We start from the raw sequence: 72,089 nt of genomic DNA, 5'->3' as shown, positions 1-72,089 counted from the left end.
CTCCAATCATACCCAAGTTCCCGAGCCGAGGCAACTTTGGTGATGACGAACACGTGGCCTTAGGCAACGAGTCAAGGTTTCCTAAATTTCCCCAAAATAAAACATTTAGGTGGCAACTCTGTATCTGGCAAAGCAGTCCATGTTTGGCACTTCTTTACAAAAAATCTGTTTTCTCAAAACGATTTGCCGGATTTAGACTCTTTGGTTCAGATTGAGAACCGTGACAATTTGAGTCCGAATTGTAGTGAGCCCAAAACGAACAGAACGGGACTCATCCTCCCGGGGCGTTCGGGGACGTCTATAACCTCAAGCTTTAGTTGACCACTGGGAACAACATACCGGCTAGGAACATACTTTTTCTCTGATAGTTTGCTAGCCTCAAGAATAGGTACTACCACCATAGGGATTTTGGGTTTGGCTGGGTTGGAGGTGGTGCATCCATCATGCATAAGTTAGTGCTTTCAGGAATATGTACCTCGGGTTTTTGGTAAATTGGTAGGTGTGATATAGATACTGGAGTTAAAGGTGGATAAAATTGTATGGATGAGGTTAAGATGAGGAGGTGGTGGAACTCTGTCATAGGATGGCAACGGGTTGGTAGTGACGTTGGGTTTTGGTGGTTGTGGGGGAGCTATGACTTTATTGTCTATGAGATCTTAGATCTCATGATGGAGACGAAAACAACGGTCTATTCCTGGTTATTGGTGGAAAGCACAGTGTTTGATAGGGTCATGTTTGGCTGGGAGAGGTTCAGGAAGAGGTCAGCGGTCCAAAGGCTTCAAATACCCTCTTTCTGTCAAGATTTTCATTACTTTGGAGAGTGACATATGGAGAGGGGTGAATGTTCTGATTGGGACTCGGGTTGTGTTCGTTGTTTGCGGGCCAGCATAAGCAAAGGGGTCGGCTGTTTTAGTGGTGGTGGCAACCAAGTTGATTTCAAAGGGCTTACAGCTGTGCTACCACTGGTGGTAGCATTGGAACTACGCCCGGAGGTCTTTCATATTGACTATTTGTTGTCAATGATGATTCCCTGTTTGATCACATCTTCTATCTGGACCCCTATTTCATGTAAGTCATTAAAAGTGAAGAGCAGGAGGACTATCATTTTTGGTAACATCTTTCCATACAGATTTCTGACTATCATATGGATTTGGTCTTTTTTGAGTGGTCTGTTGGTCATCATTGCTGCTTTTGCCCTCCATCTAGTGATAAAAGCCACAAAACTTTCATTGGGCTCTTGGTGAATTGCCTCCAAATCTCGAGCAGCTACCTCAATCTGAGTGTTGTAAGAATATTGGGTGATGAAAGCCTCAGCTAACTCCTCCTAATTTTGTTTCACTGAGTCTTCTAACTTGGCATACCAAATGGCAGCCACTCCTGACAAAGTTCGTCCGAACAAAGAGAGCTTTTGCAGACAAGTCGAACCCATAGGCTTTAAGACATCAGAGAACAGGCGCATGTGCACCATTGGGTCACCGGAGCCATCAAACCTATCAATGTGTGGCATTTTGAACCGTTTTGCAACTTCATAGCTGTCTCAGTGTACCTGTCTTCGATGTCTGGGATTGAATTGATTTCTTGTGCCCTTTTGAAAAGTTTTTCCAACTTGGCCAGTTTTAACATAGTTGGGTCAGACTTAGGTGCTTCGGAGGGAAAGAGCACTCCCGTTGGTTGTAGAAGGGGAAATGATCCTCTTGAAGTTTGTACAGGAACCCTCAGATCTTCTGGTGAGTTAAGTTTGGGAAACTCGTTAGCTGGTGGAGGTGGAGGTGGAACTGGATAAGTCTACGGAGGTGGTTGAGTAGTGGACGCCCCAAATGGGCATTGCAGCTCAGCAAGAGTATTGCCTTGAGCGGCAAAAGTAGTGCCTTGCGCAGCAACCGTAGTGGCAATGGTATCCATGCTCCGTTGAAGGCCCAATAGTATGTCTGCTAAATTTTCTGGAATTTGAGTCATCACTGATTCTGGTGAGTTGAGTGGTGATGATCTAGCAAGTGAAGAAGGGGTATTCTGGATAGTTGATGAAGCTTTTGCTTTTCTTCATGTAACTGGTGGCAAAGAAACTAACATTGGCTGGCTCTTAACCAAATCTGCACTTTTGCAAAGTCTATCAACGCGAGTCCACAGAACTTGGGGGATATCAGACCTTTCGGAAGCTATAGTGCTCGACTACCTTGCTGAAACAAAACGTGACCCCCAATCAGAATTTCATTAGCATCCCAGCTCAACTGATTACTGCGAACTCATGTTGAAAAAATGAACTCAACCCCACAAACTGAAATGACTAAACCATTCATTTGAATCTGAGAATCCCCATACATTGCACATAACACATAGTAAGAAAGAGAACAAACACCCTTATGGGGGCTAGGGTTACCCTGTCCTAGCTTTGAAATGATCTAGGGTTTCATTATTCAAACAAGTGGCATCATACATCCTAGAAATGGGGGAGCATCTTGTCCTAATTTTGGAAGGTACTATGGCTCATTAAATGCACAATGTTGGCTCTACTCTAGGGGTTAAAGTCAAGGTGACGTTACCAAAGAGTTCTTTGGGTCATAACCAATGAAGATCTTAGGAAATCAGAAGAGCCAATATAGCCTCTCTTCAAAGTCTGAGAACCTTCAGATCTCAAAAGATTATTACGCAAGGCCTCCAAAGTAACGTAGAGATAGGTGTAGTGTCACAAAAAGTGTGCCTGTGCTCTCACCAGTATCTGGGCAACACAAGAACTTTAAGTGTACCAATGCATGCAATGCAATAAACATATAATTGAAAATAAAAGTCATATCATGGAGTTCGAGTCAAGGTTTCATAAAATCCCCAGCAGAGTTGCCAGAAACTATATCATGCCTAGGGGGTACCCATGCGCGTTAAACAGTTCGGACCCTCGGTCTTTTTGATCTAGTCTTACTAGTGCAATGTGAAACGTAGACGAGAGTCCACATTTGGCAACTTTTAGAAAATCCATTTTATTGCAAAAAATATTTTGCTAGAAATTCCCTGCGTCATCAGATTTCAGAGTTGCCACCAAATATTTTGAAAAATTAGGAAACCCATGACTCGTGCTAAGGCCATTGTTCGTCATAACCAAAGTTGTCTTGGTTCAGAACCTTAAGTGTGAGAGGAGAAGGTCATTAATTGAGCACCCCCGCTCACCCGATCAAAAGATCGGCTTTTACTAAACCATTATATGAATTTTATTTACTTTATATGTTCATATTCCGATTATTTAATAAATCCTAAAAAAATTACTATGTGAAGCATACATGTATAGACTATGCCACCCACTTTGGAACAACTTGATTTCATGTAGTTTGGAAAGAGTTTTGAAGATGTACAATCCAAATAAATTGAGTTTACAAACATGAAAATCAACATCATTCCAAATTAAATGACACAATTTCTATCCACTAGCATTCATAGAGTTATATTACATAAGCAAATAACCTCATGATAGAATGCTAAACACAATAAAAAAACACACACAAACAAGATGCTAAAGCATAAAAACTTACATATTTAACGTCCCGCGAACAAGTTACAAAACAAAGTTAGTAAACACATGCATGATCTTATATACAAAATCCTAATGCAATTCACTCATGAGATGCAACTAAAGATTCGGCTTCTAAGATATGACATGTGAATCATCTAAAAAACATGAAGTAGTGCACATAATCACATACGAATTAATTAAATCCATAAATTTAAAATTAGCCGAATCAAGATACATGAAACATGGATGCAAAGTATAGATATAATAAGAGACAAAATATGATGCATATTCACAGATAAAGAAAGAAAGTAAAAGAACCGAATAGAAAGAAGAGGGTGGGGATTTATTACAACACTTGAAAGAATAATTACAAACCAAATTAGAAGGGGGTGAAGAGAATATTACAACAAAATAAAAACCTCACAATACACTCAAAATAAAATAAACAAAAGAAAAAAAAAAGTTTCATGTGCCTTGGAAACCACCGGAAGTTGGTTAACATCAGAAGACAATGTCGTCTTGTCCAAAAGAAACTAATCATCAGTTAGCCGGCCAACTAGGCCTACCAAAACCTGTCTTATTGCGAAACCAAGAAAATGAACAAACAAGAAATATGTAGGTGGCTCAACTAACCACTACCGGTTAGATTAAAAACAAGAAAACAAATAAAAAAAAATACAAACTTACAACGAAACTAACATAAACTTAAAACAAGAAAACAAATATAAGGTAGAACATGCAAGATTACAACAAAACTAATATGAGACTAATACAAGAAAAATATAAGCTAGGAAATGCAAAATTACAACATAATTACTATAAAACTAAAACAAGAAAACAAATATCAGATAGAACATGCAAGATTACAACAAAACTAGCATGTGCCTAAAACAAAAAAAGCAAATATGAGGTAGAACATGCATGATTACAACAAAACTAATATGAGACTAATACAAGAAAAATATATGCCAGGAAATGCAAGATTACAACATATATGAAACTAAAACAAGAAAACAAATATAAAATAGAACATGCAAGATTACAACAAAACTAACATGAACCTAAAACAAAAAAACAAAAACAAATATGAGGTAGAACATACAAGATTACAACAAAACTAATATAAGACTAATATAAGAAAAATATACGATAGGAAATGCAAGATTACAACACAATTACTATGAAATTAAAACAAGAAAGCAAATATAAGATAGAACATTCAAGATTACAACATGAATTTAAAACAAGAAAGTAGATACGGGGCAGAACATGCAAGATTACAACAAAACTAATATGAAATTAAAGTAAGTGAATAAAAATAAATAAATAAATAAATAATTATGAGCTAAACAAACCACTTAGATTACAACAACACACTATTAAATATAAAGTAAGAAAATAAATATGAGATAAACAAACCACTTGGATTATAACAAAACACTATGAAATAAAAAGTAAGAAAATAATATAAGATAGAAAATATAAGACTAGAAAGTCATCTTCCAAAGAAAAATTAAACTTCTTGATTTCTAAACTTCCTCTTGATCGCCCTCAAGTTTAGGAAGCGTGTTCTCAATCCTCAATTAGAAACTAGAATGGAACTCTGGGTATGTATGGTGGAAAAGTGGCTAACTCTCTTATTTTTTCTCACTTTTAACAACACTCACTCTTTCCTTTGATCAATCACTACTGAAATTTAGCTATTTCAGAATTTTTGGAGGAGTTTTGGGTGTAGGAAAGATGGAATTTCCATTTTTCTGGAAGGTATGGGGTGTATATGGAAGATAGGAGTATTGTTGACTCAAAAACTCAATCTTTCTCTCTTTTTTTCACCATTTTCTCACTATTTTCTCTTCAATTTCGTGGTCCTCTCTCTCTCGTATAATATGATTATTCTATATAGGCAATGAGGGAGAGTAAAGGTCAAAAAAAAGGTGGGAGACAAGAATGTGATAGGAGGGTAAATTTTCAAGGTGGTTACATGGGATACTCCTTTATGAATGAAAACGAAACCTCTTTTTGACAATGGGGGATGATTTGGTATAATGAAGGATGAGTGGGTGCACTTGAATGGATCAGAAAATAGGTAAATAGGGTGTCCCAACCGAACCAAAACCAAAAAAAATGGGTTGTTACTGTTTTGGGCCGAGTCAACAAAATCTACTATTAAGCCTAACTTCAAATGGGCATATCTCCGTTATATGGACTTAGTTTTAGGTGGTTCTTGAGTCTAAATTGAAGCCCCAGAAGTCTACTTTCCAATGGTGGTGGCCTCACATCTAAATTCTAAGTGTACAAAGAGATATGCCTAATTTAGTGAAGGCTATTCATTTCCCTCGGGCCAGGTCAACAAAATTTGTTCTTAAGCCCAACTTCAAATGGGCATATCTCTCTTATCTAGACTTGGTTTTAGGTGATTCTTTGGTCTAAATTAAAGTCCCAGAAGTCTCCTTTCCAATGGTGGTGGCCCCACATTTAAAATTCAAGTGTACAAAAAGATATGCCTAATTTAGTGAAGGCTGTTCATTTCCTTCTTAACAATTTGATGCTCATCCTTTCCCTAAACCAGTTTTCTTCCATCCCCTTATGTTTCCTTCAAATCCAAACCCATCCAAACCTATAAAGAAGATGTTTTTAAATATATTTTTTATTTTAAAGAGTTTACCTCCCTTCCCTTTATTTCTACTTTGTCTTTACTTGGTTTACAGAAAAATGCAATATTTCAATTGAAATGGGAGCCTCGGAATATCGTAGAAACATTTGAAAAAATATTTTGAAAAGAGGGTTTTAAGGTCTAAAATAGTTTGGCCATAAATGTGTGACGGTTGAGATTAAAGCTCAAATTCCATTTTTCTTGTTGAGGACTGCTGGAGAATACATTCTGATTGTCATTATCGGGTAATCAAAAGAAAGCGCCCAAGTCTTAGGGCCGATCAAAATAGGGTGTCTACAACAGGTAAAAAGTGTGCAGATTTAGTCAAACGATCGACAATTACCCAAATTGAATCCATACCTTTATTGGAGCGAGGTAGTCCAACAATAAAATCCATGGTAATGTGCTCCCATTTCTACTCCGATATTGGCAGTGGTTGAAGCAATCCTGTGAGTCGTTGATGTTCGGCTTTGACTTGTTGGCAGTGTAAACACTTAGACACAAATTCTGCAATTTCCTTTTTCATTCCTAGCCACCAAAAATTAAGCTTCAAGTCTTGGTACATTTTTGTATTACCCGGGTGAATAGAAAATTTTGAACTGTGAGCTTCCTGTAGAACATGCTTTTTCAAGTCATTATTCGGTACACACAATCTACTTTGGAATTTCAACGCATCATTTTCAAAAACAAAGTCAGGTCTTGATTTGGATTCTCGTTCATCAATGATCTTCTTCAAAAATTCATCTTGTTACTGTTTCTCTTTAATTTCCTTGATAAATGCTGGTTGGGTAGTGATAGCAGCTAAAGTCCCTCATTGCTCACGAAAACAATATCAACTCCAAATTTTTCATGGTCTTGTAGTAGTTCTTTTTGCCCGATAAGTAAACAAGCCAAATTCCCAATGGACTTCTAGCTAAGTGCATCAGTAACAGTGTTAGCTTTCCCTGGATGGTACAAGATTTGCATATCATAATCTTTTATCAATTCCAGCCATCTCTGTTATCTCATGTTCAACTCTTTCTGGGTGAAGAAATATTTTAAGCTCTTGTGGTCTGTATACACCTCACATGCTGCCCCATACAAGTAGTGGCACCAAATCTTCAATGCAAATACTACTGTGGCAAGCTTCAAATCACGAGTTGGATAATTCTTTTCATGTGGCCTTAGCTGTCGGGAAGCATATGCCATCACTTTTCCATTCTGCATCAATACACACCCCAAACCCTTATAAGAAGCATCACTAAAAATAGTAAATCCATTCGTACCTGAGGATAAGGTGAGAATCAATGCAATCACAAGTCAAGTCTTTAATTCTTAAAAGGCTGACTCTCTCTGATCGGTCCAGTCAAACAGTACTCCTTTCTGAGTCAACTGAGTCAAAGGGAAAGCAATTTTGGAGAAGTCTTTCACAAATATTCGATAGTATCTGGCCAAACCCAAGAAGCTTCGGACTTCGATAACATTAGTCGGTCTAGGCCAATCCACTACCGCTTCTATCTTCTGTGGGTCAACTGAAATACCATCTTTACTAATCATATGCCCTAAAAACATAACATTATCAAGCCAGAATTCACACTTTGTCAGTTTTGCATATAACTTCTTCTCTCTCAAGGTTTGCAAAGTAATTCTCAAATGGTGTTTGTGTTCTTCCTTACTTTTGGAATAAATTAAGATGTCATCTATAAAAACAACCACAAATTCATTGAGAAATGGCTTGGAAATTCTGTTCATGAGATCTATAAATGCAACAGGCGCATTAGTAACTCCGAAAGGCGTAACAAGAAATTCATAATGTCCGTACCTTGCTCAAAACGTAGTCTTTTCAATGTCCTCAGTTTTGACTTTCAATTGGTGGTATCCGGATCTAAGGTCAATCTTGGAAAAGACTTGAGCACCCTGTAGTTGGTCGAATAAGTCATCAATGCGAGGCAACGGGTACTTGTTTTTCACTGTCACTTTATTCAACTTACAATAGTCGATACAAAGTCTCAATGAACCATCCTTCTTATTTACAAATAAAACTGGAGCGCCCCACGGTGATGTACTAGGCCTGATAAATTTTTTGTCCAACAACTCCTGCAACTAGATTTTCAATTCTTTCAATTCAGCAAGTTCCATTCTATATTGAGCTTTGGAAATTGGCTATGTGCCCGGTATCATGTCGATAGTAAACTCAATTTTCCTGTCAATTAGATCCCCCTGGCAAATCATCTAGAAAAACATCTGGGAATTCTCTGACTATATGAGTACTGTCCACATTAGCTTTAGTATCAACAGGCACAGTCAATACACAACATAAATACCCTTTACAACCCTTTTTAATCAATTTGTAGGCTTTCATAGATAAAACCAAATATGGGGGAGGTACTACGCCAATTCCGTTGAATATAAATTCGGGCAATCTGGGTGGACGAAACACAATTTGTTTTGTTACACAATCAATGGAGGCATGATATTTTGTTAACCAATCCATTCCTAAAATTACATCAAAATGAGCAAGATTCAGAGGTAGTAAATCAACATATAAAAGCACATCTCGAATAATAATCTCACTTGCAGGATACACATAAGCACAAGTCATAGACCCCCCAACGGGTGAAGATACAACTAATAAATAGTTCATGGGTTCCAATGGTCTATTTAATTTTTGTGAAAAAGCATGCGAGACAAATGAGTGTGTAGACCTTGAATCAATTAGAATATAGGCATTTTGAGCACAAATTGAAAGTATATCTGACACAACTGTCTCAATATTCTATACATCTCTTGGCACAAGTGCAAACACCCGGCCTTGCCTCAAAGGTTCTCTCCCGGTAGCTTTGAAATTGGGTTTTGGTGTAACAGTTGATGTTGCAGCACTTGCTATAGGTTTGCTAGTGCCTTGAGATGTGAGAGGATAATCTCTGACCATGTGGTCTACCTTGCCACACCTGTAACATGCCGCAGAAATTTTGTAACAAACCCCCTTATGTCTCCTGCCACATTCTAGACAAGATGGTATAGAATTTTTCCCCCAGCTGGAACTACTGGTTGACCATGTATTTTGCTTTTTATTCCATGAGTTGCTCCGGCCCTTTTTGGAATTAAAACTTTGCCTCTTGCCCCGCCATGCTGTCACCGGTGCTTCGGCCTATTTTAATGCTGCCACATTTGCCTCAGCTATGATAGCTCAGTCAAGAACATCCGCATACTTAAGTAATTTCAAGACATTGATCCAATCAAGTATCTCCAGATTAAGTCCACCCTCAAATTTTCTAGCCTTTTTATAGTCAGTATCTGCCATGTATGGTGCATATCGGGCAAGCTCGGTGAACTTAGATTCATATTCGGCTACTGACATGGTACCCTGTTTCAATTGGTCAAATTCAGATACTTTACGGTCTTGGACACACTAAGGAAAATATTTATCATAAAAAGCCTCTTTGAACTGAGCCCACATTATGGCATTGTTTGTATCGCAAACGAGCATCCACCACTGCCTGGCTTCTTCTTGTAGGGTAAAAGTAAGTAACAACACTTTATGCGCCTCTAAACATGGAAACACTTCGGAAAAAAATTTCAGTCTTTAAGATCCACGCTTCGGCCTTTAGTGGCTCAAGACCTCCCTGGAATGTTGGTGGCTTCATTTTGTTAAGCTTTTGTGTTAAAGCAATAACATCTTCATTGGCATTTGGTTCTAGCTGCATCGGTGGCGGAGGAGGAGGTGGGAGCTATTGATTCTGTGGTTGTCTTAAAGCCTCAGTCAATAATTCAACCATTCTTTCCAATCGGGCAATTCTTGTTTCGGATGATTCAGTTTCGTCTATATTCCTTGCATTCTTCATCGCATTGTATAGAACATGATAATAATAAACATAGGAAATATGGCTTACTTATTCATGTTAGTACTTTTATACATAACATGTCCACACACACGTGTTTATGCTCATGCAATGCCCTAATTGCTTTTCTAGGACATCCTATAGCTCATTTGGACACGTGTGTGCGGTATAACTCGTGCTCTGTTACCACTCTATCACGACCCAAACCCTTCCCTACAGGTCTAGCATCATGACTGACCAGTAATCCGAGATTACCAAAGGCCTGTTTAACAGTAATGCAATAATAGGGGCTGGTGGAAGCTTGTAAATAATAAAATATAACGTCCAATGAGTTGTGAGGACTTGAATGAGTAACGCAAGTTTCATATACTGATATGTGTACAAACACTTAAGTCCATAAGATGTTTATATACAAAATAAAACAGACGTTAGGGAATTAAATCCCAAAGCCAAAATGATTTATACAATATTCACTTGACTTCATAAGAGAGCACTAAAAAACAAGCCTTGACATTAACGATTTGGAACCTTGCAGTGAGGCACAGTAGGTTGGCTTGACAAAATGGGTTTAGGTCAATGCTGCTAACTTTGCTCCGGTGCCTGACCACCTATATATATATAATAAACTGTGAGCTAAAGCCCAGTGAATAACAAATGTGTAAAAGGGATAAGAATGAGTGTTCTTTTAGTAATTAAAAACAGTTAATTGCATCTGTAGATCAGTTATTCAATCAATGCATCATATTTCATGTCAGTTATTTAGTAATCATAGTAGTCATACATGATACATCCAATAGCAAAACAGTATAGGAGGTCTTGATAGACCGAACAGTCAATTGATGGCCATCAATACAGTAACAGTAGTTCCAAGGATTGAAACTGACAGAGATCTCTGTAATAGCAGTAGTAACAGTAACAATAGCAGTAGTAGTAACAGTCAGTTGCTATGGATGTTACGAGTACAGTTCATAAAATATGACAAACATTCATTCGGTAAATAATGTCCTTTCAGAAAACAGTACAGTCAATCGTTCAGAAAATAATTATAATTGAATATAGCTTTACAACATTGTTACTTACAGTTGATTCCCAGGCAAATAGATTGAGTAGGCGATTCAATTATCTTATGGCGCGTGACCTACATAAACACGTAATAATATACAGTTGAAGCACATGCTCAGATAGTACGTAACTTATTTCACTTTGTTTTTTGTGTGTTTCTATCCTTTATCCCCATTATGGTGACCCAATCTTGGCCTAGGAATGCCTAGGATGCAATGAGGATGCCAAAATGTATTGAAAAACACTTGGTTAAATTTCTGAAAATAGAGTTCCCGCTCGAGCGTAGCTTTCTTCGCTCGAGCGGACATGCAAAATGTGAGTAGTTACTCGAGCGGTCTACACACTTTGAAAAAGTGCTGGTTGCATGATTTTTTCACTCGATACCCGCTCGACGCTCTCTTGAGCGTAAGACTCAGGTCTTCGCTCGAGTGCAACTCTTGTCGCTCGAGCGGACTGCAAAACATGAGCATTTCTGGGAGCATTTATTTCATGCTTGAGCAAACTTCTGGTTGTTCGAGCGAAAGCACAAGATCACACAGTGGTCACTTGAGCGCAGGTTCTGTCGCTCAAGCGAATGGTGCAAATTTTGAAATTTCCAGATTGCACTCCCAAGCCCATAACTCGAATTCAAAGCCACAAAGCATGTTCTTTTGGGCCAAAAGCTTGAGAAAACATGTCTAAACTTGGAAAACATGGAGAATTAAAGATCACTTCATGAAATCAAGGCCCAAAGTCATGCTAATTATTCAAGCTAATCTTTAAACTTTATGTATGACACATGCATGCATTGAATTGAGTTCAAACTCCACAAATTATGAACAAATGAGATGATATATACATAGTCATGTAAGTCTCTCAACATTTATCAAATACAACTCCATGCATGTGAGATTCAAATGGAAATTCAAACCCAATTTTTATGAAAGATGCATGCAATGCATGATTTATGCTCAAATTCATCATTTAAGCTTAATTCTTGTATCTAACTCTTCAACCTTCTTGAATTCATCCTCCTACTGAGTCAAACATTTAGTGTATGAGTTGAATTCTCACCTCAAGTTTTCAATTCACAAGAGTAGGAGTGTAGATGTTTCAATTTTCTTCAATTCTTCAACGAACTCTAGCAAATCTCTCTTATTGATTTCAATTCTCCAAAATTGGCCCTAGTTCCTCTTCACACACTCTCTCTCTCTTTTGTTTGTGTGACTCAAAGATGTAACGAAGAGAAAGGATGAGTAGTGGCACATATAATGGCCTTATATAGGCTTGATTAGTGGTGATTTGTTAAAACTAATCAAATGGAAATTAATTATTCTAATTATTTCGTTCCAAATCGAATTTAAATCGAACCTACCATAAATTTCTAAAAATCCTAAATAACACATATCCCAAGTCAATTTCTGAATCAGATGCCGATAAGGCCTTCAATTTGTAAACCGAAATGAAACATGAACAGATCTTTCTATGTCAAACAAATATAAACAGAAATAAGGCAACTTATGATGCAAAATTTCACTTGCACTAAATTAGATTATACCAATGCAGATTTAGGCTCTAATTCCTATTTCATGATTTAATTCTAACTTGTTAAAATTAATGAATCAGACAGGTTTAATATTCACTCTAATCTATCTGTCCACAATAACACATTTCAAATAGTCACATGGCATAACAATAACACTTAATACCACCCAATTACACAATTAACATTAAGCACGTAATCAATCTAATTAATTTTCTTAATCAAGGAGACGGTTGTCACAATTACATTCTATGTTGCTATAATCATTTATTACTCTATTTTCCATCCTATTCAAATATAACAAAGAATTATAAACATCATTCTAAAATTTGACAAACATTTAACCCACCAAAAATAAACAGAAATAGTGCATTATTATTCGGTACAAATCTCTTAAACCAAAAAATAATCTTCCAAGACTTTTGACAAATATTAAAGTTAAAATAAAGATTTTATTTATGTAAAACAGAAGAGTGCAAAAAGAAGTATATCCCAATTCCATCAATTGATATTAAGGCCTCACATATTTAAAAATTAAAAAAAAAAAAAAATTGAGGCAGAGCAACATAAATAACATATAGATTGGAAAAGAAAGCACAACACAATAATCCAGTTCACTGCTTCAACATTTTCTTTTCTTTTAAGACTTTTAACAAACATTTGGCTTGTTTGGTTTATGAATTTGAGTAAAAATTTTAAAAAAAAAATAAAAAAATGGACGCAATATAAATACATTCCATTTATGTTTTACCCATCTTTTCATTTTCTTTTCTAAATCTTTATCCAAATTTATGAACCAACCATATCATTAGGGATTTGAAAATGAAAAATAAAAATGTGGGACACATTTTTTTTTTTTTTTTTCAAATCTGACTCAAATCTTTGATCTAAACACAATGTTAGAGCATGAATTTCTCAATAAAAAAAAATATTAAAAAAAAATCATTGTTCAATCAATCAAAAAAAAAAAAAAACCTCAAAATATATAATCCTTGCAAAAATTAGAAAAAAAAAGGCTTTCCAAAAATTTAAAAATAAATTAAAATTTATAATTTTGACAAGTTAGACCATACAAAAAAATTAGATCTCATAAATTAAAAACTTACTTCATCAACCCTCTCCTTTCCATGCAACTTACTTTTCTTTGACGAAGATTTTTTAATTTCTTTTCTTCTATGATGACTATTCAGCTTCTAATGGACTCAATAAACTCTTGTACTTTACAAAAAAATGATTTTTAATTCTTTTTGCAAATCATGTGTCGTTGTCTAGCGAGAGATAGAGAGTTGTTTAGTGGTGGGACTCACTAACCTTAAGTGGCAAGCCAGCTAGATTTTTGGTCATTTGTTCGATCATCTACTTGGGGCTGTAGCATTACTATAACAACAATGACATGCTTATGTTATTGACTGTTATTTTGACTGTTTTTATTATGGGTAAATTACACTAACTTCTCTTGAAGTTTGGTCTAATTACATTCTAATCTTGATGTTGTGAAAATTACATTTACACCTATGTGATTAATAGTCTCATTTCACAAACTTCTTACTTATATAAAAAGTAACAATTTTTAATAGAAAAATATAGAAAATTACATTGAAAAAAACAAAAGTAAAGTCAAGGAAAGGCAAAAAAACAGATGAAATAAAGCAAAGCAAGAAAAGAGAGAATGCACGAGTTCAATATTTTCATTCATTCTAAATAATTACATTGATAAAGGGTTAGTATAATTTCTTAAATGTCAAGAGATAATATGTATTAAATCCAAATCTCAAAAGGTGTAAATGTAATTTACCATTTTATTATTAAAGAGCTTGTTTAAATAATAAGTCAAAGGCTTGTTTTGGCAATTCGACTAAAAGTCATTTTTTTAAAATTTTTAGTTTTTTTGAGTCACATTAGCTCTCTGTTTTTTTATATATATTTTTTGAAAGAAATAAAAAAAATGCCAAAAAACAGTTTTTAACCTACTTTCTAAAACAAGTAATTTTTTTAATCAGATCTAAAACTCAATTTGATCATTTAAAGATTATTTGGCACAATCTATTTTAGCATATTTTTTTTTATCTTATTTGAATCATATTACCTCTCTATCATTTTATATATCTTTTCATAAAAGATTAAAAAAATATATTTGGGATTCGTTTGGCATTGGCCTTTTTAGCTAACTTTTTTGTATTGGGGCTTCTTTAGCTAGTTTTTTTTAGCCTTGTTTGATTTTTGTTTTGGGTTTTTTTTTTTACTTTTATGAGAAAAAAAGTGTAATAATTATGTGTAAAAATAATATTTTGTCTTATTGACTTATATAGCCTAATATGTCTTTTTGTGATTATTTAATTCCAAAATGCTAGCCAAACAATAACTTATAAATCATTACAAACAACAATTTAAGGGGGTGTTTGATTGGACGGACTGGATAAGGGGAGATTAGAATCCATCGGACTTGAGTCCTGAGACTATGAATCCCCCAGACTATTTGGTTGGATTGGATATGTATCCTTTATTTGTTTTTTCATGGGATTAGATGTCTAGAAAGGACTATTTTTAGTGAATCCAACGTTTGATTGGACGGATTGGATAGGATAAATGAACAAAAGACTATTTTACCATTTTTCAATTGTTTACTAAGTAATAGCAATATTAAACATATCTTTAATATTTTAATTATTTTTATCTAGATTAAATAAAAATTTATTTTATTTTATTTTTTACACAATTAAATAAATTTATTTTTTAAAAAATAAATAAATAAAATATCAATAAAAATTTATATTATTTTTTAATTAAAATTTTAAATAAATTTGTTTTTAAAAATAATAATAATTAAACAATGAAATTAAATAAAACATCTATTAACATTTAAATAATGAAATTAAATAAAATATAAACAAAATTTTAAAATAAAACATCAATAAAATATCTATAAAAAATTATTTAAAAATAAATAAATAAAACATCAATAAAAAGTTAAATAAAATTATTTTATTTTTAAATTGAGACATTTAAATTTTATTGAATTTTATTAAATATAATACATAATTAAATAGTAGAGGGTCAAAATGGTCATTTCATCACCTAATCCCAACAGTAAATAATCCCCCCAAAATTATCCCACCCCCCCGGATAAAATAATCCCCCATATGGGAAATAAGGAGTCCGGCCGGACTTCATGTCCGGCGGACTAAAAAAAAAACAAACATCGGATTGGATTTACTATGCGGATTACAATCTGCATAGTAAATAATCCCCCCCTTATCCCCCCAATGTGTGTTTGATTGGACGGACTGGATAAGGGGGATTAGAATCCATCGGACTTGAGTCCTGGGACTGTGAATCCCCCGGACTATTTGGTCGGATTGGATATGTATCCTGTGTTTGTTTTTTTATGGGATTAGATGTCTGGAAAGGACTATTTTTAGTGAATCCAACGTTTAGTTAGACGGATTGGATATGATAAATGAACAAAAGACTATTTTACCATTTTCAATTGTTTACTAAATAATAGCAATATTAAACATATCTTTAATATTTTAATTATTTTTAATTAAATAAATTTGTTTTTTTAAATAAAATAAATAAATAAAATAAAATATCAATAAAATTTGTTTTAAATCATTATTGTATAACAAATCATTATTTTTTTTACATGCAAAACTTTACTGTGTTTGTTTATTTACACAATTAAATAAATTTATTTTTTTTACACAATTAAATAAATAAATAACCACTAAATTTGATTTAATAAAATACTGTATAACCTGTATAAAAAATTTATATTATTTTTTAATTAAAATTTTAAATAAATTTTAAATAAAACACCTATTAAAATTTAAATAATGAAATTAAATAAATTATAAACAAAATTTTAAAATAAAACATCAATAAAATATCTATAAAAAATTATTTTAAAAAATTAAATAAATAAAACATCAATAAAAAGTTAAATAAAATTATTTTATTTTTAAATTGAGACATTTAAATTTTATTAAATTTTATTAAATATAATACATAATTAAATAGTAGAGGGTTAAAATGGTCATTTTCACATCTAATCCCAACAGTGGATAGTCCCCCACATTCTGTCCCACCCCCCAGGACAGAGTAGTCCCCCATATGGGGGACATGGAGTCCGGCTGTCCGACGGACTAAAAAAAAATTAAACGGCAGATAAAGAACACTATTTGGATAGTAATTCAAATAGTGGATAGTCCTCCCCAATTCCCCCAATCAAACATGCCCTAATTGTATATAATATATTTTTTAATTCATCTAAAATAAAATTGTGATTACATATGAATTTGGATGAAAATGGAGAGTGATGTGTTAACGGCAATGAAAATGATTGGGGAAAGACATATGCATCTTATAATTACCTTAAAAAAATTAAATTATTATATATTTTTTAAGTTATAATTAAGAAAAAATTATAATCAAACACAAATGAATCGTAATAAAAAATTTTAAAATAATATTATAGTTAAATAAAAAAATTAATTATAATTAAAGAAGAAAATATATAATATGCAAATGATAAGAGCATGTATAATAATATTCTCTAAATGGATTGATAAGTGTCAAATTATATTAAAAAATAAAAATAAATTCCAAACAGAGCTCCCAAACAGGGAATAAAGGAAACTAGCGAAATTACAACATTACCCATCTCAAATTTCTTTGAGATTTGGGCGCCAAAAAGGGTGGTGAGCAATTATTCTCTCTCTCCCTCCCTCCCTCCCTCCCCCCCTCTCTCCCTTCCATCACTGGTCTCTCTCACTTCCATCACTGGTCTCTCTCTCTCTCTCTCTCTCTCTCTCTCTCTCTCTCTCTCTCTCTCTTCCTTCTGTTCTATCTCTCTTTAAACCCTAAACCCTTTCTAGCTCTATCTTCGATCCATCTGAGAAAACCCGAAACCCTTCAAATTTACTCCTTCAATCGTCTTTCTAACGGAGAATATGAAGACGAAGCACAAACAAACCCTAAGACGAAGCAGATGAAGAAGACGAAGAAGTTTGAGATTGCTGAAATCTATCACGCATCTTGAAATCCAGGTATTTTATTTTTCTGAAATCGTCTTTATGATGATGGAGAATTGCTTCAAATTTGCTTGAGATTAGTTGAGATTGCTTGAAATCTGACTGAAATTGTTGTGATTATTGTTGTTTTTAGTCTTCTTCTTTTGTTTTTTTTTTTGGGTGAATTTTGTTAAAAAATATTATTTTATGTTTAGGGGAGACCTGTTTTTGCCAACTCTGCCAAAATTTGGCAATGGAAGCCCCTTTGGCAGCCCACTGTGGATGCTCTTATATTTTATTTTATTAAATTTTCAATGATTATTTCTATTGTAATTATATTTAATTATGATGTGATAGCTTATTTCTGCTCAATCCCACAATTGAAACACTGACCCTTAACTTGGTTTTTGATATTTTAACACTACATAATTCATGGTTTCAAGAAACTAACAATATTTACAAGTACTCTTAGGTGAAACTGTCTTAATTGAAAGTCAAAACAAACAATTTTAGACTAACTTAAAGAATTTTGGAGTTGACAATTTGAGGTGCAATTGAATAATAGGCTTCATGATAATCTGACATTGTAAAATAGTTGTTAGCAATATTTTATCCTCATTGGCTGCAATTTGTTGGAGCTACCGAGCATACCAGTATTATTTACTTTACCTAGGGATAATTATGTTCTAAAAATGTTTTGTACTTGTAGAGATATATTATAAAGTATAGATTTGTGTGCATGTAACACATGTGCACCTCTTTTATTTCCAATTTATTAGTTTATTATATCAGGTTTTAGCAACTGGTGCTTAGGACATGAAGCAATACGAAAACCTGATTCCTAAAGTTCATGTCTCTCATTAAAGTGGACTGATCTGCTGTTTTATTTCAATTTTATAGGATAAATGTCCCCTGTTATTTTAGATGTGGGTTTTTCCCCCTATGCGTTAATTTGTTCATCATTCCTGGGATGAATTCAACGTAGAATTGTCCTGCTAGGAATTCTACAATCAAACGACTTGAAATTTTGTTCAACATGAATCAAAAATATGAAACAACTTGAAATTGGATCTTCATATTGATAAATGCTTCGTTGAATGCTGATTCCTAGTTCAATAATAACAATTAGACTCTCTTGTTCTTTTTTTCTTTTTTTTTTTGAGATTTTGTTTGTGCATTGGTGTTTACAGTTGACATCACTGTCCTATATGTGCGTGTAAGCATTTTGTTTCTTTTTCTATTGATGTGCAGGATATAGAAAGGTCAAAATTTGATGGATAAGGTTCCAAAAAACATATATTCATTGTGCTGCATAGTTGGGTCACGCTTACGGTTGATCCGGATGTGTTGGCTTTTGTAGATTTGTTGAGGATTTGATTAGTTAGTTTTTGGTCCGTTGATAGGCTTGACTTTTGTATTCTTTGCATCATCTTGATGTTTTTCTAATAAAGTTTGTTTATTTATCCCAAAAAAACAAAACATAGATTCATTGTTTCAGTGAACTGTGCTGGAGGAGGCAGGGTAGACTATAAAAGCAACACAAGTTTCTTTTTATCAGAAATGTCACAATATTATGACATTGATGATATTATTGCAGAAGATGAGGTATTACTCATTTCTTCTCATTTGGATGGCTTGACTTCCATTTCTTCTGAATTTCTCTTTCAAATATTCGTACGTGTTTGTTCTTGCTCACAGCTTGTCCCAGCTGTATTCCAAGTGTCCGCAAATGGAGTTGGTCTCTTTGATTCTAGTGATGAAACAAATAAGGTAAATTCTAATTTTGGACCAAGTCAAATCCTAAAGAAGCTTCAGGGGAGGAGTGGGTTGCTAACTCCACTTTGATTGTTGTGTTTCTCAATGTCAGGTAGAACAAGGTTCAAAAGTAGAGCTTCCTTTTTGGCTTGCTCGTGAGCTGCACCTGAGACAAGCAGTATCCATTAATCTTCCCCACTGTTTCAATCAAAAGTAAAGCTCATAATAGCTCTGACAGACACCTTTATACTCAATTTAAAATAGTAATGGAGGATTTTAATGAGCTAGATTACATGACATAACCTATTTTATACACTTCCATGTTAGACAGTACACATGCAGCATTCGAACCTCTCTTAGGTTAATATCGGATCTCTTATGGCCTATTTTTTTTTTCTCCAGTGTCCATGCTATATTATCCTAGTTACATTACTGACTGGGTAGTTACAACCCCGTTAGGTGAAGCAACTTTCTCCAAATCCCTACCTGGAATTTGGTGGGACTGAAAAAATGTGCTTGTGAATTCCCTTTATGTGCAACCTACTAAAGTAGAGGCATGCTGAAATAGTTGGACATGATGTTTTTAATTGAAAGACTTGATTACTCTTGTTTCCTTTGCTCCATGTGTCTCTTACATATTGTTTTCCAATGCCAGAACAAGGGAGGAACTTGCGGCTGATGCGGCACATGTGGATCTAAGGAATCGATGTCCATACTTCTATGAATTAGGACGCAAGTTATTTACACTGTAATGTCCTCTACTCCTTCCAAGTGAAGTTGCAAATTATTTATTTTTCCTTAATTGCTTTAATTGTGGTTCAAAGATTTTAGCGTTATTTTCTTCATCCAGATCTTTCAATTGTGAGAACAGAAAATTAGCTTAGTATATTTGGATCCTCCAAGATCATTGGTGCACCAAATTTCCACAATACCCTAAACCATTTGATGGTACTATCACATTGAGTTCTTGAGTGGAAGTTGCCTGGTTATGATATCAGTTGGAAATCCATGATGATGGTGGAATGTTTTAACTTCTTGGAATCATGCCAGATAACACATCTAGAAGTATATGGAGATGGCAGTAGGTAATTGGTGTTCTTCTACCAACCATCACTTCCTTATCAAGATGGTCAATGGGAGTAATTTGTCTAAGTTAAATTGTGTCTTTGTCAATGTCATGTTGTGGAAAACCTAGATGGAGGAGATACGGATGAAGGCTGGAGACCACTTGCATCCAAAATAGCTTTTGCAATTATAATCTTGTGAGCCAATTGCTGCTGTCCATATCAGGCTCAGGAAAGAGTAAAGCTTACAGAAAATTTGGAAATTGGCAAGATATCGAGGCAGCGCTTATTAAGACCTAACCATTATAAAGTTTTTAGACGTATTATAAGTCTTATTTTATGTTTTTTAGGGTATTTATGCTTTTGGCTAGTTTTTATTTATTTATTTTATGTTTTTATGTTTTATTAAGGGTGATAATATTTTTGTTGACAAGGGCTTCAGTTTTGTGGTCCATAGGTCTTAATGTTAGTCAAGATATGTAATAGGGTCTTCATATATGGTCTTTATTTGGCTTTCAATAGGGCTGTAGCCTGTAAGCTAAAATCTTAAATTTTTAATTCTATGTCAGTCTTAGTTGGAATAAGAGATCTTAAATTTTTAATTCTGAGTTAGTCTTAGTTGGAATAAGAGATCTCTAGTAGCGTATATATTCAAATGCAATGGCGGTTAGTATGGAGAACTATTCAGTGCTTTTGAAGCTTCTATGGGATTGAGTGGTGCACCGTGCACCTTACCGGCTGCCTATAAGAGTGATTTGTATATTCTCCTCCCCATTCTCCACTTTGCAATTTGTGGCATTTTTATGTCTGCAATCATCGTCTTAACCACCCTTTTCAATTTGAAAACCCTTCGTTGTTATGCCCAATTGTTCAAAAAACATAAATGCTAATGTGCAGTTCACATGCCCCAAAACTTTGCCTCTAATTAACTGGAGGAGTGCTTTTAACTTCTACATCTAATTATTAACTTTCAGCTTGTAAAAAGCTGCACTAAACAGGCCCCAACCCTATTTCTTTGTGATGGACAGAGTTGGTGATAAAACCATTGGAACCTTGCTGCTTGCTGCATTTCAGACCAGGTACAAGGAAGTGCTGATCAAGGCACAAACTGCAGCACTGGCAGTGGCTCCTAAATTCTTGACACTTCTAACTATAGAAGAAACGAAATGTGAGAGACTAATCTAACACATTTCATCTATTTATTATCAAATCTCACCTTTGTTATTTGTGCAAGAGGGCTTAAATTTTTTTTTTTGTGCTTTGTGAAGTGTACGAGGCTGCTCAATCCTCAATGGTAGCATTTAAGAAGTGGCGAATGGGTGGACCCAGATTTCAGAAAGCATCTGTTCTTGGGAGGAAAAGAAGACCATTGGAATAGGTGCAATGCAATCTCTGATGTTATGATGCAACTCATTATCTGGTCTGAAGTTGTCTATTGGTGTGAGATGGATCCAATTTCAGGTTCTTGAATTGATAAGAATTAAGGCAGCATAGTGGTCCATTACAAATTATAAATTTTAATCTATCAATTTTCTTTCTTTTGATGATGCTGACTCGGTTTAAACGGCAACTGTCATGATGGAGAACTGCTTTTATAAAAATTATGCAGGGGTCATGTTTCAAAGAATCAGTCAGTTTAGTAAGTAGGGTTTACTTACAAACTGTTTTCTGTGTTAAGAAGTATGAGATGCGTGATGTTTCTTTAATGTCGTACTTTGAAGTTATTGTAATGTTGTTCCTTTTATATAAATGAAGTTTTACTATTCTCAAAAAAAAAAAAAAATGTATGAGATAAAATTGAAGATTGTTATGAGGAGGAGCTCAAGCTTTTGTATGTTTCACAATTGTAATGATATGAGCTTTTTGACATCTGTGTTGCTGCAATACCAAGTTCAGGCATGTGATCGTGCAATTTATGTATTTATTTATTTCCTTTTCCAAGTTAGTTTCAGGCAATTGATGTTTCTTCATAATTTCAAACTCCAAACCTTTCCCTAGAATTCTAGAGGTAAAAAAAATCACATATCTCTAATGGTTGATCTTTTTAAATTTTCATCTAATCAAATCTGATAAAGAATTTGATGAATTATCAATTTGATGAAAAAGTATATATATTTCTCCCTTGATTTGATGAAATGATTGGTGGTTTTTGACTCTTTGTCATCAAACTTAAATTTGATATAGAAAAAAATGAGGTTAAGGATTGGAGATGGGCATGGGAACATTTTGTACAATCTATAACAGCCCTACTTGTGATCCTAGGCTCCCTTATCAACTCCAACTAAAATGAGAATTTTTAAAAAGATTTTTATGAAAGGGTTGAAAGAGTAATGCTTGGTAGCTCGAATATGAAGTTGGCTCGAATGGTTTGGAATTCATTTTGCCGGTCATTCGGGCGGACATCTGGGTGGTCGTCTGGCAAGGAGGTTGACAGTTGCGGTCGACAATGGTGATAATTGCGGTAGACAATCTTTCACCTGGTCATCCGGGCAGACGTTCGGCCTATACAAATTCAGGTCATTCGAGCTCTCTCCAATTCGAGCTGTCACGCTTTTTTCGAGTTGAAATAGTTTATATTAAATTAAGTTTTTTTAGTTTAAATTTAGAATCAAATTAGATGATAAAAGTTGTGAATGATTGGACATGTTCCTAGTACCAATATTTGTTATGGTACCCAAAAAAACAAAAATCAAGAGGAATAATGTATCAATGGAAAATGGAGTAAAAATTTGCTAATCAATTAGTGAGAATCTTTTTGGGGTGCAAGCACACATTTTGAGATTTGTATTTGTAAATCAATGACTTGTGAACATTAAGCATTTTTTTCCTCAACAAATTCAACGTACAAATGGTTTGGGTTATCAGAAAATACTTTTCAAAAAATTCTATATTTTTGTTTTTCGTATTTTTTTATTTTTACTAAATATTTTTAATATTTTAAACAATTTTTTCAATTTTTAGACACATAATATAAATACACTTAAAAAGTATAATATTTGTGAATTTTTTTTTAAAAAATTCATTAAATACCAAAAATATAAAAAAATATAAAAATTCAATACATTTTCGTATTTTTGTGTATTTATTAATTTTTTAAAATATTTTTTTACAAATATTTTACTATTTAGACACATCTAAGTAGTGTGCATCTAAAAAAGTAAAAAGAATTGCTTAAAATTTTAAAAATATTCACTAAAAAAAAAAATACCAAAAACAAAACTTAATTTTAAAAAAATTGAACTCAAAAAATTAAAACCAAACACACTGATTAATTTTATTATTTTTTTTAACGACAAATGCCATTGGTTGATCTTTGTTTTTTGTGAGTCATTTTCTATAATAAAGATTAGATTAGCTTGATTAAAATATTCTACTTCCAACTATAAAAACGAAAAGATTATGGGGACGGGGATGGGGATTGGGGATGGTGAGTGAAAGTTGAAAACAGAGGGTGTTCACGTTGTACTTGAAAAAGTTAGTGTCCTATCTGTGTGTCCTAATATGCTCATGTTTATCTATATAAAAACTTTATTTTCTGTTATAACTTTATGCTGAATTTGAATAATAAAATGACTTGTTTTTTTTTTTGTTACAGGAAAATCCTCCCTACCCTCCCGCAGGTCCAAGACAGCGCTCTTTCCAGAGATCACCAGAGTGTCTTAAGAGGTCGGGACAAGTTCTCAAATTATAGTCTTCTCACTCGAACTTATTTAATATACGATTCTTCTTTTTTTATGTGATTGTATCTTCTAAGTCACTACAAACTTCAATAATATCACTAAAACTACTGCCTAGTTGAAAAACCATTCAAGACTTGACAAATGCTCTTGAATGAAAGGCACCTTGCCCTTTATGCCCATGCAACAAGTTAATCCCATTTCAACTTTTTTTTTTTTTTTTGGTTATTTATATTTTTTGTTATGGGTGTGGCAACTCTGGGTGATTTTAATTTGTTGTTAGATGGACACAAAGGTAAATAGCGGGATGTCTAATCCAAAACATGAATGATTTTGGATTAATAAAAATTAAGTTGGAGCATTATATGACCTTATGTTGTTTCCTAAAGGTAGATCTCACAGTTTAATTCAATAAAAATAATTTTTTTTTTACTATATAACCTTGACTTGGGACACCAAATAATTTTGGGATTTTGTTCACATTAGTGCATAGTTGAAAAAATATTTTCAAATTAGTTAAAAACTTCATAAATATTAAAAAGTAAATTATAAACCTTTTCATGATTTTGTAATTAAGTTTTAAAGATAACATGTAATTTCCCCAATAATTTTCCAGTTTTTATAATGACTAACAAGTAAAGTTGAGACGTTCCTATTTTGAAGTCCACTGTTATATTCTTGAATTTAAGAAAGAACACCATATAATGTAATGACATTCTATTTAACCAGTTAATCTTTTGTTCTGTTGGAGACCTCTTTGTATGACTTTTATTTATTTTTTTATTTCAATCTAAACCATCAACCTATTTTTATTAAATAAATAAATTAATTAATCATTAAACTCAATGTGTATACATAGAATATTTAAAATACTATTTTTTGTTGAGTTTAAAGACTAAAATAAAAATTTTTCGGTAATTTTACATAAGGATAATAGACAAATGATTTAGATCGAAAACAAATAAAAAACTTATAATTTAAATTGACAAAATTAAAAACTCAAATTTATTTTGTTGCAAGAGTTGAATCTTGGAATTTTTTTTTTGTAGTTTCCCCTATGTATTAACATCCATCAAAACAAGTTTCTAGGCCTACAAACGTGTAGTTTTTGCTTCACAAAGTAGTCAATTCATTAACTAAAAGGAGAATTACATTAAAAAAAAAAGAAAAAAAGAAAAGGTGATTATATTGTCGCCAAAATACAAAAATAACATTGCCACAAAGAGAAGTCACAGCTGTTAAATAGGACATCATACCTACTTGAGATGATTTGAATGTAAACCAACTTGGAAAAGGAAATCAGCATAAAGCTTGAACAAACACCACTTTCGCTCACACCTCATTTCTACCAACAAAACTACTGTGATTTCTCCATGAGGATGATAGTTTTACTAATATAATACAATATCACTAGCAAAAACTGCACATGGAACTACTCACAAAGTAGCTTCTTTCACAATTCCTCCTCCTCTCTTCATTGGTTTCTGGACAAACAAAGGCATCAATTATACCAGTATAGTTAGGTTCCACTACCAAATTAGTTTAGTAATCAGATCAGATGTGTCATACCAGTTTAGTTTTTAATAAAGAGCGCTTCATTAGCAATTGATCTTCATGCGCTTCTTTCTTTACACGCTGGCACTCTCCGCACCAGCTAGAGAAATCACTCTGATATCTATTCAGCTCTCTAAATAAGGAACTGTAAAGAGAAAATTGTGCAAATGCAATGTGCATGAAAATTAAGCATAGGAACAATTAAATGACACAGATGCTTGCCAATCCAAAATGAATAGTTAAGAAAACTTCATAATTTTTAGAAGTTCCAAATGTACTAGTTCTGGAACATATCTACTATTACATAACGGGAAGCCCAGTTTGGCGTTCCCTATTTTTGAAGCCCCACCAGGTTTTCACTTTTCTGAAGACAGCTGATTACAATTTTTTTGGGTACATGCGTTGTTTTCTTAGGCTTAGAATGAAAACATAAAAAGTTGGATGAGAAACTTCTTAGGCTTAGGTTGGCACAACAAAAAACTTTAACAGACCTTAAAGGTATGGATGGCAATTTGAACTCCGCCCAACGGGGACCCGGTCCCCTGACCTCGATTAGAATGATTTTTCCATGAAAATACCCCCGACGGGCCGGAGATGGTATTCGAAAATAAATCCCCGACAATTTTCGGGCCGGGGACGATGATACGTTCCTCGGCCCTGTCTCCGTTTGCCCGAACTAAAAGTACTATTATACCCTATGATGCACGGACACGGATATAAGACACGACATGGACGCGGCGGACATGCAAATTTTTAAAAAATGAAGGACACAACACGCTGGGGACACGTTTAATATACATAATTTTATTTATTATATGTCCAAAATTAAAAAAAAAAAATTATTAGTTCCTATACAATTATAATAATAATAATAAAATTAATAAACATATTTCTTAAATTTTTTTAATAAAAGTTGATTATGTTTTAAATAAAAATAATTTATTCTATAAATTTTAGGTTTAAAAAAAGGGAAAAAAAAAAAAGGGAAGAGAGATGAAATCAGGAAAGAAAAGGAAGAGAGAAACAAGGGTAGAAAAAAAGAGAGAGAAGTGAAAAGAGGCGAGTGAAATCAAAAAAGAGAGAACAGAAGAAGAAAAGAGAGAAGTGAAAAAAGGAGAGTGAAATCAGAAAAGGGAGAATAGAAGAGGGAGGGGAGAGAGACGAAACAGTAAAGGGAGGGGAGAGATCGAACAAAAAAGGGAGGAGAAGAACCAGAGAAGAAGACAAACATAGAAGATGAAGGATAGAGAAGACGAAGAGAAAGAAGCAGAGCAGAGAAGGCGAAGAAGATTACCTCAGGTTAGGACTTCTTCGATTGATCTCTTTTGAACAGGTTAGGGCTTCTTCGTTCAATCAATCTCTCCCTCGATCTCTTTCTCTCTAACAGCTTAGGGTTCTTCGATCCGTGTCCAGAACGTGTCATCGTGTGTCCACCGCGTGTCCAATTGAAAAAATTCAAAAAAAAAAAAAAAAGGACACGTTAGATAGTGTCGGACATGTGTCCACAGCGTGTCCAACGCGTGTCAATGTTTGTGTCCGACACGTGTCTGACACTCGTATGCCGGCCCTGGGAACATATTGGTGCTTCATAGATTATATCCCTTTATCCATTCATATATATACCCCTCTCTGTCACTCTCTCTCTCTCTCTCTCTTTGACTCACAGATCGACGGCCTCGATCACTTCGCTGCCACTCCTTACTTCATCGCCGCCGCCGTATGACCACCACTTCCGCCGCCACCGTCTATATCGGTGTTGTCGATCTTGGATTTCAAATCAGATTCGTTCAATCTGTTAGATCCAAACCCCTCCACACCGCTATAAACCCTAGCCCTACTCTCCTACAATCTCTTCGCCACCTCCTTCTCCACTACCTCCGTTGTTCGCCACTCCTCCGCCACCCTTAGCTCTCGCTTACTCCTCTGCCCCATATCTGGAGCTTCTCTCTCTCTCTCTTCTCTATCTTTCCATCCCACTCTATTCCTCTCTTTCTCTGTGTTATATACATATACAAAAATGTTTCATGTCCCCTTTTTCCCCACCCCCTTTGACCCCCTCTCTCTCTCATTGGTTACATTTTCTTTTTCTTTTTTCTTTTTTTCCTGCTCCTCCAATCACCACCCGTCACGTGTCTGTGGGGGTTGTTGGGGTGGTGAATGGAGGGGGTCTCTATCATGGCTCATACATATATATTATAGATTTGAGCTCAGATCTGTGAGATCTAAGTTAGATCTGTTGTTGATGAAGTGATGATCTACAATTTTCAAAAAAAAAAAAAAAGGGTTGGGGATTTTGCGTGGTCGGGGAAACTCGATCCCCGTTAGGAGGCTAGATGGGGGGGTAATGGGTTCTCCACCGGGGATCGGGGGCAGAGACGGGGAATTTTGTACCTTCGGGGATCGGGGACGGGGAGTGTAATCCCCGGCCCCGCCTTGGCTTGTTGTCATTCCTACTTAAAGGTGTCCCTAAGCCTACCAATATGCATCTAGCATGAAAAACCAAAGGGGCATCATCCTCCCAAACTTTTTGATTCAGAGCTGCCTGGCGTCTAAGAAGGTGAGATAGCATTCAAACAACTTATGTTGTGTGCCAACGGTAACAAATGAAAAAGAAGAAAAAAAAATGCAGCAACTTCTTATTATTAGAATCACATGTTCAACAAGCAAGCAAAGAAAGTGAGGAACCAATATACCTTCTGCACCATAGCAGTAAGTTGATCCTATGCCCAGATTTTGTGGGTCTAGCACCATGCCGATGCCGACCACGATGAAGAACTGCATGTCCCGGAACATGGGAATAGTCGAAGATTTCCTATGAATGCACCATAATAAACTACAATAAGTGATACAAACAATAAGGCCGAGAACAATGAAATTAAAGAAGTGACAAAGTTCGGAAATTGCTTGGTTGAAATACAAATCCACTCAGAACCAATTGGAATCATGTGTACCAAAGTTTTTAGCCTTTTTAGAGTATAGATTTATAGTTATTTAGGCTGGGTATTAAACTAGTTATTTTCTTACAAGTTTGATAGAATTTCATAAGGGTATTTTGGTAATTTGCAGGCATGGGTCGTACTGCCCATCTATAGTCTTGGGAGTCGAGATAAATAATTGTTTGTTTGTTTTTTTCGAGTCTTACTTTTATAAGTTTTTGGAAATAAAAATCTAATCCCCTATGTAGTAATAGTACTTAGAAGTCCTAATCCTAGTCAGTGTAGGAAATTCCTTAAAGTCTATAAAGCAATGTAATTTAGTTTAATTCAACAGAGAACATGTTTTGATTGTGAGACTTTTGAAGCTCTTTATGAAACGTGATACAATCAAACCCCAAGTGAGATGCTTAAGGCTCCTAGGAGTGAATTCTAAAATTTTCTTCTTCTTGTTATTTTTCTGCATCTTAGCTTCTAATAACACCAAAACCAGATTTAAACCATCTTTTTTCCATCATTAAACACGGGCATTATTATTACTTCCCTCAACCTTCCAATCCTAGAACCATAAGGTACTCAAACAGCGTATTTTGTGGTTCAACCTACCTGTTATTCTCACTAATTATAATTACATTACAAGAGTTTGTGGTTCAAATAAATGTATATGAGAAAATAAGGAGGTACACCTTTTGTTTATAAACAACAGAGGGCAACATATGGCCTTGTGAGTATCCTACTACAAAATGAAACAAAGAGTAAGAAAGCAAAAGGCATAACATTTGTTGGTTTGGAATGTTCTAAAAAAGTGCACTTTTTGACTTATTGGCTTATATGGGTTGGGTTTGGGTTTGGTTTGATGTGATGTGTTAGAGAGGTGATGTGATTTAAATAAGATGATGTGACTTAAATAGGATAGTGACTTTTTGACTTTTTGGCTTTTTTAGGTTATGCCAAACCTACTGGCTCGAAAATTTAGAAAAAACATCTTTGTGGAGTTTTCTTATTGTTATTATTAAATGATGAAAATCTTGCAGAGTACAATGTCTCACAGTGAGCCTTCTTGACAAATTCAAGTCAATGAGACTATTATTGACAAACAAAAAGACCACTAAATGAGTAAATAGGAGGTTGGCTTGCAGGCTGTGCCTGTTTCAAAAGCCAGAAGGGTGAAGACCTTTCTATGACTGCAGACCAAATAAAAGCTTTTGATAAAGATGTTTACTTAATTGCAGTCAAATATCACTGCTTTTAATGATAACATACCTCTGATTGAGTTTCTGCATTGACATGATCTTCACATCTGACGCCCCGAAAGAACAATTCTCCACCAGAAAATTGCTTGCCCAAGCAAACATTCAAAGTAACTTCTGAGTCATCCACATGGAAACCTATAAAGGTAAATTATTTTCAGATTCTAAAGTCCAAACAACAATGCAATTACTTTCATGTTGAGAATATGGAGCACAAAACACAAATAAAGAAGCATACAATATTTTTCTATTTATGTAAATATAGATGATAAAATTATAGAGATTGAAGAAACATAGTGAGAAAATATACACATCAAACAAAAACACTATCCATTTTGAACCAAAATGTACAGGACAAACCAAGTATCATGATGCTAGAACCCAGTGTAGATAGGATTATGGAGGTTTGTTGAAGTGGAAAAACTCATCCAGAGGCACCAGAAACTCAAGGGGGCCTGGGAGAGAGATGTACCAGTCCAGCCGAAAGAGAGTGAAAGAATCTAAAACTTACATACAGTTCTCTGTGAAAGTACAGAGATCCAGAACTTGAAATAGAAGCCTCAATCTGAGTGTTGTAGTCATGACGTAAGAGAAGTATGCCCATCTATTCATAGAAGGTGAGCACAAGACTATAACTATATGTATGAGAAGGCTGGCAACAGTAGGGAAATCTGTTAGGTTGCTAGAACTGTCTCTTGGCGAGGGATTGCAATGGTGAAGTCTCTCTCTTAGTTGACTAGCCCAAGGTAGCTTGACCCACCCGGGGGGGGGGGGGGGGGGGGAGAGCACTGTAGCGAAGCCTTCATCTTTAGCCTCTATTCCATAAGACCCTGCAGTCTCACAGTACATGTTAGGCAACTACCTCATCGCCTAGGTGAGTAAACAGGTGGTGTAACTCCTGCAGAAAGTAGTCATGAGGTGTGACCTACACTTCCGAGTCTTTGACTCTTGTGAGACGTGAATATTTTACTCTCACGGGTGTCAAGAAGGAAACTGAAGCACACAATTAAGTGTTGTTGGTCCTCTTAAGTTTCTTTGGTGTGATCAAACAAGTGTTCCTCGTCACCAGACATGAGTAGGTGTACATGATGACATGTAAAGCACACATCATTTCACAATTTCCAATTTCTCCACATCAGGCAAAAATTAGAGTTCTATAAAAGCTTGGTGCACTAGATGAACTAATAAACTATACCAAGCATTGTCCAAAACATGAAGAAAGCTGCGAGGACCATCCATCGGTAACACAGGCAAATTCTAGGTTGCATCATTGTCCCAAGCAGAGAAACAACTTGTCCTTAAGGTTAGTGTCAATTTCATTTATGCCCTTGCTATTGACCTAAGCAAGAAACCAAAAATCTATACCTGAATCAATCACACCGATGGACTAGGCATTTACTTATTTTATATAATTACCATGCCAAGGGGGGATACATAATTTTGGCCTATTTAGAGCAGTGGTGAGCTCATATTCTCAACTAGGGGTGGCATTGAGTGTTAGATCCTCAGGCTTCTATGACTCAAAAACAAAAAACAAAAAACAAAATAAGCAAAAAAGTCATTTGTGACTTTCCAAAAAACACACTCAGTTTTTTAGTTGCAGATCCAATGGCAGCAATCCAAGCTGATAGTCTGTTTTATTTATGCCAGGTTAGATAGTTCTGCAGCATTTATCAAATTATATAATTCTCCATCCTACTTAAGTTCAAAAGAAGGTTAAATTAAAATAGACACTTAGTACACTACATTCCAGAAAATTATAAATTAAAATAAGAAAAGAATTTTGCAAACTCAAGTTATGATACTGGTGTCAAACCAAAGCCTCAACAAAAGAAACTTCAACAACATGTATGTCTATTATGCCAATTAACGGCAAACGTAATCTTAATATTACTTAAATAGAGCATTACGTGTAAAAATGTGTAAACAATCATCATATGGAGGAAGGATAGTTGAAGAGATCACCCACCCAGTTTTAGATCCCGCTGTTTTCCATACTCGACCACAAAACCATGATGAGAATCTAGCGTAGATCCACCAACTTCAGGAAAGAAAACTGCAAAAGATTAAATTAGATTAGATGAAGAATAATAAAAAGATTTAGAGAATATCTAATACATCATTCAGCTTAGTATCTACTTTTCAAATTAAAAATTAATCAACCCACTACCTGTAGATATAGGGCGTATAAAGTCTTCCATCAACTTCTCGAGCATGTTTTCCAAGCCAAAGTCATCAAGGACAACACCATATTTATTCATTGTATTCGGCCGCATGATTCTGAATTTTGTTTCATGAACCCACCTTTCGAAATTTTCTACCTAATCAATCAGAACCTGATAAGAAAACAAAAAAGCTAAACTACAAGCAAGAATAAAATTTAACATACTAGATTACAAAAACAAAGATAGGTGATACCTCGGACATCAACAATTCACAGAAACGAGGCTGAAGCATTTCAAACGTAAAAACTCCCTGAGAGGGTTCTCTCATTATACTTCTGAAACTCTCCTCCGTATTCTCATTGACTGCCTTGAGAAACGAGGGTACAAAGAAGTTCGCAGCATGCATAGTGTATAACTCCCCATGTAGAGGCTGCATAGATAAAGAAACAACTGAGAAGGAAAGAGATGAATACAACAATAAAGCAATTTAGTTTTTACAAGTAATCCGCTGAGGAAAAAATAAATAAAATATGAGAAGAACAAATGCAAATTTGGAGCTTCACGTGGAGCACACTTTGAGCTTTATAATATTTAGTGTCAAATTGAGTCCTATTTTTATGTATTTGGTGGTAGCTAGAATGCTTGTGAACAGATTTAGGCTAATAAAGCTCTACTGGTTAAGAAAATATTGATATTTTTGCAAATTATTCAAATAACAATTGTAGTGGTTGACTGTGGGTCATATTACGGCCAAGTTTGGCAATCACCTAATATAGCCAAAAAGTCAACTCTTCTTTCTACTTTTCTGTACGTCTTTTCGTAAAAATTCAAAAAGCTAACTAAAATAGCTAGTTCCCAAAACAACCAAATGAACGTTTGTAACAGATTAGTGCTTTGGATGCCCGATTACTAGAGGCAATTTTTGGAATTGCAATATTTGGTGAGGGTAAGGTTGGAATTTTAGTGCTTTAATGCCTCAATAGTAAACAAGCCAAGGAATTGGCTAAACAACATTGCACATGGAGGGATTATATATCCCCCCAATCCCACCTCACTTCTAATCCGGTGTTATATCCGCCCATTTAGTCTCAGCAGCCAAAAAGGGCCTAAAAAAATAGAAGAGATAAATGGATCCTCAAGTATATTATTTTCTTATTAAAAAAAATCACAAGTATATTACCCACTAGATTTCTAGCTTTACAGATTCTAAATTTTTTCAATTTCCTTATCTTTGGGGTTTGTCCAGGCTTGCTTTAACACATGAGGTTTCTCCTCTAGCCTTTAAACATTAATCAGACAGTGAAACTAATAAGCTAATCATATTTTATCATATGGACAACCAAAATGCTTTTTAGATAAAAATGTTATAAAGTCATCAAAGTAGTTCAAATTATGGAAAATAAATACCTGATAGTTTGATATTATCTTCTGCCTGTATCTTTTATGCCCCTGAACCTGTTAAAACGTAGTGCAAATCAATCAAGAAATGGACACTAATAGCAGAAGAAAATTGTCAGGGAAATTCGATAAAAAGATAATCATGTCTGTAAAGATAGTACACTTGTCCATAAAGAAAGACCCACTGGTAACCAAATGATCACCATTACAGGACTCCCCTAAGGAAGACCCATCTAATTCTGCTTCTTTATAGATGGAAATAATGGAACAATATAACTAAATATGTATCAAAATAAACAGATGAAATATGAGTGAGGTTTAGCTTGAGGTTCAAAAAGTAAAAACATAATAATAAATTCAATTTTTGCATATACACAATATATGGATGGATAGATGAAATATGAGGTCTAGCTTGAGCTTCAAAAAGTAAAAAAATATATAATACCTAAACTATCCCTTTAAATACAAATTAAACAAAATAAAAAGATACAGGTATCCTCACTCCACTTATTTTCTTTCTTTTCTCATCTACCGATCCAAACAATCATTACTTAAGATCAAAGCAATCACACTCCGTTTACATTGACACTGCTGTGTTTGGTTAGAGATTTGGGAAGGGATTTGAAAATGAAAAAGAAAAAGATAGGTAAAATATGAATAAAATATACATACATTTCACTTAATTTCGCATACATTTTTCCTTTTACTTTCCAAATTTCTAACCAAACACAACGTAACGGGTTTGGTGAGAAAAGAATCATTTCATTTCTTTTCTTTTCTCACCTCTAATCATTTCTTTTCTTTCCACATCGCTCGATCCAACCTGAGCGTAATGAAGATCAAATATAACACGTGTATAATCAAATACAAATAACTCCAAAAGTGGAAGAAAAAGCCCAATTAATAAAAGGAAATAAGACCCACACAGGTACGGAAATTCGAACCACTGCCCATTGAGATGCAGAAGTTCTATGTTAGAATATACACAAAATCAATGTTTTGACCAAATTTGATGATTAAAAAATATATGTTATATGGAGATGCTATAATAACAATAATAATGTATACTGACTCGAGTGAGTTCGCCTTCGGGTAAATATTCATGCATAACCCTCCTCATCTGCCCAAACTTGATACTGTCGCAAACAAAATTCTTGAGGAATGGAGTGAGGTAGCTCTCCATAGAGCTGAAGAGCAGAGGACTGAACTCCGATTGCATGTCTTCGTAGCTGCCAGGTTTGTAAGCTGGTTCGGGGTTTAAAGTGAGACAAGTAGGGAAGATCTGCTTCGGAAACATAGTCCAGTAGGCAATTCCTCTACTGGAGATCATCTGAGTCTGCTGCTCCTCCTCCCTTTCCACTGACATAGTTCTAGAGAGTGAGAGAGGGTGAGTGAATGTGTTTATTTGGAGAGAGATGATGGAGAATCGGGAGACAATGGGGAGAGGAGATTATGGAAGCATTTTTAGAGAGAGGGGGTTTGGTTTGGTCGGAATTTTAGGGTTTTGGGAGTTCAGGTCATGCTTGCTTGCTGCTGGTCAGTTCCGAGTCTCCATATGACTTTGCCGCTTGAAATGGGTGGTAATCAAAAAATAATTAGGGAAATTTCTATAGGGTAAATATAAATAGCCATGAAATTTATAGGGGGATGGGATGGCGTGAATAAATATATTTTAAATTTTTTATACAATGATATAATTTTTTATACAATGACATATAAAAAATAAAGAAGTGATGTAACTTATAAAATTATAAAAATGTATAATTTAAAGGGTGGTTTGGAATGATTTAAATAAATATATTTTTTGATTTTTTATAAAATATGAATTGTATGTAGATTGGATTTGAAGTGATAAGATAGTGACTTTTTGACTTTTTAAGTTATGATAAATAAGGCAATGCCTTACTTAAAATATGATTTGTCTTTCATAATTTTATAAATTAGAATTTGTCTATTAATTATTTTAGTTTCATAATAGGCGGTCTTTTTTATTAAATCAATTAATAATTTTTGGAGTATTTTATCAACTAGTTCTATTAGGTTTATTTATGTACAGGTCTTAACTGATAAATTTATCATTGTAAATTTATTCATTGAAATAAGAGAGAATGATAAATTTATCAATAGGACTTAATGAGTAATAAGTCTCAAAAGTAAAACTTATTGGTAATTTATCCTAGTTTGTAATGATATTATTAATTTATTTTAATTAATAATTCAAGTGATTTTATCATTATATAGGAGAACAATTAAAAATTTTATTTGTTTAGTTAATTTTGTTAAATAAATAGTTTGGTGAGAAGTTCTTTTATTAGTTTTGAAAGAGATTTTGTTTTCAATTTTACCCCTTATCTATATGTTGAAATTTTTGAACTATCTATTCAAATTTATATCTATTTGTTTAAATTTTTTGCTATCTATTTAAATTTATATCTATTTGTCCAAATTTTTTTGATTATTTCAAATTTTTTAACTATCTATTCATTTTTTCTGCTTGTATGTTCAATTTTTATTTATAGTTTCTCTTTTCATTTCCTTTTGTACTCTTTATCTGTTGAAAAAGAAAAAAGAAAAAAAGAAAAAAAACTATTTATTGCAATCATCATCAACAACAATAACATCTCTCTCACTCCTCACCAACAAATTTCAAAAGTTCACCAACAAATTTCAACAGATCACCCACACACCCAACATATCACCAATTGAGAATGTTTCTTTAGAAAGGAAAGGTTATTATGTGCACTCCTTTGGTATGCACTTTATACAAAAAACTTAACTTTTACCATGAGAAAATATGATCACGAAAAGTATAAGTTTGTCATTCATAACTTAGGATGTACACCATAATTTTGTCATTTATGACTTTTATCACAAAAATCATAAATTCCACCACAAAAATTCGTAGCTTTCATCATAAAAATTGTAATTTTTCTTATAATGTAGACCTTTTAAGAGTGTATATTGTCGCATTTCCCCTTTAGAACTTGGAATTAAATTAATAGGAAAAATAATCCATATACTCTACTCAAAGTGATTAAGGGTTTAGAGTCCAATTGCAAATGGTCCGTTCCTTAATTTGACTAAATTTAATCAATATGAAAATTAAAAGTGAAAATTTGATAAAACCTACCTTTATATGCTCATAAAGAAGATTTTGTACATAATAATGCTATGCAAACAAACAAAACTTATAAACTTTTTATACAAATTAATGTGGCTCCAAACATGTTAATTTACTGAATCCCTTTTCAAATTCTTAAATTATTCTTTTGTATGTTACATCAATTTTTAGAAAAAAGTATTTACAAAGTTTTAGTAAGTACATCATTTTCCTTCCTTAATAGCAGGAAGCTCTATTACATCAGATCTTTTGTTACATCGCTTGAGGTATTGGGTCATGAATATAAATCAAATTTCCACAATGATGCAATATTTGAATAAATAACATGTGTGTTGTCATGTATTGATTGCCCTTTTTTCATATCACTCTGTTATCATCCTTCATAGAATGTAATTTTTTAACTACTATTTACATGGTTAGATGGATTGAAACACATACAAAACTTGTATTTGGATTGTTCATTCATTAATGGTGTATTTGGTTAGGGGATTTGGAGAGGGATTTGGAAAGGGAAAGGGAAAAAGTGTGTGAAACTAGGTGAAATATAGGCATGTTTTATTCACATTTCACCTACCTTTTCCATTTCTCTTTCCAAATCCCTCCCCAAATCCCCCAACCAAACACAACATAAGAGTTTTCTTTATAGCATTAGAGTAATGTTTTCCCTAAAGGTGTTGACATTGTGCAGAGTTGAGCTTAATGGAAGCCTACCTGACGAAGGTATTCACGAGTATTCACGTTACTGATCATAGTCCTTAGATTAATTCTTTTACCATGTGAATGTACCTTCAATTAACTAATTTCCATTCAGAAAAATATCCAAGCTAAGTATCACTTTTATTTCACAGGTTGGTTTGAACTTTCTAACCTGCAAGAGTTAGATCTCAGTGAGAATGGTTTTAATGGAACACTTCCCTCATGTTTTGGATGCTTAACATCAATGCAATCATTGGACCTCTTCTCAAATCAATTCATCAGAAATCTTGTCTTGCCTCCACTTATTAGTCTCACAACAATTGAATACCTTTTTATTTCTTATAATCATTTTGACATCCCACCCTCATTTGTCTTGTTTTTTAACCATTCAAAGCATAAGGTACTTGTAGGTGACAACAATAGATTGAGTGGCCAAATTGAGTTTCAGACATGGATTCCTAGGTTCCAACTATAGGTTTTCAGTTTATCAAATTGTGGATCACAAGCTTGATATAAAACTTCCACAATTTCTCTTTTACCAATATGACTTGAGAATAGTTGATCTATTAAACAGCATCTTGGTGGGAATGTTCCCAATTTGGTTGTTAAAAAACAATACACAATTAGAAGTTCTTAATCTGAGAAAATGTTGCCTCATAGGCCCTTTCGTATTACCATCTTATCCAAATCCCTATATTTCTTCAATTGATATTTTTGACAATCATCTTGAGGGCCCAATTCCCACAAATATAGGATTGATCTTTCCCAGTTTGTTGAATTTAAACATGTCTAGAAATCTATTTGAGGGTTACATTCCTACTTCTTTAGGAGACATATGCTCCTTAGAGTTTTTAGACTTGTCTACCAATAATTTTTCAGGATAGATACCAAAGCATTTTCCAACCTCAGGATTCTTGAAACTATCAAACAATAATTTGTATGGCCAAGAATCTTTTTCGTTTTTGAATTTAACCTCATTGGTTTACTTATATTTGGACAACAATCATTTTGTGGGGAAATTTTCAAATAGCATGTCTTTTTCTTGTAACTTAATGGCAATTAGTATCAGCAACAACCACATGTGTGATACCCCTGTTCTGTATTATGCTAAATTGATCCTTAATTTGTTTATGGTTATGTGTTTAGCATGATTTTATGTGCCATTATGTGATAATATGTGATTTTGAATTCGTATCTGATCACCGTAGGAATATCTGTTTGAATAATCCGCTTCGGGAATTAAATTGAGGGCCTTATCGGCCACAGAACCCGAAATTGATTACGCCACTGTAATTGGCATAATTTTTAGAGCCTACGGTGAAATTTAATTGAAAATTGATCCTGGTCAATTTAAACTGATCAAATTGATAAATTAAGTGCCCAATTGTTTTATAATAAAATAATGTTGAGTGGGTGCTTATTAAGGGTCAACTACACCCTCATTTCTCTCCTTTAAGCTTCATTTGGCTGATGAAAAACTCTTAGACTTGAGAGAGGGTCGGCTAAGGGAGAGAGGGTGAAGGAAATTGAGATTTTGGTCCTAAAGCTTGGTGATCTTGGAGGCTAGCTCAAGAATTTACCTTAAATTGTGAGGATTAAGCTTCTAGGTAAGCCATTGACTCTTGAATTCATGAATTGAACGTGTAATCTTGTGAGCTCAAGTATTTTTTTGTGATTAAGAGTATGATTTAAATTGGTCTTGATGAGATATGACCATGCATGCATAAAACTCCTGTTGAATTACCATAAGTTGCATAATCTGGCATGTATCACGTCAATTAAGCAAAAATTGAAGTTTGATCACGCATGCAAGCTTGGTTTTGTTGAGTTTTGGCACCATTTGCATCTTTGAAATGGAAATGAAGTCAAGATGGCCTTGCATGTTCGAATAATTAAAGATATGAGCTTGAATGCATGAATTTGTTATATTGGTGATGAGTTTGTCGTGTTTTGGGACATGCATGTAGGTAAATCAAGAAATTGAACTTCATAATGCTATAATCTTGCAAGGGAACCATGTTAGTATGATTATATTTGAGATTTGGGCCTTTGCATACAAGAATGGTAGCTGGGAAATTGAATTGAAGCTCAAGAACACAATCTGGAATTTCCAGAATTTTGACTTCCGCTCGAGCGGGGGAAGTGCCGCTCGAGCGGAGAAATCGAGCTCCCAGCATTTTTTTGCAGACATGGTTCCCGCTCGAGCGGGGGAATTTGACGCTCGAGCGGGGAGCTATGTAGACAGGCAGTACGCTCGAGCGGTCGAGTTCACGCTCGAGCTGGAATTGAAGGCAACCAGTACTTTTGCAGACCTAAGGGTCCGCTCGAGCGGGGAAGTCCACGCTCGAGCGGGGACCCTATTTTCTGAATTCCTGTTTTTGCATTTTGTGTTCTGTCTTCCGTTCTCTTTCACTTGCAAGCACTCTTAGGCATATGTTAAGCATTATAAATGAGTTAATGAGGTAATAATAAAGCCTAAAGAGGAATATGTGAATTAAAGAACGGATTGAACTGTTAGTGACCCTTTTGTATTCATGAAATGTGTAGGGTCAAGCTCCAGGGCAAATCCACAAGCCGATCACTGTGAGTAATATCGATATTTGAATGCTTGTGAATGCCAAATTGTTTACTCCCTTTTAAGCTTTATGAATTGCTAATTGGGATTGTGGACGTAAGTCTGATATGAATGCATAAATGGACCCAAGGTCGTTTCGATAAGCATAAATGGACCCAAGGTCGTTTTGATAAGCATAAATGGACCCAAGGTCGTTTCGATAAGCATAAATGGACCCAAGGTTGTTTTGATAAGCATAAATGGACCCAAGGTCGTTTCGATAAGCATAAATGGACCCAAGGTCGTTTTGTTAAGCATGAATGGACCCAAGGTCGTTTTGATGAACATGAATGGGCCCAAGGTCGTTTTGTTAAGCATGAATGGACCCAAGGTCGTTTTGATGAACATGAATGGACCCAAGGTCGTTTTGATGAACATGAATGGACCCAAGGTCGTTTTGATGAACATGAATGGACCAAAGGTCATTTTGAAATGAATGAGTGGGCCGAATGCCGTTTTGAAATGAATGAGTGGGCCAAAGGCCGTTTTGAAATGAATGATTCGGCCAAAGGCCGTTTTGACATAATCAACTGGGCCGAAGGCCGTTCCGTAATGAATGTAAAGTTGAATGAGAAAAAAGGCCAGTGTGTGCGGAATTATGGTTACTCGGTTTAAATTACCCTTATATATGTTAACTACAGATATGAATTGGGCCCAAGGCCGTTTGGAAAACGTTGTTTTACGTCTTGTCGCTTAAATTCTCTAATTGATATTATTCACTGGGCTATCGCTCACGCTCATTCATGTCTTTGTAGGTGAGCCAAGAGAGGTCCAGACCCAACCTCAGTGAAGCCTGTGTAGAACAACCCAGATTTTGGGGAGTCAGCCCTCGTGTCTCACGCATGAGACCTGTCTTTGCCTTTTTGTTATCTATTTTATGTTGTCATGATGGCGAAGACTTTGTGTAATTCTGTACATAGTTTTGATGGGTTGACTTGGACTTATATGATCCTGTTTATACAGAACTCATGCTACTATTTTACTGTTGTGAGTTATTAATGCCTATGTATATGGTTGTTTTGACGTGCCATGTAAGCACAGCTCTGTGGACAAAGTTTTAAATTTTTACTTCCGTTTGGCCCCCATTAACTCTGTTAAAATACGTTGGATCAGTTTGAGGCCGTAGGTAATCTCATGATTACTGGCCGGTTACGTCCTTAACCCACGGGGGCGGGTTAGGGTCGTGACAACATGTCTGGAAAACTTCCGAGATGGATGGGAAACATGTCTCATTTTCTTGGAATTAACATGTTCTCAAATAATTTGGAAGGACCTATTCCAATAGAGTTATGTGAACTTGATAGCCTTGAGTTCTTAGACCTTTTTAAGAACGAACTGTCTCATTCTATACCATCTTGCTTCAACGGATCACAAATGAGACATGTCCACTTGAATCAAAACAATCTAAGAGGTCCATTGACATTTGCGTTTTACAACAGTTTGTCCTTGGTGACATTAGATATTAGTGATAATAACCTAAGTGGAATCATTCCTAGCTAGATTGGAAACCTTTCTCAGTTGAGCATTCTTCTCTTAAAATTTAATAATTTTGAAGGTGAAATTCCAGTTTAGTTATGCCAACTGAAACAATTGAGCGTGTCAGATCTTTCTGAAAATAACTTCGCTGGTCTCATACCTCATTGCTTCTATCACGACTCAAACCTGCCCCTATAGGTTTAACGTCATAACCGTCCAGTAATCTTTGGATTACCAAAGGCCACTGAACATAATAATCTATAATTAGGGGCTATGAAAGCAAATATACAAAATATACGTAGTCCAATGAGTTGTGCTGACATACATGGGACATAAATTTAAAACTTATATAAAATATATACATATATGACGTCATATCCACATAAGTCTTGCAACACCGTACAAGGTGTATGGATGAAAAAAAAAAAAAAAAAAAACGTTCTTCACAAGACAAACTCTAAACATGGTCCACAAAACTTGACTTCTTTAACGGGAACCTCCCCGGGAGGCATAGTGGCTGGCTGACACCAAAACTCTCTAGGAAGCAGTTTAGGCTTGGTCACTCGCCTGCTTACCTACATACATAATATAAACAGTGAGTGGAAAACCAGTGAATAATAATAAAGTAAAGGGTTAAATGAATGATGTCCCACCAGATTCAGAAAATAGAAAGGAATTCATATTTGTATTCTTATTTGAATCATATACAGAAATTAGAATTCATGCTTGATCATATATGGTACATTCATTAGCGCTAACAAATTAAATACAGTGGCATTAAGGGTCATACTTGTCAGTTCCATAAAAGAAGCTCCGGTACTGGGAACAGATAACATACTTGCTAGTTCCACAAAGGTACCTCCAGTACTGGGAACAGATCACATACTTGCCAATTCCACATAGGAACCTCTAGTACTGGGAACAAATAACATACTTGCCAGTTCCACAAAGGAACCTCCAGTACCGGGAACCGATCACATAATTGAACCACATAATTATTACCATGAGTACTTGACAAAAACTGGACAATCATTCATTGTACAGAGCATAACATTTCATAAAACAGATCTTATTCTATATATAGAAAATAAATAAAGTTGAACATAGCTTTACCAACAAATGGCTCAAAAGCAAACAACAGAGCAGACAAATCAGGTAACTTGCGGCGTGTGACCTACACAGAAACAGAACGAATACATACTGAATTACACACTCGGAATTATTAACTCAGTTCTTTCTTCTTTAGGTGTGTTTCTACTTCTTATCCTCATTATTATGTCTTAGCTAAGGCTTAGGAATGCCTAGGATGTAATGAGAATATCAAAACATGTTATTCAATACTTACGCAAAAATGCTGGAAACAGAGGTCTCACTCGAACGTGACTTCCTTCGCTCAAGCAGACGTCCAAACTGTGAGTGATCGCTCGAGCGCAACTTCCGTTGCTCGAGCGATCTGCAAACTTTGCAAAAGTACTAGTTGCTTGATTTTTTCGCTCGACGCACGCTCGACGATCGCTTGAGCGCAACTATTGTTGCTCGAGCAGTCTGCAAATGCAAGATCACAAAGTGGTCGCTTGAGTGCAGGTTCTATCGTTCGAGTGGAGAGACAGAATTTTGGAGTTTCCAGATTGCTTTTCCAAGCTAAAAACTCAAATTCAACACATCAAAACTCATCCTTTTGGGCCAAAAACTTAAACGAACATGTGTGAACTTGGAAAACATTGCGAATTCAAAATCATTTCATAAAATCAAGGCCTAAAAGCTTGCCAATTGTGTAAAACAAACTCAATTATTTGAAAACATAACATGCATGTATTCGCTTGGGTTCAAAGCTTCTAAAAACATGTGCAAATGAAGTGTTAAAGTGCAAAACCATAATGAGCACCCATAATTGAAAAAACATAGGTCCTTGCATGCGAGAATTAGTTGAAATCAACACTTGAAATCCATAGAGTATGCATGCATGTATGGTGTGAGTTACATTCTCTCAATTCTCATGCTTAAACACTTCACTCTCTAGAATTCTTGCACTAAAGTCTTGATTATAAATCTTAAGGACAAAATTCTAACCTAGAATCTTAAATTCTCAAGTGTAGAAGCTTAGACTCCCAAATTCTCTTCAATTCTCCAATAATTCCTAGCAAGTCTCCATTTCTCTAGCTTTTGATCTCAATTTCTCTATTCTCTCTCTCTCACACGTTTTTTGAGCTTAAAGAGTATGAAATGAGGGTGTAAAATGAACTAATGGAATCAAATTAGCCTTATATAGGCTTAGTTAAGAGGACTTAATTAAGCTTAATTAACATTGGCTTAATCTACCCAAAAGAGCATTAATTAGTCTAATTTAATTTGTTTTGAATCGAATTTCAATTCAACCTACCATAAAATTTTAAAAATTCCGAATAGCACATAAACTAAGTCAATTTCATGTTCGGATGCAGATAAGGCCTTCAATTCGTAGAACAAAACAGAAATACAAACAGATCTTTCTACAATAGACAGATAGAAATACAAATAATGCAACACACATGCAATTAATTCAGAATTTTATCTTAATTACTCATTAAGCATTCTTAATCATGGTTTAACGGTTAATCATAGGTCAGGGTTGTTACAGCTTCATTGACATACCTTTTGAGACAACCTATACAAAATCTTTTGTAGAAACTAATGGCCCTTGGTGTAACACAGTATATACAATGTAGAGCTTTGTGAAGGGGTCAAAGTCATTGGGTGAACATGATATGTTGGCTTATAATTTTCTCTTTCTATTTTTGGATATCTAACAACAAGCAGAGTTCATAACAAAGTATGGAATCTATTCATATAAAGGCAATATTCTTGACTACATGTCAGGAGTTGATCTCTCTTGCAACCACTTAACAGGGAAAATTCCAATTGAAGTTGGAAAAATGAGCGACATCCATACATTAAACTTGTCTCATAACAATCTAACTGGATCAATCCCGACAACATTCTCATATTTGAGGCAGATAGAAAACTTGGATCTTTCTTTTGACAACTTGAATGGAAGAATCCCTCAATTGAGTGAATTAGGCAACTTGGAAGTCTTCAATGTGGCATACAACAACTTATCAGGTCCGACCCAAGAACAGAAAGCTCAGTTTGCAACTTTTGAAGAAAGTAGCTATGAGGGAAATTGTTTTCTCTGTAGACTTCCCTTACGAACCAACCGTATTAGAACTATTCCAATATCAGAAGCCCTGGATAAAGATGAACATGATGGTTTCATAGATATAAAGGTTTTCTATGTCAGCTTTTTAGTCTCTTATATTTGTTGAGCATATGTATTTTATTCTTGAGGGTGGTTTAGTCATTGGTAGCAATTAAGGTTAGCATAGTTGTCTTATATATATATATACATATTTTCCCTTATAATTCTTTTTTTATTCAATTGAATAATATGGTACTTAGTTTCTAACTAAGTTTTTATGGTATCAGAGCAAGGTTTTGATAGCTAACCTAAAACCATCTTGTTGGTGTTGGTATGAACTGAAGGCAGGCTTATGGTTTTTTCTCTTCGTTTCCTGCCATACACCCTTGCATCGAAGTCGAGTGGGCTCATCCGTGAAGTCGAGTGGGCTTGTTTGTGCTTTGCGAAGTCATGATTCTTTCCCACTGGTATCAGTCACGAAGTCACGATTCTTTCTCAAGACTCTCTCTCTTATCTCACAGTCGCGTTTGGTTCTATCAATCGCGACTGATATTGGCTCATTTGGTTCGAAGATGTGATTCATACAATCTCGTCCCCTCACGACTTGGGTAATCTGCTTTAGCCTCTCTTCTTCTTTGTGTTATTGTCTCATTGTGACTTCTTTGTGGTCTTGTGACTTCTCTATGAAGTTCTTTATATTCTTGATATCATGTCTATTAGAATGTCAGATTCACTTCAAGCCATTAACGTGAAGTTAGTGGGAGATAATTATGTTTATTGGGCCTATGTCATGAAATTTTTTCTTCTGGGTAAAAATATTTGGAATGTTGTTAATGGTGATTCTCCTATACCCACTGATGCCAATGTTGAAAAGTTTCAAGAATTGCTCTTTACTTGGCAATTACTAATGCCAGGATTATTACTTGGATTAATAATTCTGTAGATCAGTCTATTGGGGTTCATTTTGCCTAGTTCACTCAATTGTATGTTCAATCAATTAGAACATGAGATTCGTGCTACTCAACAAGACGATAAGAGTATCCAGGAATTTTATTCTACCATGACTGGTCTGTGGGATCAATTTGCTTTTACTGAGCCTAAGTCATTGAGCACTCATGCAACATATTATACTTATCGGGAGGAGCAGTGGCTGGTTCAGTTCTTAATAGCCTTTAGGGTTGATTTTGAATTTTGAGGGGCTTCGCTGTACTATTCTGCATCGGAGTCCTCTTCTTTCTATTGATTCTGTGGTTAATGAGTTATTGGCTGAAGAACTTCACTTCAAAATAGCTCATGACAAAGGATTACTTTCTTTGCAAACTTAGACAGTTCTAGCCGTTCCTACTGGTTATTCTTCTACTGCTCCCAACAAATCCTATTCTCATGCTCCTATGGATGAATGTAGCTTTTGTTATCAAAAAGGTCACTGGAAGGCTCAGTGTCCTCGGCTTTCAGGCTATCCACAATTTAGGCAATCACCGACTTGGAGAAAGAATTCTGATAGGCATTCTAACTAATCATCCTCTTGGAAAAAGGGACATATAGTTGCCACGACTTCTTCAGTGGATGACTCCTCTTCATCTTTGACTGTTATTGCTGAACAACTACTGAAGCTCCTCTCTACTCATACACCAAATGCCTTAGCTGTCTCCTTACCTCTTGGCTTGTCTTCCTCCCCTTCATCTCCTCCAGGTATATCTCGTTCCATATGGGTTTTTGATTCTGGTGCTACGTATCATATGACTCATGATTCCTCCCTTTTATTGTTTATCTTTTCTCCTCCTTCTACTACTACTGTTATGGTTGCCAATGGAACTCCTATGTCTTTGGCTGGGGTTGGGTCCATTTTGACAAATACTCTCTCTCTCTCTCTTTCGGATGTTTATTGTATTCCTCAGTGTAGATGCGCTCCCAGGAAACTCCCCGACATCCGCGCGCGCGAGGGTGCGAATCTCGTTTTGTTCTGAGCTACTACAGTTCGGACTCAAATGTCACAGTTTTGAATCTAATCTTATAATGTGCGATATAAGACCGATAAATCACCAAAGAGTCTAAATCCAGTAAATCATTTTGAAAAACTGATTTTTAATAAAGAAGTGCCAAACATGGACTACTTTGCCAGATATAGAGTCGCCACCTAAATATTTTATTTTGAAAAAAATTTAGGAAACCCTGACTCGTACCAAAGACCACGTGTCCGTCATCACCAAAGTTACCTCGGCTCGGGAACTTGGGTACGAGAGGGGAAGGTCATGCATTGGGCACCCCCGCTCGCCCGATCAAAGATCGGCATGTACTAAGTATGATATTTCATTTTTAAAAACACATATGCTCTTATTCCGGTTAATTAGCTAATCTTACTACGTGATGCGCACAACATACAAGTATAGACTAGATCGCCTAATTTGGAACAAAACATTGCATCTTTGTTTGAAAACGGTTTGAAGTTTGCTACTCGTAAGTAGGCTAAAATGAGGATTTTGATGAATTGTTCCAATTCAAGTAATCCAACCTTCACCGACAGGCATTCAGACAATTATAGCAAATAAGCAGTTAGCCTCATGGCAAGCATGCTTTCATGGCAACATTAACATATATGCAGTATCCTAAAGCGTAAACACTCACAGTGTACTTCGAGCCAAAACAAAGAACTAGTTAGAAATCATGCATGATCGTAGTTCATTTTAAGATGGCTAATGCAACACATGCGAAAATGCAACTAAGATAGGCTCGGCTATCTAGAATGGCATATGAATGCAACTTGGTAACATGTTGTTGAACACGTATTCAAGTAAATGTATCGAAAGTACAATGCAATTAGTATGATGCGTCGAGCTCGGTGCATGCAATACAGATGAATGGATGCACGCATGCAAAGCATAAGGTATGCTAAATGAAACATGCCCTAAAACTAACCATCGTAAGCGGTTAAGTAAAAGGGAGAAAGAAATGGGGATTGGAAGACATGCATCACACACACACACGTTTATTACAACAGTTGACCTTCTCGACAGAGGGACCGAATAAGAAGCTAACTAGCTAATCTAAGCTAATTAAACTAATTATTACAAAACAAACTAATAAACTAATCCTAGTTAACTAATTATTACAAAACAAATTGAAATAGCTAAATGCATTAACTATTAAGGTACAAAACAAAGCAAAAGCTAGCTATCTAAGCATGGCAGCTAAGGAAAACAGTAAATCAGGAGCCTTAGAGAGAGAGGAATGCATGCAAGCCCGGTCGCCTCGTTTGGAAATCCAATGCGATGCCCCGATTTGCCTGTGTTTTCAATTGTCCTCAGAAACTTGCACTAAGCTCCAGAAAACTGAAACTCCATCATGGGAACTTGTGGGAGGGCTGCTGACTAGTTGTTGAGGAAGTAGACCACCTGCCGACCACTTTCTGTGCTGAAAAACCAAAAAAGTGGTCGACCAGCTAGTAATACTGGTCGGCCGACCAGTTGTTGCTGCTGAATTCCAGTTTGCTACAATAGAGAGCAAGAAAGGGCATGGCAATGTATTTGCAAGGTATGTGTGCACAACCACGCTCCCTATCATGTCATGAGCTCAAGGGAGTGTGGTTCTCGACCCTCGGGCCACCAATCGCGCATCTCAATACATGATGGTCGAGAGGCGAAGTTCCATAATTCAATATGAAAATGAATACACAAGTAAACACATAAGTGCCTAGAACTCTATCATGTATGATCAAGAGCGTCGGCGATTGAGAATTAAGGCACGTTTCATCACTTTAAGTATGAAACGTCTCTCGTTTCCCGTGTTTGGACTAACACCTATTCCAAACACAATGCAACACATAACATGGCATAGCATACACAATGCAACTATGCAAACAAGAACATGGCATACACAACGCAATGCACTATGATTAACTACAATGCAATGCACGCAAGCATAATGGAATGCAACATAAGTATGCAAACATGCAATGCAAGGAACAAGCATCCAACAACATGATCAAACCACCAATGCCAATAGCATGCATACTCAATGTAAAGGAACATAAGCATGCTAACAACATGAAAACAAACATGCTAACAACAATATGGCATGCACAATGCAAACAACATAACATGCACAATGCAATGTGACATGGCATACACAATGCTCAATGGACTTAAACCAAAATGGATAGACCTCAGCCATGTCCAAAATAGAGGCCACAATGATGAAACAAAGGCACAAAAATACAAGGCATGCATGCACAATACATTGGCCAACCAACTAGGCCTAAGAGCACAACTCTCAAGAGGGCTCAAGGAGTGATAAATGCGGAAGTGTAACAACACTAAATGCACTGAAGTAAAGTAAGAAATGATGCCAAATCATTCAATCAAACACAAGTATAGCATGCGAAGGTCCTAAAGCATGAAGCTAGTAAAGAGGACCACAAAGGGGGCATGTAATATATGGCACAAGTGTATGAACCGACCATGGACAGAGCTGAAGTAGGTCAAAACAATGACCAAAACATGCTAAGATGGAGGTTCAAATACCTAGGCATGCAAGCATACATACTAAGCCATAAGCAAAGCAAGAATGCTCAACACTCAAAGACACTTAAAGAATGAATGAAGTGGGAACATGGCACTGCTACATGCTCTGAAATGTCATGTTATGTGATGCTAAATCATATACACAACACAAATGAAACATGTAAGAATTAACAAAACACAAAGCTAGCAAGGCCAATTGCACTACAGCTATACAAAGCATGAAGCATATGGCAAAGGCAATCCAAAATAGTCCTAGAACATATTAAAATGAGTCTAAAACATGCATGAAAGGAAGCCAAAATAAGCTAGCATAAAGGGCATAAGGCATGGTGCATACAAGGCAAATAAGGTGGATTACACTACACCTATTAAGACCAAGCATGTGATGACTTAATCAATAAAAATCAGAGTTATATCATGGAAAAATAACCCCTAAAACACATTGAAATGATGGCTCGCAAGCTAATACATGAAGGTATACGCAATGATTCATGTTAAGGCATAAAGGGGCAAACCCTCCAACGCATTGAATGCGTGAAAAATGCAAGTGCATGAGCATGAAACATGGACTGAAATCACATAAGAAATGATACCAAATCATTCAAATAATCCAAGTAAAGCATGCTAGTGAACTTGGTGTACAAAGCTAACAAGCTAGATTGAACTATGGCTATACAAAGCAAGTCATGCATGGCCAAAACAACCAAAATCAGAGCTAAAGCATGTTAAAACATGGACAAAAGTTTCTTTAAGTTAAGCCAAAAGCATGCTAGAATGACATGTTACAACATGATGCATGTTAGGCTATTTCATGGAATTGCACTACAAGTGCATGAGGCATGCAAGAGGTGACCAAACCAAACCCTAACAGAGGTATGACATGGCAAAACATCACCACAACATGCTGAAATGGAAACAAAACAAGCTAGAATGACATGCTACTTCATGAAGCATACAAGACTAGTTTGTGAGATTACACTACAAGTGTATTAGGCATGCATGGAGTGACAAAACCAAGCAAAAAAAGTGGTAAGCCTCAGCAAAATAACCACAAACACATGCTAAGATACAAGCTAATACAAGCTTAACAAACATGCTCACATATGAGGCTAATGAAGCAAGTATTAAAAACACAAGGAGAGGGGATGACCCTCTCCTTTTTGGGACCTTAAAACACCATCCCCACCATTAAAATCCAAGGAAGGCCAAAACAAGGCGATCCCAAAGCTTAAAAAGAAGGCACAAGAACAAGGCCAAACAAGGCCTACGAGGGGGTAAACAATCCCAAACACAAAAGTGACCTTAAACAAAGATCTTAAGCATACAAAATTAGAACTTTTTGTAGTTTAGAGTTAAGCTTAAAAAAATATGAAAAAGGGTCCAAAAGCTTAAGCAAGAATGGGGATTTAAGAGGTTAAAGGCTCACCCTTGAAGACCACCTTCAAAGTTGCAACTTCAACAACTTTTTCAAGCTCAAACCACACCAAGAACCTCAAAACCAGCTCCTAATCACGTCAGCAACAAAAGGATGGTGTTTGAGTGTGTGTTTGTGTGTTAAAGTGAGGTAAAACTACACTTTTAAGGCATAAAATGAAGAATAAGAGCAATATAGAGACAAAGCTATATGTATAACTCAAACCCTAATTTTCTGAACCTAGAGGAGGGAGGAGGTGGTTCTCTCTTATAGAGAACCAAAAGAAAAGCTTCTCCAAGAAGCTAAGGTTCAAGGCCATCCCTCCATACACGTGTATGGAGGATGGTCTTAGTGCCCTCCAGCTGTGCCAGCTGGAGGAAAATATCTCCAAAAAGGTGACAAAAAGTGGCCGACCACTTGAAGTGGTCTCCTAGAACAACAACTAGTCAGCCATGGTGGGAGAGAGTCCAGAAGATGAAAACAAGCAAATGGTGTGGTGGCCAACCACTTTTGATGGTCCAAAGATCAAGGAGACTAGTTGTCAGACCAGAAAATCGGCTGACAGGAGGAAAAGTAGTCTCAAAGGGGAAATACTGATCTTCCACCCTGGTACCACCTTCCAAACAATGAAAACAAGGTTTGTACCAAAAGCAAACCAAAACGGATGCAAGACGAAAGTTCGGGAGGCAAAGCGTGCAGCTAGGAGCCTCGAAAACTAGCTGTCGAGCACCAAAAGTGGTTTACAACCACAAAAGTGGTCTCCCAAACCACAGTGGCCCTCTAGGCTAAGGAAACAAGGTGTGGTTCAAAAACCACGCCAAACGGAGAACATTAAGCGGTCCCGAGACAAGGCGCGCGGCCGAAGTCTCTAAAAATCGGAAACTAGTCTCCAAACGAGAAAAGTGGCCTACGACCATAAAAGAGTGGTCTATAAGACCTCTCCCTCCCTCAAGCAAGGAAAACTAGACTTGGTCTGCAAATCGAGTCAAAACACAAAGAGTTCAGAGGCCCGGAGGCAAGGCTCTCAGCCAAAACTCCGAAATCTCGAAACGAGCACAACATGCACTATCACCGAGTGCTCAATCGATGATGTCTGAGTCTTAAGGTCGGTCAAAAATGGGGTGTCTACACTCATTTAACTTTGAATCTTATTTCTATTAGTCAACTTTGTGCCATTGGTTATTGTGTTTATTTATTTTCCTCTGGTTGTGTTGTGCAAGATCCTCATTTCAAGCATCTGATTGGGATCGGCCGTAGGTTGGGAGGTTTATATGTTCTGGAGACGCATTGTTGCATCTTCAGTTGATTTGTTTTCTTTTCATTTGAGTCCTAAGTCGTTTGTTTTTTTATTTATGGCATTCTCGCCTTGTTCATGTGTGTAGCTCTCGTTTATAGTATTTAGTTTCTATTGGTGTCTTAGGTTCTTTGAGTAGTCATAATATTTTCGATTGTAGTGGATGCAAACTAGCAAAGTTTACTGCTTTACCATTTAATAAAAGTTTCACTACTTCGTTTAAACCTTTTGATCTTATACATTCTGATGTGTGAGGTCTTGTACCTATTTCCACTAAAGGGGATTCCTGATATTATGTCTCTTTTATTGATGATTATTGTAACGGCCCAAACCTGCCACTGTAAGTTTAACGTTGTAACCGGCCAGTAATCCTTGGATTACCAAAGGCCTCTAAACAAATTAATATATAATTAGGGGCTGTGGAAGCAAATATACAATATATACGTAGTCCATTGAGCTGTGTTGACATATATAGGACATAAATTTCCAATACAACTTCTTTTACATAAGCTGACATCATAATTATAGTATCCACATCATATTCAGTATAGATATGACAAAAGGGAGCTTAGCCCTATAACACACAAACTGAAAACCGTTTCATGTTCCAAAAGAAACAAAGTCTCAAATGCATGCCACATAAACTGGATTTGTTCACAAAAGGAAACCTCCTCAGGAGGCACAACAGCTGACTGACAAACAGAGACTCTAGGTTATCAGCTCTGGGCTTGGTCACTCGCTTGGTCACTTACATACGTATGTGAATAGTGAGCGAAGCTCAGTGAATAATAACAGAGTAAAGGGGTAGATGAATGATGTCCCATAACCAAATCAATTCACAGAAACAAATTCATATTCACATTCTTGTTCAAGTCATTGATGGAAATTAGAATTCATACTGAATCTTACATTCGTTAACGCTAACAAATCACATATAGAGCATCGAAGATCATACTTGTCAGTTCCATAAAGGAACCTCTGGCAGGGTATGGATAACTTGTTAGTTCCATAAAGGAACCTCCAGACCGGGTACAGATAACTTGTCAGTTCCATAAAGGAACCTCCGACTGGGTATAGATAACTTGTCAGTTCCATAAAGGAACCTCCGAACCGGGATCTGATAACATACTTGAACCATGAAATTGTTAGAAATTGAACAATCATTCATTGTATATAACATAGCATTTCATAGAACATATCTTATTTCATATACAGAAAATAATAAAGTTGATCATAGCTTTACTACGTTATTACTCACTGATTATTGCACAAATAACTTTGATAGCAGCCAAAGGATCAACAGTTCACGGTGCGTGACCTACACAAACATAACAGATACACATATTGAAACACACGCTCGGGTCGTACTTAACTTATTTCATTTCATTCTTAGTGTATTTCTAGTCCTTATCCTTTATATTATGTCTTAATCTTGGCTCAAGAATGCTTAGGATGCAATGAGGATGCCAAAATGCATTTGAAAACACTTGGTTAAAAATGCTGGAAACAGAGGTCTCGCTCGAACACAACTTCTTTCGCTCGAGCAGACATGCAAAATGTAAGTGGTCGCTCGACCACAACTTCTGTCGCTCGAGCAGTCTGTATACTTCTGCAAAAGTACTGGTTACTTTATTTTCCCGCTCGACGGTCGCTCGAGCGTAAGACTCAGGTCCTCGCTCGAGCGCAACTCTTGTCACTTGAGTGATTTGCAAAACATGTGAACTTTTGGGAGCTTGCATTTCACGCTCGAGCCAACTTTTGGTCGCTCAAGCGGAAGCGCAAGATCGTAGAGTGGTCGCTCGAGCTCAGGATCTGTCGTTCGAGCGGAGGGTGCAAATTCTAGAATTTCTAGATTGCACTTCTAAGTCCAAAACTCAAATTCAATGCCTTCAAACTCAACCTTTGGGCTCCAAAACTTGAGAAAACATGTCCAAATTTGGAAAACATGGAGAATTAAAGATCATATCATGAAATCATGGCCCAAAAGCTTGCCCATTGCTCATAAGTCAACTCAAAACTTTGAAAACATATCATATATACAATGGAGTGAGTTCAAAACTTCTAAATCATGATCAAAGTAGGCAAATTGATGGAAAACATAATAAATTCTCGAAACTATGGTAGGCTTGGTGCATGCATGTGAGAAATCTTAGCAATTAAGCTCAAAATGGAAGAAAATGTGTATGCATGCATGCATGATGTGTTCCTCTTTCCTACCTAGCTAGCTCAATTCTTGCATAATTCAACTAAATTCTCTTGAATTCTTGTAAAAGTGAGTCAAATAAAAGCTTAAGGAATGAAATTCTTACCTAAAGTCCTTAATTCTTTGTATTCTTAGTGAGTCCTAGCTCAATTCTCCAATTGCCCATTAATTGCCTAGCAATTCCTCCATTTCCTTCTTGAAATCAACTCTCACCCTTTAATTCTCTCTTTCTCTCACGTTTTTGAGCTTAGGAGTATGAAATGAGGGGGTAAAAATAAACTAAGAAAGTCAAAGTAGCCTTATACAGGCTCAATTAAGGATGCTTAATTAAACTTGACTTAGGTTAATCACATTGACATTAATTATTCTAATTTAATCATCCCGAATCAAATTTTAATTAAATCTACCATAAAATTCCATAAATTCCACATAACACATATACCAAGTCAATTTCATGATCGGATGCCGATAAGGCCTTCAATTCGCAAAATATAACAGAATCTCAAACATGTATTCCCACAATAAACAAATAGAAATACAAATAATGTAACACACATGCAATTAATTCAAAATTTTATCTTACTGTAGACACCCCATTTTTGACCGACCTTAAGACTCAGACGTCATCGTTTGCGCACTCGATGATTGTGCATGTTTGTGCTCGTTTTGAGTGCCCGAAGTTCTCGGCTAAGTGCCTTGTCTTTGAGCCTCTAAACTTTCTGTGTTTTGGCCTTATTTTTGGGCCAAACCTTGGTGCCTCTTGCCTGGAGGGGGAAATGGCCTTGCCAGCCACTTTTGGCTATTGTCAGCCACTTTTCCTCCTTGTCGGCCACTTGAAGTGGTCGGTCGGCTAGGAGAGGTGGCCGGCCGGCCACCTAAAGTGGCCAACGGCCAATTTTCTCATTTTTCAGATATTTTATGCGCCAGCTGTTGATCATTGAAAGCCTCTTTCATACAAGTGTATGGAGGGATGAAAACAAGCTTTTGGCTTGCATTTCTATATAAGGGGAGGTCTTACCCCATTTTGGGGTTACAAAATATTGTGAGCAAAATTTCTGCCTCTCTCTCTAGAATTCTCTCTCTCTCTCTCTCTCTCTCTCTCCCTATTTTGCGCTTGAAAGTGAGTTTTCTCTACATTTTTGCACTAAGACCCATGACCAAACACCTTCACCTTGGAGCTGAGGTTCTTGGAGGTCTTGTTTGAGCTCTCAAGGCTGGTTTTAGCTCAGAATTGCACCTGTTTTAGTGCTGTGCTTCAAAGGTAAAGGCTTACCTCTTTTAAGCTTTATTTTAGTTGCTTGTTTGGCCACCTTTGCATGCTGTTTTTGGCCTAATTTTAAACTACAAAAACCTCTATTTTTAAAGTTTAAAAATGGTAGTTTAAGGCCTTTTTGGAGTTAGGGGTGGTCCACCCTCTTTTGTAGCTTGTTTGCTAAAGTGTTGTGCTCTTTTTCAAAGCTTTTGAAACAACTTTTTTCGGCCTTTTAACCATTGAATTCTAGGAGAATTTCAGTGGCAAAAAGTATGTTTTGAGGTCCAAAATATGAGGGGGTGGCTTCTCCTTCTTGTGTCTTGTTTGCAAGTATAGATGGCCTAACATATGAGCATGTTTTTCTACCTTTTTGTGGCTCTATCTCAGCATGTTTTTGCTACTGATTTAGCATGCTTTAGCTCTATTTTGAGATGCCTTAGTCATATGAGGCTTGCTTTGTATAACTATAGTGTAATTGGCTTCACTAGCTTTCTGCTTTAAGGCCTCTAACATGTTTTGCATGAGACGATTGCATGATATGGCATCATTTTATACATGATTTCAGTGCACATAGCTCTGTCACACTCTCACTTCTATCACTCTTTCATTGCTTTTGAGAGTTGTGCTTTGTGCCTTGTTTGTAGCCTAACATGTGAGCATGTTTTTCTTGCCTTTTGTACTATTATCTTGGCATGTTTTGGCCATTGTTTTTGCATAATTAAGCTCTGTCCAGAGTTGGTTTAGTCATTTGAATTTGATATGGCATGCCTCTAGTGTAGTGCTCTTCACTAGCTTTAATGCTTTTAGCTTTTGAACATGTCTTGCACGTGTTGCTTGCATGATTTAAGGTCTTTAACATGCCATTTCAGCATCAAAAAGTCTGCAACCTCCCTCATTTCTTCATTTTTCTATTTGTTTTGAGGGTTGGTTAACCTTATGATTGTGTTTAAGCTTGAGATAGAGCTTGTGCTCAATGGCTTTAACCCTCTTATGAGGGTTCCTCCTAGCCAAAGGCATGATCTCTCTCATGTCTTAAACCATCCTTTGGTTGACCCCTCTCTCATTAGAGGATACTCATTTTGGACTTAACCAATTAAAGAATGGCTTGGTAATGCTAAAATGTGTAAATAAAATGAGCAAAGTAAAACTTGTGCGAAATAAGCATTTGTGTTGCATTGCATATGTTTGGATCGGACGTTAATCCAAACACAAGAAATGTGGGACGTTTCATACTCAAAGTGATGAAACGTGTCATGTTTCTTGGTCGCTTTCACCCTTGATCATGCATGATAGGGTGGTGGTCCTTCGAGTCTTGTTTGTGCATTCATTAAGCTTGTACAAACTTGGTTCTTTGGCCATCATGCATGAAAATTCTTGATTGATGGCTTGAGAGCCAAGTGCCAAACTTCTTTGAGCTTGAGAAATGATAAAGAGGGTGGCAGTACACACATTCCTTGAAAAATACATTGCTGTGCCTCTGTTGTTCTCTGCTGCAGCAAAACCAGAAGCCTGGAAAAACGGGTGGCCGACCGGCCACTTGCAGTAGCCGACCGACCAGTGTGGGTGGCCGACCGGCCAGAAGAGAAAAATTGTTCAAAAATGTTCCTATTTTGGGGCAGAAGCAGTCTGGAAGCTGGTACAGTGTTCAAAGATTAAGGCGAGTGCAAACAGAGGCAATAGAGATCATAGCGATGGATTTTCGGGAAGACGCAACTAAGCATGCATGTCTCCCTCGCCTATGAGGCCGTTTACTCGCTTTATTTAAACTATTTTAAATAGCTTAGAGTAGCTAGTTATTTAATTCATTTTGTAATATCATAATTAGTTTGTGTAACTAGTTATTCAATTTCATTTGTTGTAATTAATTAGCTTAGAATAAGTTAATTAATTAGATTCAACTTGTATTGTTGTAATTAATTAGCTTAGCATAGTTAATTAGTTTCGTTTTGTAATAATTAGCTTAGCTTAGTGTAGCTTAGCTTAATTAGTCGGACCCTCCTTCACGAGGGCACAATGTTGTAATAAGCGTGCGTGTGTGTGTGCATGTCTTCCAACCCCACTTATTTCTTCCTTTTACTTAACCGCTTTCGATGGTTAGCTTAGGGCACATTTTAATTAGCATACCTTATGCTTGCATGTTTGCATCATTCATTTGTATTGCATGCACCAGGCTCGGCTCATCATTCAAAATGTATCGTATTTCAATACTTATTTGAATACATGTATCAAATCGTTGCGTTCATATGCCATCTTAGATAGCCGAGCCTATTAATTGCATTATTACATGTGTTGCAGTAGGCATTCTGTATAGTTAGGATCATGCATATTTCTAACTAGTTTTTGTTTTGGCTCGGAGTACACTGTAAGTGTTATGCTTTAGCATACTTGCATGAGTGTGAGTGATGCCATGATAGCATGCTTGCCATGAGGCTATTTGCTTAAGTTCTTAACTGCATGAATGCCTGTGGATGAAGGCTTTGTTGCTTGAATTGGAACAATTTGACAAAGGTATGTTTTAAGCCCACTTGAGGGTGGAAAATCCGCGCTTTAGCCCACTTGCCAGTGGTACTTTCAAACCATTTTTAAAAACAAACATGAGTTGTTTTGTTTCAATTCTTGCGATTTAGTCTATAATTGTATGTGTGCGTCACATAGTAAAGTTAGCTAAATAATCAGAACAAGAGCACATGAGGTTTATAAAACAACATATCATGCTTAGTAGAGGCCGATCCTTTGATCGGGCAAGCGGGGGTGCTCATTTCAGGACCTTCCCCTCTCGTACCCAAGTTCCTGAGCCGAGGAAACTTTGGTGATGACGGACACGTGGCCTTTGACACGAGTCAGGGTTTCCTAAATTTCTCAAAAATAAAATATTTAGGTGGCGACTCTGTAATCTGGCAAAGCAGTCCATGTTTGGCGATTTTTTATTTAAAATCGATTTTTCAAAACGATTTGCCAGATTTGGACTCTTTGGTGTTTAAGCTCTGAAATAATCCCAAACCTTCCATATTTCCACTAATTATACCCAAGAAATCCATTTTTACGCACTGTGCCCCCTTATGCTGAGGCTAAAACAGAAAAATAGGGAAATGAATGAGACCCGACCGTGCCTTAGTGAGGGCTGACCGTGGCTATTGAGGGCCGGTCGTGCCTTACTAGCGAGAAACACTATTCTGGGTGGGAGGCCGTCAGCTGTCTATTTTTGAAGATATTTATGATATTTTTGGTTCAAATTCTATAAAAACGACCATATACCTCTGTTTTGAGGGTTGAAGAATTTCAAGAAAGCCTCTATACCACCTTGAGAGCTCCATCTTCTCCTTTTTCTTGTGCAAGCAACACTTTGAGTTAACCTACCACCTTGAACCTATATCCATACATCATATACACCTTCACACCTTAGCCTAGGAACCTTGGTTGAGCCTTGCATACCATAATTCAAACTTGAGAGTGTGTTGAGACTTAGTTTGAATCACAAGCAAAAGCTTACTTCCTTGAGAGGTATAAGCTTGTCATCCTCTCTTTTACTTCTTATTCTTTCATTTGCTTTATAGTTCTTGCAGTTTCATGTTGCTTTAATCCTATTCTAAGTGTGTTAAGTTTGGGTTTGGAGAGCTACGAAAAGGATAGAGAGAATTTACACTCTTTCTACACCTTTACCTATAGCTCAAACCCTTACTTTCACACTCTTTTTCTTTGTTCTTTAAACTAATTTTCAGAGTTAAAAAAGGGCTAAAAATCATGCTTTGAGGTTTTAAAAATGGAGGGGTTAGCCACCCCTCATTGTTCTTGCTTGCTAGTCTTATTTCATCTCTTTGTTGTTTAGCTTGTTAGTTTCTTTTCATGCATTTCTAGCTGTTGTTTTTCATCTGTTTAAGGCTGTTTTAGGGTTGTCTTAAGTTATTTAAATAGTTCATGCTTTGATTAGCTTGGTTATTGACTCATAAGTATGCCTACATAGCTTGTAGTATATTGTTCTAAGCTTTTCTTCAACTCATTTCCATGTTTAAAGACCTCATTTTAATAATCAACTTGCCATTCATCTCTTTCATTTAAGAATTATTTCAATCGATTGACGGTTATTCAAAACATGAACTAGCGATTTACGTTTAATGGCTTAATCTCAATAGAGGTTTGTTGTCAACGGCATAGTCTTTTGTTCATGTTGAGAATCACCTCCCGTTTGACATATTTTTTCACTTAGTGGACGTAAGAATCATATTGGACTTAATGGATTAAAGGATGTTAAAGACTAATAAATTTGGCTTAAAATGAACCAACCCACATAAAGAAAGTGAGTTATATTGCTTAGGATTCGGCCGGACGTTATGTCGAATCCATTTTGTCAAGAGTTGTCTTACATCAATTCATGATGTTTTGATGGATCTTGATGCGTCTCTACCTCCCTCTTTGAGTTCACTCCATGATAGGGGGGAGGGGTAGTTATAGTTCCTTTCATTTATTGATTTTTGTCCAAATTGTACATCGAAATCATCAAGCAATCAACTTGCTCATTGATGATTTTGGAAACAATTCTAACCTTCTCTTGAGGCTTTCCTAGGACAGAGAAGTGTAAGAGGGACAAACAGAGTCCAGAACACTCTATCTGCATTGTTTTCACTTCAGAGCACAAAATAGAACTTTACATGACATTAAGGCATGGCCGGTCATCAATGTTTGGTTAGCAGTGTATTTTTACAGAAAATAGAGGGCAATGGCTGAAGGTGAAATAGTGCAAGCCTGGGAAGATAGAACTGTTCTTGGACATTATGCATGTGCATGCAACCCTTGCGCATCCTTGCTTGAATCATTATCATTGTTGTAATCAATTAGTATTATTCTTGTTGTTACAATTAGTATTGTTAATTACTGGTGTTATAATTAATTAAATTATTATTGTTTATTTCTAATTGTTATAGTTAACTTAGATAGTTAGATTACTTGTCATGATTATCCTTGTTGTAATAGCATAGTTAGCTAGTTAATTCTTTAATTCATTCATTCAGTTTTGTAATAAGTAGTTTAATTCGGACTTTGATTCGCACCCTCTCGCACAAGAGCAATTATGTAATAAGTTGTATGTCTTCCAACCCCACGTCTTTCTCTCTTTTACTTACTTGCTTACGATGGTTAGTATAGGATATCATTTTTTAAATTAGCATTCTTATGCTTTGCATCCATTGTTTTGCATACATCCAAGGCTCGGCTCATCATACTAACCCGATATCAAATGTTCAAAATTCATTACTTGAATATGCACTTTATCGCATGTCTTGAATGGAATTATATGCCATGCTCATAGCCGAGCTTGTAAAATACATAATGTGTGCATTGCATTAGTTATATTGCATTGATTAGGAACATGCATATTTTCTAATTATTTTGCTTTGTTTTGGCTCGGAGCACTAGGTGAGCTATTTTGAGCTTTAGCATATTGCATGAATGTGATTGTTGCCATGTCAAAGCATACTTCCATGAGGCTATTTGCTTAAATGATATAACTGTTTGAATACCTGTGCATGAAGGCTAGTTGCTTGACTTGTGATGGTTTGATTAAATGTCCATTTTAGCCCACTTTTTCAAGTGACAAATTCACAAAACAATTTCGAAACAAAACATGAACCAAATGTTCCAACCAAATGTTCCAACCAAATATTCCAATTATTGCAAATATTAGTCTATACCTTGTGTGTGCATCATATAGTAATGTTAGCTAATAAATCAGAACAAGAGCATATAATGTAAATAAGAATCACATCATGATTAGTAGAGGCTGATCTTTGATCAGGCGAGTGGGGTACTCAATTAATGACATTTCCCTCTCGTACATAAGTTCTGAGCCAAGACACTGTGGTGATGACGGACTAATGGCCTTTGGCACGAGTCTTGGGTTTCTTAAATTTTCCAAAAATATTTAGGTGGCGACTCTGAAATCTGGCAAAGTAGTCCATTTTTAGCATTTGATTCAAAATCGATTTTCCAAAAGATTTGTCAGATTTGAACTCTTTGGTGTTTATCTATTTCACATTGCACTTATGAGATTAGATTCAGAACCGCAGGAGTCTGAACTATAGGCTTGTTGTCTTCCAAAAGGGGGCACGAAAAGTCAAGCTACATAACCTAGTAGATTCCCTTTGATCATTCCAATCAAACGACATAGTTTTCTGTGTCAATTGTGTCATTGGCATGGCAAGTTTGGAGAAATCTTTTACAAATTTGTGATAATAGCCTGCAAGTCCCAGAAAACTTCAGATTTCTAACACGTTGGTTAGTCTTGGCCAGTCTACAATAGCTTCAATCTTCTGTGGGTCAATCGAGATACCATCCTTGTTGATTACATGCCCCAAAAATGCTACACTATCAAGCCAGAATTCACATTTGGGCAATTTCGCATACAATTTCTTTTCTCTCAGAATCTGTAAGGCAGTTCTCAAATGATTCTCATGCTCTTCCCTGTTTTTGGAGTAAATTAGTATATCATCAATGAATACAACAATAAATTCATCAAGGAATTGTTTGAAAACTTGATTCATTAGGTCCATAAACGTTGCCGGTGTATTCGTTACCCCAAATGGCATTACCAAAAACTCATAGTGCCCATATCTAGTTTTGAAAGCGGTTTTCTCAATGTCTTCTGCTTTAACTTTCAATTGATGATAGCCCGATCAAAGATCAATTTTAGAAAACACCTGGGCTCCCTGAAGTTGGTCAAATAGATCGTTTATTCGGGGCAATGGGTATTTGTTCTTCACGATTACTTTGTTCAACTAGCAGTAATCAATATACAGCCTCAAAGACCCGTCTTTCTTTTTGAAAAACAACATTGGAGCTCCCCAAGGTGAGGTGCTTGGACAGATGAATTTCTTGTCTAAGAGTTCTTGGAGTTGGACTTTCAACTCTTTCAGTTCAGAAGTTGACATTTTATAAGGGGTCTTAGAAATTGGTTATGTCCTAGGTACTATATTAATAGTAAACTCAATTTCCCTATCAATTAACTCCCCGGGTAGGTCATTAGGAAATACATCAAGAAATTTATTTACTACAGAGATGATCTCAACAATAGAGCTATCAAAAGTCACAGTCAAAATGCAACATAAGTAACCCCAACACCCTTTCCTTAACAACTTCCTAGCTTTCATAAATGAAATCAAATATGGCAGAAGAACTACCCCATTTCCAGTGAAAACAAACTCAAGCATACCAGGTGGTCTAAACACGATAGATTTACTCACATAATCAATGGTGACGTAGTATTTTGTTAACCAATCCATACCCAGAATACAATCAAAATGATCAATGCTCATAGGTAGCAAATCAACGTACAATGCCATATCACCAATCATAATATCACATACTGGATATACATAAGCACATATCATAGAACCTCCAGATGGTGTACACACAGACAATAAATAGTTCGTAGGTTCTAATGGTCTAGTTAACTTCCAAGAAAAAGCCTGCGATACAAACGAATGTGTGAAACCAAAATCGATCAACACATAAGCATTCTGAGAACAAATAGAGATAATACCTGACACCACAGATGCGGTGTTTTGCACATCTCTGGGCACTAATGCAAATACTCTCTCTTGTCTCAGCATCTCATTTCCAATATTACTCCTGGTATTAGTTCTTGCATTGGTCCTTGTTGTAAGAGCGGACCTGGCTGAACTTGCGGCAGGGCAGTTAGCATTATCAAATTTTAACGGACAATCTTGAATCATGTGGCCAGTCTTGCCACACCGAAAGCACGCACCAGAGACACGGTGACACATGCCTTTATGCCTTCTTCCACAATTAGGACAATTTGAAATAGAGCCACTACTTTGGCTAGAGCTGCTAGAGGACCCTGTATTCTACCTTTTTGAAAAGGATTGGCCCTTCTTGAAATTAAATTCGGACCATTTACCCTTCCATTCAGTTGTTGGGGCTGGAGCTTGTTTCTTTGCTACTAGAATGGCTTCTGCCATCAATGCCCTATCTAGTACTTCTACATAAGTAGACAATTTCAGGACGCCCACTCGATCAAATACATCGAGATCCAATCCACCTTCAAATTTGCGGGCTTTCTTGTAATCCGTATCTACCATATGAGGGGCAAAACGAGCTAATTCCGTGAATTTAGCCTCATACTCAGCTACAGACATCCTGCCTTGCTTAAGTTCTTGGAATTCAGAAACTTTTCAGTCCTTGAAACACTGAGGAAAATACTTGTCATAGAAGATCTCGTTGAACTGAGTCCATGTCATATTCCCATTGTTAGTTCGGATTAACAACCACCATCTTCACGCTTCATATTTTAAAGTGTATGTGGCCAAAAGAACTTTTTGTGTCTCGGAACAAGGGAATACTTTAAACAGTTTCTCTATTTCAAGTAACCATGTTTCTGCCTTTAAGGGTTCGATACCACCCAAGAAGGTCGGCAGTTTCATCTTCATAAATTTCTGAGTCAAGTTGATGATGTCATTATTGTTTGGTTCAACTAGCACCGATGGAGGTAAAGGTTGTTGTCTTAGTTATTGTGTTATGGCTTTAGTCAAAGCCGCAAGTATCTGTTCCATTCTGTTCATTCAAGCCTCAAAAGATTCACTTATATCATTTCCCCTTACATTCTCCATGTTGCTATAGGTAAACAAAATAATAATAAACATAGGCCAATAATTCTTTTTACCACGCTTGGAGTATCCAATTTCAGTTTCTGCATCCACAGAGATTAACACACTCACACATGTAGATAAAATGTCCTTAATTCTTTTCTAGGACATCATATAGCTCATATGGACTCGTGTGTGCGGTATAACTCATGCTCTGATACCATTCTATCACGACCCAAACCCACCCCTGTAGGTTTAGCGTCGTAACCAGCCAATAATCATTGGATTACCAAAGGCCTTTGAACAGATTAATATATAATTAGGGGTTGCGGAAGTAAATATACAATATATATGTAGTCCATTGAGCTATGTTGACATACATGGGACAGAAATTTCTAATACAACTTCTTTGTGACGTCATAATTACAATATCCACATCATATTCAGTACAGATATGGCAAAAGGGAACTTAGCCCTATAACACACAAATTGAAAACCGTTTCATGTTCCAAAAGAAACGAAGTCTCAAATGCATGCCACATAAACTCGATTTGTTCACAAAAGGGAACTTCTTTAGGAGGCACAACAGCTGGCTGACAAACAGATACTCTAGGTTATCAACTCTGGGCCTGGTCACACGCTTGGTCACCTACGTACAGATATGAATAGTGAGCGAAGCTCAATGAATAATAACAGAGTAAAGGGATAAATGAATAATATCCCATAACCAAATCAATTCACAGAAACAGGTTCATATTCACATTCTTGTCCAAGTCATTGACGGAAATCAGAATTTATACTTAATCTTATATCCGGTAGCACTAACAAATCACATATAGAGCATCGAAGATCATATTTGTCAGTTCCATAAAAGAACCTCTGGTAGAGTATGGATAACTTGTTAGTTCTATAAAGGAACCTCCAGACTGGGTACGGATAGCTTGTCAGTTCCATAAATGAACCTTCGGCTGGGTACAGATAACTTGTCAGTTCCATAAAGGAACCTTTAGACTGGGAACTGATAATATACTTGAACTATGAAATTGTTAGAAACTGAACAATCATTCGTTGTACATAACATAGCATTTCATAGAACAGATCTTATTCCGTATACAGAAAATAATAAAGTTGATCATAGCTTTACTACGTTATTACTCACTGATTATTGCACAGATAACTTTGATAGCAACCAACGGATCAACAGTTCACGACACGTGACCTACACAAACATAACAGATACACATATTGAAACACGCTCGGGTCGTACTTAACTTATTTCGTTTTATTCTTAGTGTGTTTTTAGTCCTTATCCTTCAGATTATGTCTTAATCTTGGCCTAGGAATGCCTAAGATGCAATAAGGATGCCAAAATGCATTTGAAAACACTTGGTCAAAAATGCTAGAAATAGGGGTCTCGCTTGAGCGCAACTTCCTTCGCTCGAGCGAACATACAAAATGTGAGTAGTCACTCGAGCGAAACTTCTGTCGCTCGAGCTGTCTGTAAACTTCTGCAAAAGTACTGGTTGCTTTGATTTTCCCGTTTAATGATCGCTCGAGCGTGAGACTTAGGTCCTCGCTCGAGCGTGAGACAAAACATGTGAACTTCTGAGAGCTTACATTTCAAGCTCGAGCCAAATTTTGGTCGCTCAAGCGAAAGCGCAAGATCACAGAGTGGTCACTCGAGCGCAGGATCTGTCGCTCGAGCGGAGAGTGCAAATTCTGGAATTTCCAGATTGCACTTCCAAGTCCAAAACTTAAATTCAATGCCTTCAAACTCAACATTTGGGCTCCAAAACTTGAGAAAACATGTCCAAACTTGGAAAACATGAAGAATTAAAGATCATTTCATGAAATCAAAGCCCAAAAGCTTGCCCATTGCTCATAAGTCAACTCAAAACTTTGAAAACATGTCATATATGCAATGGAGTAAGTTCAAAACTTCTAAATCATGATCAAAGCAGGCATATTGATGGAAAACATAATAAATTCTTAAAACTATGGTAGGCTTGGTGCATGTATGTGAGAAATCTTAGCAATTAAGCTCAAAATGGAAGAAAATATGCATGCATGCATGCATGATGTGTTCCTCTTTCCTACCTCACTAGCTCAATTCTTACATAATTCAACTGAATTCTCTTGAATTCTTGTAAAAGTGAGTCAAATAAAAGCTTAAGGAATGAAAGTCTTAACTAAAGTCCTCAGTTCTTTGAATTCTTGGTGAGTCCTAACTCAATTCTCCAATTACCCCTTAATTGCTTTGCAATTCCTACATTTCCTTCTTGAAATCAACTCTCACCCTCTAATTCTCTCTTTCTCTCACGTTTTTGAGCTTAGGAGTATGAAATAAGGGTGTAAAAATAAACTAAGGAAGTCAAAGTAGCCTTATATAGGCTCAATTAAGGATGCTTAATTAAACTTGACTTAGGTTAATCATATTGACATTAATTATTCTAATTTAATCGTTTCGAATCGAATTTTAATTAAACCTACCATAAAATTTTATGAATTCCACATAACACATATACCAAGTCAATTTCGTGATCGAATGCTAATAAGGCCTTCAATTCGCAAATTATAACAGAATCTCAAACAGGTATTCCTACAATAAACAAATAGAAATACAAATAATGTAACATACATGCAATTAATTCAGAAATTTATCCTACTTAATCATGAGGCATAATGAATCATGGTTAATCGGCTAATCATAGGTCGGGTTGTTATAATTTTACCTGTCATTGTTGGATTTATTTGATGAAGTAGCGATCTGAATTTTACTATATCTATATCGCCTTTCATGCCATGATTCGAACCCAATACTCTTCTGTTATTAAATGTTTTCGATGTGATTTAGGTGGGGAATATCGTGATAGTGATTTTATTCACTTATTACAATCAGATAGTACTCTTCAACAATCTTCCTGTGCTAAAACTCTTGAGCAAAATGGTGTGGCTGAACGCAAGCACCGTCATATCATGGAAACAGCTCGATCTTTGTTGATTTCTTCTTCTATTCCTAGCTCATTTTTTGGGGAGGCTCTTCTTACGACTCTTCATATTATTAACCGCATACCTTCCCAAGTGACTTGTGGCATTTCTCCATTTAAATGTTTACATGGTACTCCTCCTGACTATTTCTCTTTTTGTGTTTTTGGCTGTACTCGTTTCGTCCTTTTTCATCGTGCAGCCCGTACTAAGTTGTCTGCTCATTCTGCCATGTGTGTTTTTCTTGGGTATGGTGATGGTCAAAAGGGTTATCGCTGTTATGATACCACAACTTAACGTCTCTATGTTTCTCGCCATGTTCTTTTTCTTGAAAAATAAAAGAGATTGAAGAAAGAGAGATGTGCGCTAAGAGAAAAAGGATTTTTAGAGAAAAAGAGATTGAGTGCTAGAGTGATGTGAGAATCACAAATAAGAAAGGGTGGGAAACAATACCCAAAGAAACAAGGTCCCGTGAACTGAGAGGTCTCTTACCATTGGAACATATTCGAGTGTTGTGTTTGTTATTTTTGTTTGTCTCGATTCTTGTTTTGAGTAGTTTCGAGTGTCAATAGATGTGTTTAGGTTGTTTTACCTTTGTTTTTCCTTTGTTGAGTCGTTTTGACTATGGTCAGTCGTAGGTTCAATACTCGGTTAAGAACTCATTCTCACTCTCAATTTCAAAAAAAAAAATCGTTTTGTGCCCGGAGTGTTATGCTATTCTCCACATTTGTGCAAAACAAGATTTGTTCTTTCATAAAACTGCAAAGTTCAACCCAGGTCATGTGAGAACAATAAAACCAGGACCTATCTGAAGCTACATAGGTTCCGAACTGCAAAGTAAAAGAAAAGAAAAGAGGGAAAATTTCGAGCATCTGAGTGTGTTTCGACTTCAGCAAATTCCGAGACTGCATTCCAGGTGCACCTTCTCAGGCCTCAGCTTTCACTGGAGTATGAGCGTATCTCGACCCCAAGTTTAAGCCTGCTTCAAGTCAGAATTACAGTTTAAGCAGCACCCGTGGTTTTCATATGCAAATGTTGCCCCTCGCCAATATGAACAGGATATATCCTTTTTGAAGTCCTTCGAGAGGTAAATTGGAGGCATCAAAGTACACATTTGATTCTCTTCTATTGCATAAAATGTGCATTTCATAGACACTTCTGTTGCATACGTGCCGCGCATCGTTTATGATTCTTGCATAGAATATGCTTTCAATATTGCATAGAATATGCTTTCAGTGTTGCATAGAATATGCTTTTGTCTCTTGCATGGAATACGCTTGGTCATGCATAAAACATGCTTTCAATTAACATCATGCATCTATCGCACAATAATCTCACTCAGTGCATTTATTTCACAATTCCATATCACGCGCACTGTCTTGTGCACCTTGTGGTTGTGTATCACTCGCACTGTTTTGTGCACCTTGTGATTGTGTCTCACTCGCACTGTCTTGTGCATTCTTTGGTCTAGAAGACCTTAAAATCTTGCATTTACACTCGCGCTTTCCTGCGTGTCGCACTTTTTTATGCTATTTACACTCGCGTTTTCCTGTGCATCGTACTTTTTTGTGCAGTTTACATTCACGCTTTCTTGCGCATCGCACTTTTTTTGTGCAGTTTACACTCGCACTTTCTTGTGTATCGCACTTTCTTGTGCAGTTTACACTCACGCTTTCTTGTGCACTTTACACTTGCGCTTTCTTGCGCATTTATTCACTCTTTCTCTACTCACGTGAGGCGCGTTTAGACGTATTCGTACTTTTTTGTGCATTACACTCGCGCTTTCTTACGCATCGCACTATCTTGTGCACCTTGTATCTCACTGTTTTGTGTACCTTGCATATTGCACTGTCTTGTGCATTCATATCTGTTTCATGCATTCACTTGCATCGCACTGTCTTGTGCACATTATTTTTTTTATGTCATTCGCACTGTCTTGTGCATTGTAATTCAATCGCGCTATCTTGCGCATCGCACTGTCTTGTGCATTCATCTGGTCTAGGAGACCTTAAATCCTCTACAGGTGCAATTCCTTTGATGTTTGTCGTGCCCGAACGACTTCTAGTGGTCTGGTATAGCCACCTGTCTGTGTTTGCGGTGAGTTCCTAGGAGATCAACTGAGATGGTGAAAACTAGAGTTCGAATGGCCGATGCCTAGAATGCAAAGGTTCAGAATTTCTAAGACTAAGGCCTCGTTTGGGAACAAGCTAATTTAGTAACTTTTTGGCTATTTGGCTAAAATATGAGTTAAAAAAAACTAGTATGTTTGGGATGACTTTTTGACTTTTTACAAAAAGATGTGCAAAAAGTTGAGAGAAAAGAGAATCTTTGACTTTTTGGTATGAGTTGTTGGCTTTTTGACTTTTTTAGTAACTTTTTTACTTTTTGGCTAAATCGGCCTGTAACCAAACGAGGCCTAAAGTCTGGTTTAAATACCTAGGGGTGTATCATCGGCTTGAAATCTGTATGGCAGCCCCATAGGTTGAGGTAGCGTGTATGCGCCTCAATTCTGGATACTGAACCAACCTAGTCTGTCACGCTGTTGGAGAATAGGGAAAGCTGCGACCATAGCCAAAGAGAAAAGTAGTACCTATGGTTCGGAAACGCAAGATACAGAAGCGGGAGATCCCCAACAGTATAAGGTGAGTCATCACCAATTGCCCCTATAAGGTACTTTCACTTCTTAGCTACTACATCATCATCGCATTTATTATCTATCATCATATAGCATTTATCGCATGCATCTACTGCATTATCCATTTTATCGCTTGCATCCTTTCCATGTTAAGCTTAGTCTGGCATGTGCTCATACATTTCCTTCGTTGAAGCATGGTTCTGTGATAATGTGTACGCGTCTATTCCACTAAGAGAATTGTGGTCTGAGGGTTTCGGTACCTTTTCTATGTTAGACGTGGTCTTTTTTTTTTTTTTTTGTGTCCATGCCTTTTCTAGGTAAAATATGGTTCAGCCTGCGCCTTATTCACTGCGTCCATTGCATCGCACTTTGTTTTGTTGCATTTAGTATTTAGGATCAAGATCTTTCCTCAACAGATCACTCCTCACTTATATCATGCCACCCAATTACTTGTATTCTTTCTGCGAAACACATAATTCTGCATGTGCACACGCCTATTCCACTAAGAGAATTGTGGTTTGAGGGTTCTGGCACCTTTTCTGTGTTAAACGTAGTTTGATGTTGCATCTTCATCCCTTTATGATATTTGTGTAGTTTTGCACTGTTTGTGGTTTGATTATTTCATTGAACTGCATATCATTTACATTGTTTTGTTATATTGTGTATCATTTTGCATCCTGCCCTTGAACTACATTGGTTTGATTCCTTGCAAAGGGATACATAGGCAACCCTCGGGTTCAACCAACTACATTTGCATTTTGTTTATTTGTCCAAGTCTTCGGTCTTGTTAAAAATGGGTCATTTCTGGGCTTTGACATTCACTTACATCATTTCATGACTTCCGAGTTCTGTCAAAGAGGGGCAACTATAGACACCTCATTTTTTACCGCCTTTAAGACTTGTGCGCCACTAATTGCATACTTGGTGATAAAAGTTGTGCAGTACAAAGGTTCGATTTCTTCTACAAGAGGAGCTCCAAATCCCAGCCTTACACCCCACTTTGGGCCAAAACCATTTTGACTAAAATGTTTTTTAGACCTTAAAACCCTTTTTTTCAAAACATTTTTGAAAAAAAAGTTTCTACGATGTTTCGAGGCTCGCATTTCGTTAAATGATTTTCAACTACAAAAACCTCTGTTTTTTAGGCTTAAAAATTGTGGTTTGAGGTTATTTTGAGTTTGGGGGTGGTCCATCATTCTTGTCTCTTTGCTTGTTAAGCTTTTGTGCCATCTTTTCATCACTTTCAAACCAACTCTTTTGGCCTTTTAACCACTGAAACTCAGAGGTTTTTTAGTGACAAAAACTTTGTTTTGAGGTCCAAAATTGGAAGGGTTAGCCTCCCCTCCTTGTGTATAGCTTTCATGCCTAGTTAGCTTCATATGTTAGCATGTTTTTGTAGCTTAACTTAGCTTATTTTTAGCATATTTTTGCCTCTGATTTGGGCTGCTTTAGCTCTGTTTTGAGCTGTTTATGTTGTATGAGTAGTCTTTTGCATGGTTGTAATGTAACCCGATGTTTTAGCTTATTGTCTTAGCTAGTTTTGTCTTCATTCTAGCATGTCTTTCAATTGATTTTGGGCTATAAAAACTCTGTCTTTTTGGGCTGAAGCTTGGGTCCTAAGGCCATTAAAGGTTGAGGGGTTGATAGCTCTTCTTTGAACCTTGTTTTGGAGGCCTTTGCCCTTGTGTTTCCCACCCTTGCATCATCTTTTTCAGAGCTTTTAAACATTATTTTTTAGAGCTATTTTAGTGGCTAAAAACATGTTTTGAAGTCCAAAATTGGAGGGGTTAGCCTCTCCTCCTTGTGTCTTGCTTACTAGTCTAGCATGCTTCATGTTTTAGCCTATTATTCTAGCTTGTGTTAGCTTAATTTCAGAATGTTTTAAGCTATATTTTGAGCTATTTTGCATCTGTTTTGGGCTGGTTGTTGCTTTTGAGCTTTGTATTACATAGCTGTAATGTAAATTCCTTCACTAGCTCATTGTTTTAGGCCTTTAAACATGAGTTGTTTGAGTTGGTTGCATGTTGTAGTGTCATTTTGCATGTAATTTCAGCATATATAGCTCTGTCATATTCTCATTTGTTTCACTCTTTAAATTGCTTTTGAGAGTTGTTTCAAGTTTGGGACCCTTTAAGCTTGAGATAGAGTTTGTGCTTAATGGTTTTAATCCTCTTTTGAGGGTTTCTACTAACCAATGGCATGAACTCTCTCTTGCTTTACATTATCCCTTGGTTGAAACTTCTTTCTCTCTAGAGGACTCTCACCTTGGACAAATTGGCTAAAGAATGGTTTGGTAACTTAAAATGTGTAAATAAAATTTGCAAGTAAAACTTGAGCAAGTTAAGCATGTTGCGTTGCATTGCATGTGTTCAATCAGATATTATATTGAACATAAGGAAGATTAGAGCATTTTATACTCAAAGTGATGAAATGAGTCAATCTCGTTAGTCTCCATTGCCTTTGATCACTGTCACGACCCAAACCCGCCCCTATGGGTTTAACATCGTAATCGGCCAGTAATCTGTGATTACCGAAGGCCTGTTTAACAGTAATGAAAGCAATATAGAGTAAAGGGGCTGGCGGAAGCCAAAACAGTAAATAAAAGATGTCCAATGAGCTGTGACAGTCTGAATGCAAAAAGACTTTTTATAAACATGCCACATTGATAACCAAAACATATGCACATGCGACATATACACAAACATCCATGTCAGGGACCAAATCCCTAACTAACTGTACAGTCAA

General features: G+C 36.1%; 2 protein-coding genes and 1 pseudogene across 8 annotated transcripts; 2 read left to right on the top strand and 1 right to left on the bottom strand.

Annotated features, from left to right (window-relative positions):
* Positions 1-17,218: 17,218 nt before the first annotated feature.
* On the top strand, positions 17,219-22,198 carry LOC114323035 (DNA replication complex GINS protein PSF3). 5 transcript variants are annotated; one of them, XM_028270492.2, is made up of 8 exons: positions 17,241-17,605; positions 18,821-18,960; positions 19,068-19,174; positions 19,268-19,339; positions 19,437-19,537; positions 19,980-20,072; positions 21,417-21,556; positions 21,657-22,198. In XM_028270492.2, exons 3-8 carry the CDS (start codon positions 19,130-19,132, stop codon positions 21,764-21,766), a joined length of 561 nt encoding a protein of 186 aa, XP_028126293.1. In that variant the 5' UTR covers positions 17,241-17,605; positions 18,821-18,960; positions 19,068-19,129; the 3' UTR covers positions 21,767-22,198. The 5 variants fall into 5 exon arrangements, with proteins under 5 accessions (XP_028126294.1, XP_028126293.1, XP_028126292.1 ...); XM_028270491.2 differs by having other exon boundaries at positions 17,255-17,605; positions 19,054-19,174; XM_028270493.2 differs by lacking the exon at positions 18,821-18,960 and having other exon boundaries at positions 17,219-17,605; positions 19,054-19,174.
* A 2,972-nt stretch (positions 22,199-25,170) lies between these two features.
* LOC114323037 (2-oxoglutarate and iron-dependent oxygenase domain-containing protein CP2) lies at positions 25,171-34,977 on the bottom strand. 3 transcript variants are annotated; one of them, XM_082870831.1, is made up of 9 exons: positions 34,438-34,977; positions 33,375-33,422; positions 32,221-32,397; positions 31,973-32,123; positions 31,772-31,858; positions 29,816-29,940; positions 28,313-28,431; positions 25,635-25,764; positions 25,171-25,549 (listed from the first exon to the last, which is right to left on the bottom strand). In XM_082870831.1, exons 1-9 carry the CDS (start codon positions 34,729-34,731, stop codon positions 25,502-25,504), a joined length of 1,179 nt encoding a protein of 392 aa, XP_082726957.1. In that variant the 5' UTR covers positions 34,732-34,977; the 3' UTR covers positions 25,171-25,501. The 3 variants fall into 3 exon arrangements, with proteins under 3 accessions (XP_082726957.1, XP_082726958.1, XP_082726959.1); XM_082870832.1 differs by having other exon boundaries at positions 25,635-25,740; positions 34,438-34,962; XM_082870833.1 differs by lacking the exon at positions 34,438-34,977 and adding an exon at positions 33,527-33,706.
* A 1,977-nt stretch (positions 34,978-36,954) lies between these two features.
* LOC145791947 (cuscuta receptor 1-like) lies at positions 36,955-46,414 on the top strand (annotated as a pseudogene).
* Positions 46,415-72,089: the final 25,675 nt, after the last annotated feature.

This window comes from Camellia sinensis, chromosome 5 (assembly GCF_055761805.1).
Source record: "Camellia sinensis isolate YWXY chromosome 5, ASM5576180v1, whole genome shotgun sequence".
NCBI classification, from domain to species: domain Eukaryota; kingdom Viridiplantae; phylum Streptophyta; class Magnoliopsida; order Ericales; family Theaceae; genus Camellia; species Camellia sinensis.
Note: the sequence above shows the minus strand (reverse complement) of the source record. Positions and strands in the feature narration are given on the sequence as shown.

Excerpts from the sequence above, each read along its gene's own strand:
- LOC114323035 (XM_028270493.2), top strand. The coding sequence starts at position 19,130 with ATGTCACAATATTATGACATTGATGATATTATTGCAGAAGATGAG. Across the intron at positions 19,175-19,267 it reads ATATTATTGCAGAAGATGAG|CTTGTCCCAGCTGTATTCCA; the intron begins GTATTACTCATT and ends TCTTGCTCACAG. Across the intron at positions 20,073-21,416 it reads GGACGCAAGTTATTTACACT|AGTTGGTGATAAAACCATTG; the intron begins GTAATGTCCTCT and ends TGTGATGGACAG.
- LOC114323037 (XM_082870831.1), bottom strand. The coding sequence starts at position 34,731 with ATGTCAGTGGAAAGGGAGGAGGAGCAGCAGACTCAGATGATCTCCAGT. Across the intron at positions 32,398-33,374 it reads AGATAATATCAAACTATCAG|CCTCTACATGGGGAGTTATA; the intron begins GTATTTATTTTC and ends TTATCTATGCAG. Across the intron at positions 32,124-32,220 it reads GTGAATTGTTGATGTCCGAG|GTAGAAAATTTCGAAAGGTG; the intron begins GTATCACCTATC and ends CTGATTGATTAG.